The sequence below is a fragment of the Prosopis cineraria genome, unplaced genomic scaffold, assembly GCF_029017545.1.
Source record: "Prosopis cineraria cultivar Desert tree isolate PC_DT_omini unplaced genomic scaffold, ASM2901754v1 PC5, whole genome shotgun sequence".
Lineage (NCBI taxonomy): Eukaryota > Viridiplantae > Streptophyta > Magnoliopsida > Fabales > Fabaceae > Prosopis > Prosopis cineraria.
The window spans coordinates 5,934,022-6,005,471 of record NW_026555336.1 but is presented as its reverse complement, the minus strand read 5'-3'; the positions used below and the strand labels follow the sequence as shown (position 1 = coordinate 6,005,471).

At 30.7% G+C, this 71,450-nt stretch overlaps 7 protein-coding genes across 11 annotated transcripts in view; 4 read left to right on the top strand and 3 right to left on the bottom strand.

The window, feature by feature from the left end:
- Positions 1 to 504, bottom strand: part of LOC129311851 (monooxygenase 2-like) — a 1,991-nt gene extending 1,487 nt beyond the window's left edge. The window contains exons 1-2 of one of the 2 annotated variants that reach the window (XM_054954323.1): positions 268 to 504; positions 40 to 186 (exon numbers count right to left, since the gene is read on the bottom strand). In XM_054954323.1, coding sequence (XP_054810298.1) covers positions 40 to 186; positions 268 to 461 — 341 coding nt within the window. In that variant the 5' untranslated portion in view covers positions 462 to 504. Of the gene's footprint in view, positions 1 to 39; positions 187 to 267 lie in introns of those variants that run through there. The other variant, XM_054954324.1, reaches the window with a different exon arrangement.
- Positions 505 to 17,147: 16,643 nt separating this feature from the next.
- LOC129312188 (uncharacterized) lies at positions 17,148 to 18,559 on the top strand. Its single transcript, XM_054954817.1, has 2 exons — positions 17,148 to 17,656; positions 17,728 to 18,559. The coding sequence occupies exons 1-2, from the start codon at positions 17,186 to 17,188 to the stop codon at positions 18,442 to 18,444; spliced, it is 1,188 nt and encodes a 395-aa protein (XP_054810792.1). The 5' UTR covers positions 17,148 to 17,185; the 3' UTR covers positions 18,445 to 18,559.
- Positions 18,560 to 24,956: 6,397 nt separating this feature from the next.
- Positions 24,957 to 25,831, bottom strand: LOC129311985 (classical arabinogalactan protein 9-like). The gene has a single exon (XM_054954520.1). The coding sequence runs from the start codon at positions 25,707 to 25,709 to the stop codon at positions 25,284 to 25,286; it is 426 nt and encodes a 141-aa protein (XP_054810495.1). The 5' UTR covers positions 25,710 to 25,831; the 3' UTR covers positions 24,957 to 25,283.
- Positions 25,832 to 27,793: 1,962 nt separating this feature from the next.
- LOC129311984 (putative glycerol-3-phosphate transporter 4) lies at positions 27,794 to 31,512 on the bottom strand. Its single transcript, XM_054954518.1, has 3 exons — positions 30,291 to 31,512; positions 28,859 to 29,404; positions 27,794 to 28,358 (listed from the first exon to the last, which is right to left on the bottom strand). Exons 1-3 carry the CDS (start codon positions 31,321 to 31,323, stop codon positions 28,321 to 28,323), a joined length of 1,617 nt encoding a protein of 538 aa, XP_054810493.1. The 5' UTR covers positions 31,324 to 31,512; the 3' UTR covers positions 27,794 to 28,320.
- A 5,468-nt stretch (positions 31,513 to 36,980) lies between these two features.
- Positions 36,981 to 41,677, top strand: LOC129311534 (vesicle-associated protein 2-1-like). 2 transcript variants are annotated; one of them, XM_054953869.1, is made up of 7 exons: positions 36,982 to 37,402; positions 38,121 to 38,191; positions 38,369 to 38,450; positions 38,873 to 38,988; positions 39,080 to 39,202; positions 40,574 to 40,642; positions 41,151 to 41,677. In XM_054953869.1, exons 1-7 carry the CDS (start codon positions 37,342 to 37,344, stop codon positions 41,322 to 41,324), a joined length of 696 nt encoding a protein of 231 aa, XP_054809844.1. In that variant the 5' UTR covers positions 36,982 to 37,341; the 3' UTR covers positions 41,325 to 41,677. The 2 variants fall into 2 exon arrangements, with proteins under 2 accessions (XP_054809845.1, XP_054809844.1); XM_054953870.1 differs by lacking the exon at positions 38,121 to 38,191 and having other exon boundaries at positions 36,981 to 37,402.
- A 2,344-nt stretch (positions 41,678 to 44,021) lies between these two features.
- Positions 44,022 to 50,253, top strand: LOC129310665 (uncharacterized). Of its 3 annotated transcripts, XM_054952574.1 has the most exons (16): positions 44,152 to 44,253; positions 44,379 to 44,521; positions 44,617 to 44,678; positions 44,825 to 45,469; positions 45,628 to 45,694; positions 45,808 to 45,870; positions 46,505 to 46,568; positions 46,664 to 46,757; positions 46,838 to 46,921; positions 47,000 to 47,089; positions 47,189 to 47,216; positions 47,842 to 48,291; positions 48,374 to 48,435; positions 49,271 to 49,380; positions 49,475 to 49,562; positions 49,648 to 50,253. In XM_054952574.1, exons 3-16 carry the CDS (start codon positions 44,634 to 44,636, stop codon positions 49,882 to 49,884), a joined length of 2,127 nt encoding a protein of 708 aa, XP_054808549.1. In that variant the 5' UTR covers positions 44,152 to 44,253; positions 44,379 to 44,521; positions 44,617 to 44,633; the 3' UTR covers positions 49,885 to 50,253. The 3 variants fall into 3 exon arrangements, with proteins under 3 accessions (XP_054808548.1, XP_054808547.1, XP_054808549.1); XM_054952573.1 differs by having other exon boundaries at positions 44,022 to 44,521; positions 44,620 to 44,678; XM_054952572.1 differs by having other exon boundaries at positions 44,022 to 44,521.
- Positions 50,254 to 64,565: 14,312 nt separating this feature from the next.
- On the top strand, positions 64,566 to 66,972 carry LOC129310471 (bax inhibitor 1-like). The gene is made up of 6 exons (XM_054952320.1): positions 64,566 to 64,767; positions 65,258 to 65,401; positions 65,496 to 65,587; positions 66,080 to 66,266; positions 66,426 to 66,581; positions 66,681 to 66,972. Exons 1-6 carry the CDS (start codon positions 64,657 to 64,659, stop codon positions 66,729 to 66,731), a joined length of 741 nt encoding a protein of 246 aa, XP_054808295.1. The 5' UTR covers positions 64,566 to 64,656; the 3' UTR covers positions 66,732 to 66,972.
- The last annotated feature ends 4,478 nt before the right edge of the window (positions 66,973 to 71,450 follow it).

Sequence of the window (71,450 nt, the reverse complement as noted above, 5' to 3'; positions counted from 1 at the left end):
AAAACAAATACATCAATGCATGAAGATAAATTAATGTACCCTTGGATTTCTAAGAATTGAGGTCTGAGATCGTTGGCTACTCCAATGGCATCAAGTACTCTCCATCCGTTCTTGAAAAGAGTGAGGGAAGTTCCACTGGTTCTCAATGACTCTGCTTGCTCAAGCACCACTGAAGGAACTCCGAGCCTGAGCATTCAATAATACATCAACATGAGAAAGGGAGGTTCAATTCAATGCATCTAGTTCTGTCCAAAAATGAAATTGTACCTGTGAAGGGAGAGGGCGGTGGCGAGGCCAGCGATGCCGCCGCCGACGATGACGATGTCTTGCTTGCGCACATTGGATTCAGATTTGATGACAGAGACCCTAACAAAGGGTCTGCTTCTAGGGGTTCGGATTGCAGATTGGTTCCAGAAATGGAAAGGTGTTGAGCCCAGAAAGGGAGACCTAGTTGAAGCCATGGGGGCTCAATCCAAATTCATCAATACCAATCGTGGTGAGTATGTGATGAAAAAGGAGGAGTGTGTATTTGGGTACGTGTTGAGCCTTCCTCCGTATAAAGAAGTGGTTAAGAAGTGACGAGATTATTATTATTATTTTATTTTTGGGGCCAAAGCAAAAAAAAAAAAACATGAGCCTTTACATCAGGCCTACACAAAGAATTAATCCGACATAACTTTAATTTAATCTGAAATTTCATTCTTTTCATAAAAATAATTAAATTAAGTAACTCATAATCTAATTTGATCCTAGCATAACTTAAAGGTAAACAAGATCGGATTGGTCTAATAAGATTAGAAGACTGGTCTTGGTTTTATTTAACATCTCACTTAGTTTTTTTCTTTTTTAATTTATGAGAGATAGTAATTTATTTTAACTTATTAAACTCAATTAAAATAATAAAATTACTTATAGTCATATAAGATTCATCAAAATAACAATAATTATAAATTCACAATAATTTTCAATAACAACAAAAAGTATTTCAATTATAATACAGATAATTCAAATTAAACAACTTTCAATAATATTGAACAATTTTCAACATATTTAGAGTTCATTATATTAAGTTAATAACAAATTTCATCAATAAAAGGAGAAAATTAAGGTTGGTCGATGCTGAAATTTTGTTTAATATTCATGAATTTATAAGTATAAAACACAAAAAATACTAATTATTATTATAAATTAACTTATTATAACAATAATTAATAAATTAATTATAATTATATTAAATAAATTTACAGGACCGGACCAAGTGGTTTAGATACTTGGTCTCTTATACAGTCCAATCAAAAGAAAGAGTTTGGTCTTTTTTGGTTCTGAAAGACTAATTTTTATCTAGACAGATAGGATCGAGTTTGTCTTGGGTTGGACTAGACTAAACCAAAATGGAAGACTTTTATACAACACTACTTTATATTATTCAAAGAATCAAGTATTCTATGAAATTGTTATTCATATATACATACGTATATATATATAAGTATTCCATGAAATTGAAATAAAATTAAGTTTCTTTTGTTGAAAATCAATATATCAACTTAAATCTTTTAAAATTTAGAGAACACTTATATTAAAAAGTTTTAGGTCAAAAAGATTCATACATGACGTTCATTACTTAATTAGTAAGCTACATTTTTAGTGTTTAAATACGCACATTCTCTGAATAATTATGCCCGATTTCTTTTCTTTTCGTTTTTTTTCTTCTTCTTTTTCTTTTCTTTTTTGGTTTTTTGATAAGAAAGTAAACAGAGCAAAGCAAAGAGAACATGCCCGTTTTTATCCCTTCTTATTTCCAGACATCTCTTAATAATTTATGCAAATATAGGGCCTATTTCATAATATAGGAACAGTTTTCTATTTTTTAGAATAAAATAATAAAAAAATATTTTTAATAACATGTTTTTAAAAAATTATTTTAAAAATAAAAAATAAAATATTATTGTAGATAACAGAAAAATGAAAATAACTTTCAGGTGTTTTGAGATTATTATTCTAAAAAATAAAGAAAAATGAGAAAAACATAATTTTTAATTATTTTTTTATTTTTAAAACGTGTTTTATAAAATACTAGTTCATATAATAATAAAATAAAAACAATTTCAAACTGTTCTTTGGCTAGTTAAACCATGATTTTGAGAGAGCTTACTGTTGATGAGATGTAAGGCTTTTGTAGATCTATCAAAAATCATATTATTAAAAAGAAAAAATAAATCTTTTAGTCATCCAATTTTTAATTCACTTGTTACTCAATTCTTCAATTATGATTCATTTATGACTCAGTCTCTCAACTTTTGAATTACTTACAAATTAGTCCCTTAACTTTTGTTAATTTTTTTTTCATGTTATCTTACACCAATGAATAAGATGAGGGTATTTTAAAATAATATATGAGTATTTTTTATCCCTCGTATTTGATAAAAAAATTTTAAAAAAAATAAAAAATAAGGACCAAGTTATAGGTGAATCAAAAGTTAACGAACTGAGTTACAGCGAGTTATAGTTAAGGGATTGAGTCACAGCGAGTCATAGTTAACGAATTGAGTTACAAGTGAGTTAAAAGTTGAAGGATTAAAAAATTAATTTTTTCTATTAAAAACTAGGTCAACTTAGCTACTTAAACCAATAAATCATAAAAACCAATGCCTTAATCAATTCGATGAAATGCTTTGCTTATTATTGATCTGATTATAACTCGACTACAATTTTAATCATTAACTTTTAAACTAATATCTTGACAAATTCAATAAAATGATTTATTTATGATTGTCTGACTACAGTTCAACTATTACAATTTTTTATTATTAACCCTTAAATTAGTATCTTAATTAGTTTATGATTAGTATTGCCTTGCCAAAAACAACCATTTTAACATACCCATGATTCCAGCTTAGACTTAATCCTTCACGTATCCCCACGATCTCGGCAGCAGCGTGAATGATGATGTCTCCTCAAATTCAATGGTAGATATGTTTGCTAATACATATGTTGATTCATTTTGGTCCAACGTGGAAACCTTGATTTAATAGGGACACAGTGGTTGGGAAGGATGGAGTGATATACATACATACATACATATATATATATATATCGATAACAATGGCGTGATAATGCATAAGTACAATTTCAGGTACCAGCATAAATGGGTCACTCAGTAATGGGGCTCAATTTGGTTGGATCAACTAATGGATGTGAAAAAAGAAAGGCATTCGGTTTTGATCATGCTCATCACTTGATGAACAATCTGGAGCATTTAAATTAAAAATTTATCAATTTTATTTTTATATTTTAGTATATATTTGTCAAATTATAAATTATAAAATATTAATAAATTCATTTTATTATCAATCTGCGCAACATAAATTTAATTTAGATGATATAATTTAATATTAATTTTTTTAAAAAATTTATAAATTAACTATTCAGATATACTCTAGATCCAGTTTGTCCAAAGTATATTTAAATAGTCAATTTATAAAAATTAAAAAAATTAATATTAAATTGGACTATTCAAATTAAATCTATATTGTCCATTTGATGATAAAGTAAATTTAATAAAAATTTATAATTGTTATAATAAATATAAAATAAAATTAAAAATAAATTTTATAAAATCTAGACGGTCCATATGCTTATCACTTGATGAGAATTGAAACCGAACGTGGTTAATGATAAAATGGATTTATTAAAATTTATAATTTTTTATAATAAATATAATAAAATTAAAAATAAATTTTATAAAATTTGGACTGTCCAGATTTTTAATCTAGACCGTTCAGATGCTCACCAAGTAATGAGCATGGTGGTGCTCATTATTTGATGAGCGTTGAAACTGAATGTAAAGAAGAGCGCACCTGTCATCCGCCTAAATTTATATGGAAGAATTTTAGTTAAGGATTATGAAAGAGATTTAATTACTGATAAGGCTCAAAAAAATTTGAAACTTTAGTTTAATGTTGGGTAGAAAAGTTAAAATAACTTTAATAATGAAAAGACTAAAATATCCTTCACTTGTCATACAAAATTATTAGTTGTCAATTTTCTTACTTTATTTGTTAATTTACTAATATCACTTATAAATTATATCCATTTGTTAGACAATCAGTAACATTAGTTTTTAATTTTTTAACTTTACTTGTTAATTTACAAACATCAGTAAATTACAAGACCTATCAATAATTTACAACTAATGTTAGTAAATTAACAAGTAAAATTAGCAATTTAACATTTGATATTGCTGTTTATGATTGAATAATTGATGTCAAGTTTTATATAATTATTGACACATCAACTCATGTAATTTGTAACTCATATTGTTAAATTAATAAGTAAATTAAAAAAATTAATAACTAATGATTTTGCATAACAAGCGAAGAGTATTTTGATCTTTTTACCATTAAAATTATTTTGACATTTCTTCTTTGGGTTAAATTGAAGTTTAAGAATTTTTTAAAACTCATTAATAATTAAATATTTTCCGTGGTTTTTAACGAAAATTTTTCCAATTTACATTTCATGGCTAAGGGTCAATTCTCGACATTGCTAGGTAAGGTAGTATTAGAGTGGAGAACGTAGCTATAGTTATATAAGTTGATCCAAATAGCTTGTTATAAATGTTAGATTGGGTTAAAAAAATATTGATTCATATAAAAATAAATCTTTTCTAACCCAAATCAAATACCTTGTGAATCAAATAGGTTAATCTTAATGGATTAGAATTGTTGTTCAACCTATATAAATTTAAAATAAAAATAAAAATAAAGGGAGTTTTGGCACCAAAATCCAACAGATTTTGTAATGAATCATACAAGAATTGATCAATCTCATACATTTATTATGTGAATTGTTTAAAATTTTATGAAATATCATATTATAACTTTTCATTTAAGTGTATTTTTTTAAAAAAATTATAAAAATAAATAAATAAATGGGTTGATGAATTGATTCATTTAACCCACCAACACATAAGGGTTGGTCGGGTTAGGATATTTTTAATTAATAAGAAAATAAATTGAGTCTAACTCAATCTATATTTTTTTCAACCCATATAATAGTTTGGATTAGCTCATATTTCTAGCTCTACATAATACTCTCAACTAGCTTAAATTTTTTTTGTTAATTTTAATAACTATGTTTAAAATTAAAATGTTCTTATAATTAATAAAATAAATTTATCTCACAGAAATAGTGCCTTTTTGGATAACATCTGGAGTCAATTTCAGAGGTCAAAACCATAGTTTTGTGAAAATATTCCAAACAATCGTGTTTCATTTAAAATTAATTTTGAATTCAAAATCATATTTTTTTAAAAAATATTTAAAAACCTATTATGTTAAAATTAATTATGAACACAAAACTATAATTTTCTTAAAAATATCCAAACACCTTTTATTATGTCAAAATCAATTAAGAACTGAAATAGTGATTTGTAAAATAATTTATGTGATTTTTGGATAAATTTTTGGAAATGTATAATTGATAAATTAAATTAAAAAGAAAATAATAGTAGCTTATGAGATAACCGTGATTTTAAGTTCATAATTAATTGTGGCATGTATGGGATATTTAGATATTTTTAAAAAAACTATAGTTTTGAGTTCATAATTAATTTTGATATGTATAATGGGTGTTTGGATATATCTTTTTAAAAACATGATTTTGAATTCATAATTAATTTTAACATAACTGATTTACCTTATACCACTCAATTCTTATTTATAAGTCACTACTCACTCCCACTATATTAACTAGAATAAAAAAATTTTAAAATTTATTAACTTTATATAAAAATTTAATAAGTTTGTAACTTTACCTTTATTAAATATATATATTTTAATACATCAATATTTAATGGAGGGTAAAAAGAAAAATTTGTAATAAAAATTTAACGATATAACTTATAAATAGAAAAAAAATTGCTCTCCCTACCTTATAAATAAATTTTGAAGGAATAATTAGGACAATTGAGAGTTTTAAAATGGAAGAGAGTATAAAAAAAACCAACTGGTAGGGAAATAAATACAACTTGTTGGTAAAAAAAAGAGGAAATAAATACTCTCTCTTGTCTTTATTATAGGACGCTTTTTAAAAGAATTTTTTAGTCTTTAATATAAGACACTTAATATAGCATTAATTATATTTTTTTAATATTATCTTTATTTGCTCTCATTAATTATAAGAGAGAATGTAATACAGATTTAAAAAATATTCATTTCAATATGTGCAAAATTAAAATTTTATTATAAAGTAAAGGTATAAATTTAATTATAAAATATTTTCTAATAACTACTGATAGCTTTTATTATAAAATAAATCATTAATTATTGAAAACAGAACATGTAGTGCCTAGTACCATTTACTCTGAAAAACATTGATCGTTAAATATTTTTTTTACCAAAATTTGACACATGGCAAGTTTTCATTTGTTTGACTGGTCTCTCCCTTCTCGCTGCGTTGACCCTTCTTCTTCTTCTTCCGTAATAGGAGGCACTGGGTTTCGGAACTACCTTCTCCAACTCATCTTTCTCTGAGTTCCGACCTCCAGCTGCTCTCTTTCATGATGGCTCGCCACTTGCAAGAGCCACTCAAGGAAGATCAAGAATCGTTCCTATTAAACTAGTACCTTTCTGATAGGCGAAATTAATTGATGAAAAGGCCTTCAATACTGCTCTGCAACTCATGAAACCAAAACCGGTTCATCATCATAACTCAAACTTACCTCTCATTTATGTAAAAATGCTTGCTTTTCCTCATTTTGCAACACCCCGGATCTCTTAAACTCGTCCAAGAGCCCTTTGATGACTCCAAATATTTTCATGTATTTTTAAAAAATTTTGGGTTTAATTTGAAGTCTTCTAAGTAATTTTAAGGAAAAATTAGATCATTTGAGAAAAATGAAAGAAAAGTATTTTTGAATATGAAAAATATGAAAAATGAGAATTGGTAGTATTTTGTTGAAATAAATGAATTACTTGAGTTAAAATTGCATTAATGATGTTATATTGTATGTAGAGTAATCCAGATTAAGAGTCAAAGTGCTATATCAAAGTAAAGATTAAAGATAAAGAAAAGGTAAGATTCATGTTACAGCATATCTAAATTACGCTATAGCATAATTCACTGATAGTGATAGTGACAATGGGGTTTACGCTATAGCATAACCTAATTATGTTATAGCATAAGCATCAATTAATGAAACACAGAGTTTCATAAAATATGATATTTTTAGGGTTTTGAACATTTTGGCTTATCATTTTTCATCTTTGCTCGCCTTTAATAGATCCAAATTGATCAGGGAAGAGGGAAAAACACCATGGATGAGGTGGAAAAGCTTGGAATTCATGGGAGATTTGTGATTTTCATCCAAAATCACTTCAATTAAGCTTTTCTTCTTATTCTCTTCTTTATCTTGATGTATTCATTGTTTAGTTTTGTAATTTCTAGACTTATGAGTGGTTGAATCTATTAGACCTATAGGAACCATGAATCTATTAAGGGATTAGACTTGTTTTTACCTATTAATATTAATTTTGGTTGCTCAATCTTATATTTTAATGTCTATTTGATACTTGGCCAACATTAAATATGATTTTGGGCGTTGGAATTTTTTCATGACAAAGTGAAATCTCATCTGGACCATTGGATTGAGTAATATGGAATTAGATTTTATCTAATTTATAATTAGGATAAACATATACCTAATTGTCCCATATAATCATTGTAAAGTATTTTTGGGTTGAATTGCCTCTTAAATAATTGTGTTAGAAATAATATAATTAATTTAAGAGGGGATTGCTAGTGGATTAAAAGACTCTAATAACTATTAAAACTCTCGATTAACAAAATTAGCTTTGAAATTAGTTAATTGAGTTAAAATGGAGTATGAGAAGTTAATAGAGGATTAGTGACTCTAAATTGCTGTTCACTCAAGTGGTTGTTGGATTTAAACTTGTTGCCATGTTTTTATTAAATTCAATTTAATTTTAGTTAATTAATAAATTTCAATTAGTTTTTCTTAATGTAAACAAAAATAAAAACTTTATTACCTAATCACTATTTCGCCTGATTCCTTGTGGGATTAACATTGACGTGTGATATCCTCAAAATTTTAATTTGATTAACTAAGTTTAATTAGAATAATTAAGCTTATTAGTGAGGCGTGTGACAAAAAAAATCTAGCAACATGTTTAGTTGCAATTTTAACTCTAAATACGGTTTTGAAATGAAGTCGAGTCACCCAAATGCAAAAAAGGGAGAAAATATAGAGAATGAAATTTCGTGCCATATGATGTGACATATGGCTCATATTAATTGAACTCTGATTTTATATTTATAAAGATTTGTTGGGATATTTTAAATTTTAAAAAATTTAGGATCTTATTTGTAAAATTAAAAAAATATGATAGTTACTTTAAAGTTTGAAAATTGGAAAGGATTAGTAAAAACAATCTTACTTGTCTAACTTGAAAATTTTACATGAAGCACTGATATATTGCATTTCGACTTGCACACTTACAGTGATGCATTTTTTGTGCGCTATCACCCCTATAAGTCCTCGACCACCATCTTCCTCTACATTCGTTCTCGAACAGCCTCACTCCTGCTCAAAGCTGTTCTCCAAATTTAGAAGCGTTCCTTGTCTTCTAAATCTAAAATCTGCATTAATACCAATGGCTTTGGTTTATTCAGGTCATTATTCAATAAACTGACGCTGCGAAACGAAAAGGGGGAAATACAGGATGGCAGTGGTGACAGAAGCAAGCAATATAAAGAGATAAATGCTAGCCTCGTCACTGGTTTCCAAAACCATGGATATTTAGGAGGAAAATTAGCAGCCCAGAATCAAAAGCCAGAACCCTCAGTTGCAAAACAGTCTGGAAGCCAGAATAATTTTGGAGAAAGAAATACAGTAATGAGATGAGGAGGATCGGGCAAGGACGAGGGAAGAGCAATCTCTTTAATTTTTCTCCTTCAGTTGCTTAAACTTTTACCTCAAAGTTTATCGTTCTCCTTGGATGGCCGATCTCTAATTGAAGTTTGATGCATGGTATGAGGTGGGTGTGGAGTAATGGGAGAGAGAGATGCAGAAGTTCCAGCGTGGAGAGACAAAGGGAAATGATGAATGCATGCCTCACCATTAAAAATAAACGGACGTTAGTAATAAATAAATGGCAGGCTATGGATGTATTGATTTTGATGATTGATAATTTATTTTATATCATTTGATAACGTAAGTTATTTAGTAGTTTTTTAAAAAATAATTCCTAATTAAATTTATATATTTTCCTTTTATTATATTTTTAGGTAAGGTTAATAACTTGACGATTCCTTCTTAATTTTGATATGAGGTAGTTAAAGGTGTTTTATATTACCTTCATCTTAATTTATTAAATATTTTTTAAAAAAATTCAGTATTTTAAAATATAAAATATTTTAATAAAAATAAAATTTAAGTAATGATACATTTTTAATATTATCTTTTTCATTATTTTTTATCTCTTTAATATTCTTTTATGAATGAAATAATAATTCAAGAGCAATATTTATATTTAAAACAATAAAGTTATAAGGTTTAATTAATCAATTTTATTAATATATAAAATTTTATTTAAAAATATTTTATAAATTAAGATCTAGGGACTTGAAGTTGAGTTGAGGAGACCGAAGATCATTTATTTAGGGATCGATGACAACTGACAAGGTAGCCAATGATATAATAATGTTATTCTTTTCATTTAAAAATATAAGGTATTTTTTAAAGAGTTGAATGTTAAAAAATATAAAGTATTTTTAATCTTTTGAGATGTAATTAATATTTTTTTTTAAAAAGTGCTCCTAATGATAATGACTTTTATTTATTGTAGGTATTTAATAGGGATAAGTATGAAAAGATAGGGTTAGTTTGAAAGTGAATAATTATTTTATTGAGGGATGAGATTTGATTAAAAATACCTTATATTTTTAAATGGAAGAAGTATTTGAGAGAGCAAGGGTTTAAATGAGGATGGATTTGTTGGGGAAAACCTGCAGATAGGGTCATACAAAGGACATGACGACACTGGATTTTGACCTAATCTAAAGTCCAACCTTTTTCATGAAAAGAACTGGGTTAGGTGTAACATCTCAATTTAAATTTTAATAATTAATTTAGATTAATAAAAATTTTAAAAATATTTAGAGGTAAGCAAATTAGTAGGATATGATTATTAAATTTAACTTAGGATATAATTCTAAATTTAAAAAATTAAAAAAATATATTATTAAAATATTATTATTATAATAAAAAGAAGAAGAAAAGGTATGAGAAAGAGGAATGAAAGAAAGAAGAACCACTTTCGGCCGCCGAATGTATCAATAATGTGTATGAAAAGTACCCCTATTGATAATGATTTTATTTATTGTAAATGTTTAATAGGGATAAGTATGAAAAGATGAGGTTAGTTTGAAAGTAGATAATTATTTTATTGAAGGATGAGATTCGATTAAAAATACCTTACATTTTTAAACGGAGTGATTATTTGAGAGAGCAAAGGTTTAAATGATGATGGATTTGCTGGGGAAAACCTGCAGATAGGGTTATACAGAGAATAAGACGACACTGGATTTTGACCTAACCTAAATTCCAATCTCTTTCATGAAAAGAATTAGGTTAGGCAACTCGTAGTCCAATTTTGTTCAATGACAACCCAAAGTTTAATAGGACCGGACTTGGCCCATAGGACTGAGAAATTAGTCTTGTTAGTTTAGTATTCGCTTAATTTTTTTTTTTCGCTCTGTTTCCTCTATGAGACAATAATTCATTTTAGCCTAATAAATTCAATCAAGATAATAAAAACACTTATAATCATAAAATTCATAATAATTTTCAACAAGAAGAAAAAATATTGTTCAAATAATTTAAATTTATAACTTCAATAAAAACAACACTCAACAAATTTCAACAACACTACATTATAACAATAATTTACAAACAAATTCAACAGATTTTCACACAATCATTTTCTTATTATTAATTATACTTAAAGCATTTGTCAAAAATAAATAAATTATAATTATATTAAATAAATTAATAAGATTAGATTGGATTAAGTAGTTCAGATGTCCATTTTTTTGTTTAGTTTAATTCAAAAAAATAGTTTGATTTTTTTAATTTCTTTAATTATGAAGGATTAGTATTTGTAAGGATGGAATTGGATTGGATCATTTCAAGTCTATTAGGATTAGACAGTTCCGAATGATTTTTGTACAGCTCTTCCTGCAGGTGCAAAACACGTTTTAAGAAAGTAACCGCTCAATTTCATTCAATGGATATTAATGCCAAACCTTACTACATTACTCTGGTGTCAGTTCTTGGCTACGTGTTGCTTTACTAAATTTTGTTGGCTAAAACCGATCAAAATTTACTCGACTGCACCAAACCGCCTTCAATTCACCTGGCCTGGCTACACCCAACTTTATATAAGGCGTAGGTACCGTTTGTTTTCCGTAAAATATAAAAAGAAATGGATTAAAAAATAAAAATAAAATAATTAAAAGAGATAGGTAAATATATTTATAAGGGATGAGGTAATTTAGTTTGTAAATTTAAAAATCATAATTCATAATATTTTTAAAAATTATAATTACTTTTATATTTATAGTATATATTAATAATTTTTATCATACTTATCATAGAGAAAGCATGATTTAGCTCATTTTTATTTTAATTTTTGTTAATATATTCTATTATATTCTTTTTGAGTAATGAGATGAGACCTTAGTTTTGCTTTCAACTTTTCTCACACCAGTTTGTTTAGAGGTCAATGGCTTGTTTGAAATTATTTTTTTATTATTTTGAGAATTAGTATTTTATAGAACATGTTTTAAAAAAAAATAAAAATATTTTTTTTTTGCATTTTTTGTTGTTCTCCAAAATAATCCTATAACATGTAAAAAATATTTTTATTTTTTATTTTTTAGAATAATATTTTGTTTTTTTTAAACACTTTTTGAAAAACATATTATCAAACATATATTTTTTTATTTTGAATAACAAAAAAACTGTTACTCCCTCTGTTCAAAATGTAAGACATTTTTTGAACAGTTGGATGTTTAAAAATATAGGATATTTTTACTCTTCTAAGGTGTAATCATTACTTTTTTTAAAAGTATCCTTATTGATAAATGACTTTATATTTATTGTAGGATGTTTAATAGAAGTAAATATAAAAATATATGATTAGTTTAAAAGTAGATAACTATTTTATTAAGAGATGAGATTTGATTAAAAATATCTTATATTTTTAAAAAGAGAGAGTATCAAAATAAGTTGTCAAACAAACTTTAAGTTTAGCTTGCTCGTCATTTTAGTGAGATCTAGATCATCTAAAATATATTTTAAATTATTTAAATTTAAAATTTTTAACTTTTAGTTTTTTATATAAAAATATTTTTGATAGAGTAACCATTATAAGATTATCTTTATTTTAAAATGTACATTTTTTAAGATAATAATTTATTAAAAATATAAAAAAATGAAATTATATCAGATTTGAACAATCAGTAAGGGACACACCCATCAGAAAAAGTGAGGCGCTCGAAACTCCCATTGGTTTGCCTACCACATTTCAAGCCCCATTTGGAAGCCTCAATGTAAGTCAGTGTAGTTGAAACCTCTTTAAGATCAATTAACATGTCAAACTCATAAAAATTAATCTGTTGAATATGTAATTTTATAGAAAAAATAGCAATAAAGATCCCTGATCAGATTTATTTTGAATCAAAACCCTTAAATTTTTAAAATATTACAACAGTTCATATGTCTTGATTTGATATTAAATATATGAAAAAAATGACAAAATTGCCCCTCATTTATATTAATATTAGAATTGTCATACTTCATTTGTTCATTTTTTTAGAATGAAATCAAATGAAAGTTTAATAACGAACAAATGAAATAGGACAACGAATAATATTTTATAAATAAATGAACAGCATATAATATAGAAACAAATAAGTTATCTTAAAATAATTTAAATATTTGTAATGAAATCATGTGAAAGTATGGTCATAAATAACATTCTGTAAGTAAATAAATAAGTAAAGTGGGGCAATGAATAAAATAATTAAGGCACTTCTTATATCAATTTAAATGAGGGATAGTTTTATTATTTCTCTCAGAATTTTAATATCAAGTCAGGACCCCTGGATTGCAGTAATGTTTTAAAAATTTAGGGGCTTTGGTTCAAAATAAATCTGGGTTAAGGAGTCTTTGTTGATATTTTTCCAGCATTTTACTACACCTATTATTCTGATTTTTCAATATCAATCAATTTATTCTGAATGAGGTTGAATTGAAATTTTTTGTATCAATCTTAAAAATCATTCTAAGTTTTAATGATTATTATGATAGTGATGGTTTTGATTTATTTTTATGTATCAAGAGAAATGTTAACTGAAGAAATTAATACTCTAATGAAAATATTGAACTATACTAAAATATTATCGACAATCCTAGTACCAATTGCTACCATAGAAAGAAATTTTTAAAATTAAAATTGATCAAATCTTTTTTTTAAATCAACTATGTTATCTATTAGATTAAATGAATTAGCTATGTTGTCTATTGAAAATAAAATATTAAAATTACTTGATCACCAAATTTTAATATATGATTTTGCAACTCAAAACAAATAGAAAAGTGATATAAAAATAGATAAATTACAATAGATTATGTTTCAAATAACCTTGCCTTCAATCCCAAAACATCTTCATTCGGCACTGGATTTTAAAAATATGATTTTGTATTTTTAAATATTAACATATGTTATTTTAGATTAACATAAATTATAAAAAATAGAAACTAAAAGAAGAAAGATTATAAGAAAATTTACAAAAAAAATTGTATGTACATTCTAAAAGTATAAATAATATAATTAAAAGAAGGAAATAGTTACTCTATCCATTTAAAAATGTAAGACATTTTTTGAAGAGTTGAATGTTAAAAAATGTAAGACATTTTTAGTCTTTTTAGGTGTAATCATTATATTTTTTTTTTAAATGTTCCTATTGATAATGACTTTCTATTTGTTATAGAGTATTTAATAGGGGTAAATATAAAAAGATATGATTCGTTGGAAAGTAAGTAATTACTTTATTGAGGGGTGAGATTCGGTTAAAAATGCCTTATATTTTTAAATGAAGGAAGTATTTTTTTAAAATCATTTTAAAATGATCTAAACCTATCTAAATTATACAATATAGGATAATATTTATATTTATATTTTAAAAAGTAATAAATAATATAAATTCTAAACTTTCTAAATCAAATTTATATATTATAGATATATTTTGTTGATCAACTAAATAGTATAAATCCAACACTGTGATGATAACAATGTTACCATAGATATATTAACATGTTTAAGTTTAGCAAAATGAGTTAAACTCATAACTGAAATGTACATTTATATCACATACTCAAATTATAAACTCATAAGAATTTACTTTTATTAATAAATAACTATTAAAATATGATTATGATTTAATTCAAATATATTTAAAATATAAATTATTAAAATTAAATTCATATACATTGATAAATTATCATATATAAAATATATAAATTTTAAAATAGAGAAACTTATTTTTGATATTTTTTATTTTCATTTTTATTAGTATTAATTTTTTTATTTTAAGTTTTTTTATTTGAATCAGATCTTATAACTTTTATGAGTTACATTCTTCACAATATACATTTACCTTGCCCAACTAAAAAAAGAACTAACGAGCTTAACAAATTTAACTAAACTTATATTATTTAGCCTCAGTTTATGAATTAATTGATATAATTTTATAAATTAAAAACATAAAAATGATAAATTTGAAGGTAAACTCGCGAGTTTAACTAAATTTATATTTAGTTTAAATTTATAAATGAGTTGATAAAATTTTATAAATTAAAAATGTAAAAACATTAAACTTAAAGAATCAACTTAAGAGTTTGACAACTATCATAATATAACAAATTAATATTCGAATGCTCACTTACAGAGTTGCTTGCATTTAACACCTAACTGTTATATATAATTATATATACGCACACACAATAGAATGCTAGAAAAGAAACATTTAAATTGTGCAAAATCAAATACCTCGATTTGCCAGGACCCCACTCAGTTATTATAAATTAATTGTAATTGTTACTCTATTATTAGCAATAACGACATATTTAAGTTTTCCAATAAAAGTTGTTTCAGTTAATAAATATCTAATTTACAGTAGCTTGCAAAATTGTAACTTCAAAGTATGTTACCAACATAAAGAAACATTGTTCATGGATACTTTGTTAGCGCTCTTGGAAGTGGAATGTATATTGTCCTGCGCTGGCCTTGAGAGTTTCAGGACTCACCTATTTTTTTTTTAAGAAAAATAATATATTTAAGTTATTTTGGCAAAAATGTAAAAGAAAAGAATAAACAGTTTCTTGTAAGAAATGATCAAATGAACATATTGACTGCTGAGGCTGAAGTTTGAACGGATTAGTCAGTTTACCAAATTGAGCATACTTACACCCACGCTTTCTCCTCCCATTTTCCGCCGATGCAGAAGCCAGGTAGATCAGCCTACCGAAACCGTGCAGCCACGTCACTCTTACATGACATTAATGATCATTAAATTTAATTAGAATTATGTTTTGCTTTGCCCAAAACCAAATACTCCCTTTATTTTAAATTACAAGCGCTTTTAAAAATTTTTTTATTATAAAATATGAAATATTTTAAATAAATTAAGGTTTTATTAAATGTTAAAATTTTAATATTACACTTTCTATCTATCACTTCTCTTTTTAATATATTAAATGATGGATATTTTAAAAAGTTTATATTTTTATTTTGAAAAGATAAAGTTGTTAAGTGTATTTAATGAGGTTTATTGATATGTAAAATTTTATCTAAAAGTATTTTATAATTTGAGACAGAAGGAGTACAATTTATTTGTAGAGATCTAGAATAGGAAATTAGGGTTATTATATTTTTGCCCAAAAATTAGGTTTTTATATAGGATTAATATGCAATTTAAATTTTAAACTATAGGTTTAGAGGTAATTTAAACTTTAAACTCTTAAAAAGGTAGATTTTAAAATTTAAACAATTAAAGTTAGGATAATTTCACTTTACCATTAAGTTTCAACAAACATTCATTAATTTTTTTAAAATTAGGGCTTAATGTGTAATTTTTTATCAAATTTTATTCTCCCTCTCTCTCTTACCCTCATTCGAGAAAAATCGCACATTAGGTCCCACTTTAATGAACATTTTTTAAGTTAACAATGGGGTGAAATTGCCTTAATTTTAATTGTTTAAGATTCAAAATATTTATTTTAAAAATTTAGGATTCAAACCGTCCTTAAATCTATAATTCAGAGTTTAAATTACATATTAATTTTATTTATATAACATTTTAGAATGTGAGTCCCATGCTTTCTGTAAAAGTTCAATTAAGTTGTATGCCCAATCACTTACCAATAATATAATAAAACTTCGACAAATTCGTACATTAAAAATCGTGCGGCATGGAAAAAAAAAAGCACAATTATTTGTAAGATCTATATTATTCAGTGGTTTAACCTGGTAATTAAGGTCATAAGAATGTTTTTTATTAAAAAAAGAGATAATATAACTTTTAATCTTTAAAATTTCTTTTAATTTTGATTTAGTCATTGGAATTTGACTCAATACAATTTAATGGTTTATTTAGTTAAGGAATTACAGAGATTAAATTCTTCCAAGTCAAGAAACTACACAAATTAAATTGTTTATAATTAAGAAATTATAGGAGTAAGAGTTATTCTGGATTAAAATTTAGAAATTAAATCGAAAGAGTTCAGAAGTCTAAAAGTTATGTTTTTCAAAAGAAAAAAAAAAGTAAGTTGAACATCTAAACTTAACAAAACTCATACCTATAATTCTAAGTTCAAAAAATAATTTCAGAATCACTCATAATGATATTTGAATTTTGATCACATGTTTACCAATATTTGTTGGTAAAAATCTGTTGGTGGTAAGTTCAACCGTTTAACTGTACGCGCAGTGAAAGCCGCGGTAAAATTTTCCGTTATATTTCACCCTCCAGCAAAGAAACGAGACCCTGGAACATAGAAGCTCTCTCTCTCTCTCTCTCTCTCTCTCTCTCAAGAAAAAATATGGGAATGGGAGAGGCAAAGTCGCAGATTGAAGCTGTGTTAACTGTGTCACCATTAAAGGTGACTGAACCACGACAGGTTCGTCAAGTTCTGGCGACCCACAACGCAAAAGCTATTTCTGGCTGTTACCACATAGTTCTTTACTTCCCCAAGTCTACCAAGGACGACGACCATCATCATGAGGCGTTTCTGGCTGGTTGGGCCGTCGAGTCACTGGCCATGGCTCTGTCGGACTACCCCCTGGTCGCAGGCCGGCTCCGGCGAAGGGAAGACCCTGACGACGGCGGAGCAGTACTGGAGATTGTGTCCAATGACTCAGGCATTCGAATGGTGGAGGCTCGAATCCCCATGACCATGTCTCATCTTCTTGGACTGAATCGAGAGGATTTCGTTGAGGTTGAAGCTGATCTTGTGTTCTGGAAGGACGTGGATGAACACACACCTGATTTCTCTCCTCTCTTTTATGTTCAGGCAAGTATGTATATGTATAAATCTAAATTCATATCGTGACTAGTTCAAGTCATTTTATCATTTATTTTCAGGTGACAAACTTCGAATGTGGAGGATACTCCATTGGAATAAGTTGCAGCTTCCTCCTGACAGAGTTTCTGGTCGTTGAGAATTTCCTCAAGAAATGGTCGGACATACACAAGAACAATATTAATAACCTAAAAGCCCAGAACGAAGAAGAAGACACTAAAACTGTCACACCCATATTTTACCATCCTCGTCTTAAGAACTTTGAGTCTCCTCCCACCGAAATAATCACTCGCACCCCAACAAAGCACCAGGTCGTAAATGTCATATTCAAGGTCGCTTCGTCCCAGGACGCAGGTTTCGAGGAGGACGACGACGACATGTGGAAGGAACTGGGCATGATTTTCGTGGAGAAGGCAGAGCAAAAGCTTGACAGGAAGATAATGATTGAGAGCTTCTCGTTGATGGTGATGAAATCTGGTGAGGTTATCAGAGAGGTGGGAAGTTGCTGTAAGAGTAAAAGTGTGCAGAGATCTGCAGGCAGGGTGATGAAAAAGAAGGAATATGAGGTGGTAAGGACAACGTGGGATGAGTTTGGAGGGTACGAGGTAGAGTTTGAGGAAGGGAATGAGGCCGTGCTTGTTTCTCGTTGGATTCATTGTTCGGTTTGCGATGATGAGGCACATGTCGTGGCTGTTCCATTTCCAAAAGAAGGTGTCTCTGCTTTGATTATGGTTTCGCTTCCTGTTGGAAACAGTTACATCAGTAGTTATAAGGCTTAATTTGGATGTTTTAATTAATTGTACAAGGATTTAGATCATTTCATTCTGCTTATTTGTGTTCTTTAACCTTGTCTTCCATTTAATTTAACAGATAAAAAGCGTGGTTTCCCGTTCAGCAGGAGCTATTCTTGTATAATTTTGATCATGCTTTCTTAGATTTCTATGGATCCTAAAAAATAGAGCAGGCTCTTATTCACTTCTTATTCACTTCTATACTGTTTGTGTAACTATTGCTCATCATAAGTGTACGGGTCATAATAAATAATATAAAATAAGTAAAGTATTATTCTCTTGAGGATTTGTTCAAAAATAATGATCAAATAAAAGACTAAGTGAGTTCAACTAAGTTGAGCCAAACATAATTAGATGAAAATAATTTCAAAACTAAGTTAACACTAAAAAAATAAAGAAAAGCAATTGATTCACACACTTTAGATATAAATTGGGAGTTAGGATTATTTATCCCCCTTGCATTTCATAACACCAAAATTACCTCATTTTATAAATACTTTTAATGAAAATAAGTGCTAATTTAGAGTTTTAAAAATACTTGGATAAGCTCTCTCAAGTCATAAATAAGCGTTTAGTTAAATTAATTGCGCAATCTCTTATTACAATTAATAAAACTCAATTTTAAATACCAACCCTAATGTGGCTATGCAAGGCTAGCAATTATATTTCTATCTTATTAGCAAAACCATCTATTCAATATGTAAATATCAAGTTCTTGCACTATTTTACCTAAATTTTACACTCAATCTAGCCCTTTCAAGCATCAATTAAGTGAACCAACATCTAAATGGTAGTCAATCACTTGAAAGCATTAAGGAACAAGTAAAATAAACATATATATATATATATATATCATTAATCACAAAAGGAGAGGAAAAACTTAATGATAATCCATATAAGGGTTTAAAATAATCCTAGAGTAAAGAGTTTAGCTACTCATAAACATAAAAAAACTACAAATACGAAAGATATTCATAGCCATTACAAGATTACAAGAAGGAAAGGGAAGAGGAATAGAAAAACCAAGAAAAAGGAACTCCAAATGTCTTCAAAACTCTATTCTCTTGCTTCAAGCACTTCCAATGCCCAAACCCTAGCACACCCAAACTCCAAATGTGTCTAAAAGTTTGAAGAATATGTTCTGGGTTGAGCTCTCAACATATATATGTCCTAGCCAATCAATTTTTGATAAATAAAATGTAGCATTTTTCTGACAACGGTGAAAGTCATGAATGAAAGTCTCAACTTTCTGACAACTTTAACATTTTTAAACTGTTTTCACAATTAATAAAATTTATCCTTTTTGCACTTGATTTCTTCATCCAAAACCCTTCCAAAAATATCAACAAAGCTTCAAAAATGCATCTAATCAAATCTTAAATTAAAATAACACAAAATTAGGTTGAAAATATTAAATTAAAGCTAAGAATGCAAACCCAAAGTAAAATGCACATTTTTTTAATTTAGGTAATAAAAATATATACAAATGAGGCAAAATGAATTAAAATATAAAGAAAATGTGATAAAATGATATGAAATTCTAGAGGTTAACAGTAACTTACTCCCTTTTGTCCTATTTATAAATCATTTTCAATATATTTTATCAAAATCAAGAAAAACTTTAAACCTTGTTAACTTTATCTTAAAATTTAACAAATTTTTACCTTTATCTATAATAAATGTTATTAAATTTTATTATTGATATTTTTATTCAAAGCATTTAATAAGGGTAAAAAATATAAAGAGGAGTATTGAGAATTAACAAGTGTTCTATAAATAGGATCAATTTTTTTCTTCTCTCTCTCTATCCTATAAACAGGATTAGAGGAATAACAAATTCTCAAGAATTTTTATAGAATTTTCCTATGCACATCCCCTCTGTTCGGTATTATAAGAAACTTTTTTTTTTAAATTATCATGTTAAAAAATTTAAGACATTTTAAATTTTTATATGTAATTAATACAATTTTTTTTAAAAAAATATCCTTAATTAGAAGTGTCATTAATAAGATATTTTAATTGAGACAACATATTAAATGAGGGTAAACATGAAAAATATATAATTTTAAATGTCATTAATTAATTTATTAAAGTGTAAATAAATTAAAAGTGTTTTATAATGCTGAACAAAAATAGTATGTGAAATAAGAAATAAATGATCAAGTTTCATCCTTAATTTTCTTGAATTCCCATAGAAAGCGAGGTTGAGGCATATTACCTAATTAAATTTAGGTATTAACAAGTCTAGTTTCAAATATGAAAAATACATGTCGCAGTATGGTTTCAAAATTTTGATCTTGAAACGTTGCTCCTGGGACATCATTTATAGGAACATCCAAATCACATTTATAGTCTCTTGCCTCTCTTCCATTCAACTTAACTAACCCAGCTATATGGGATGTGGGTGGGTTTGTCTCTTGCCTATGTTTCATCAACATCATTCATATAGTCTTAATTTTTGGAGGTGTGAAGTGATATGAAGACATTTATTGCATAGTTTTTGGAAGTTAGAGGTAGGTGAGAAGAGAGGGAGGTATTTCATTTGAAGCATTGATGACTAAAAGCAATCAATTAACAACCATCATTAATATTGAATTTTAATTTTTATCCAAATTCAAATTAAATAAATATTACTCCCTCAATCTCATTTATAAGATATTTTTTTGGCAAAGTTATACATATCAATGAAATTCATTAAATATAGTTTATAATCTTAAATTTTTATATAAATTTTTAAAAATATCATTCATTAATAAGAGCAGAGAGATTGAGGAAAATAAATTTATTTAATGAATGAAGTAATGAAGGGTAATATTAAAATAGTTATCATTAATGAAACTTTATATTTTTTAAAAATATCTTATATTTTGAGATAACAAAGTTGCATCTCCAAAAAAGTCTTTATACTCCATCTGTTTAGAATTATAAGGCACTTTTAACTAGCACCTCCTAGTAAGCTAGTTAATCATATTTAAAATAATAATCATTCTTTTACATGTATCTTTATTAGGTTGTCCAAATTAAAACTCTTGTTAATTATACCCCTAATTAAGGGTATTGTTAAAAAAGAATCTTACTAAATTTATCTTGAAAGTCTAAAAATATGTTATGTTTTAAAATGATATATACTTCAAAATTTTTTTTTATAATACTCCCTTCATCTTAAATTATAAGAAACTTTTAGGAGAGATTCAATATTTTAAAATATAAGATACTTTAAGAAGATTAATGTTTCATTAAATAGGCTTATTTCAATATTACCCTTTCTCTCTTTATATTTAATTTCTGTCCCTTCTTTTTTTAATATATTAAATGAAAAGTATTTTAAAATTTTATATTTTTATTTTTTAAAAAATAAAATTGTTAACTATATTTAATGAGATTTATTAGTATGTGAGATTTTATTTAAAAGTGTGTCTTATAATTTGAGATGAAGGGAGCACTAAATAGAGGGACCAATTCACTTTTAATAAATTTACACTTCCAATAAATTAGTTAATGACTTTTAAAATCACATTTTATATTTACTTTTATTCAATAAGATGACTCAAATAGAAAAATTTTATTAATTACACCTTTCTATGAAAGGTTTTTTTTTTAGAAGAATGATAATTAAGTCTCAAAAGGATCAATTAATTCAAATTAATAATAACCAATTTCAAAGTGCCAATAAAGTCCCTTGTCATTCAGCAGTAAAATATTGTTTAATAGCTTTAAGGGATTTGCAAGTTTGGCTTTTAAATTTGCAATTTCATTATGATGTATCTATAACTTGTTTTTCAAATTTGTAATTTGTAATTCAAATATTGTAGTAGCTCCAGCGATGGAGGTCTATTCGTTGCCGTCTTGAAAAAGGCTCAAGTCATCGGCATTGGTGCTTTGGCAACAATGATTAGTGATTTTTTTTTCTTTTTAAATAAATGAAGGGCATTTTGGTTATTTCCTTTTAAAAAATAATTTTAATCTAGTCTTTGGATCCTGCAGTGTAGTTTTAGATTTTATTGAATGTGATTTGAAAATGCATCACATCCCTAGTCCTTTACTAAAATTCTCCCTTTTATTTTATGATTAAAGGAATGATCTCTCTCTAGTTTAGATTAACTAAGCAGCTCAAATGAAGTTAGAGAGACAATTGAATTTTTAGAGAGTGTGGAAAAGATTCAATTGCTATAAAATTGTTTAGGGGGCTATTAACAAGTCCAAATTCAGATTACCCTTAGCTACCTATTCAAGATGTTAATAAGCTATATCATATAAATAATATTATTTATAAAGGGAAATTGCTCTGCTTCACTTAGTTGAGAGATCACTTAAAATTGTGAATCGTGGAATTTGATTTTCAATTTAATTTCAGTATTTTACGAAATGTTGTTAGTGGTAGTGGTGGTAGTGGGGTTCGAACATTCTCTTAATTTATTATTTACTTTGATAAAAAGAAAAAAAGAATCAATTCTAAGCCCCATCTCATTCATCATTGTTGGAACTCAAATTGGATGGTATCTCAAATCCTCTCACCTATTAAATGTTCATATGATGTTATAAAGATAATCGAATTAATCGAACAGTTACAAAAAATGTAAGCACAAAATAAATTAAAAAAAAAAACACAAAATCACAACTCTATCTTTTGATGCGTCTTTGCCTTAGACCTCAATCTAAGTTTATATGACCGGAAAAAAACGGTTAAAATGTATCATCATATAATTTCCTTTTAGTTTATTGTTACGTTTATTTAATGAAACATGAATTTTCAAGTGTTGATCAAATCCTACAACTACAATGCAGACACTCTCTAGATGAGAGGAACAACCTTAAAATCTATAATATAGTTGTTATATCTTTGAGATTTAAAATAATTAAGAAGATGAGAGTGGAAAAAAGCTCTGTTGAAATGCAACTTCCCTTTGGAGATGGTGGATGCCAGGGAGGTAGTTGTGGTGGCTGCCAAACTGGTGGAGGAATGCTGGGTTGCTAAGTGTAGGAAAGCGAGTTTCTGCAGAAGAAAAGAAGATAATTGGGTGGGGGGGGGAGAGATGGAAGGCTCCTGAGGTTGGCATTGCTGGTATTGGGCTGATTTGTAGGGACCATAATGGTCTCTTTTTCTTGGTGGTTTGGGTCGAATATGGAGGCATCATCTGCTTTCATGATTGAGTGCTTAGCTGTTAAGGAAGCACTGGTGCTTTGTGACAGGTTTGATAGGGAAGTCTGTGTAGAGACTGACTGTGAAGTTCTTTTTATATTGTTGAATGCTGATTCCTGTGCAGGATGTGATTGGAATTATGAAGCTTTGGTGAATGTCATCCTTTGCTAGCCAGATCAAAGCCTTTGGTTTCGTTTTCTCTTGTTGCTAGACAAGGAAATAGAGCTGCTGACTTGGTGGCAGCCTTTTGTGCAAAGAAGTTGTGGCCTAATGGGTGGCTAGAGACAGCACCAACTTCTTTATCTACTGTGTTGCTTGATGATCTGTGTGGTAAAGGGAAGATTTTGGAGGAAGCTTGCGTGGAATGGGTTGAAGATCAGAGAAGGTCAGGATTGGTTAGGTTTATTTTACTTTTGATATAGGTTGTAATAGGTTTACTGCTTTCCTTTTTTATTTTTTTTATGCTTTTCTTTTAGCTTGTACGCTGGGCTTTCTTTTGCTTTCTTTCTTTTGCTTTTTGAATATCTTTTTGTTTGTAATATCAATAAAATGGTCTCTTTTTCTGTCAAAAAAAAAGAAAAAGAAATGCAACTTCCCTTTGATTGCTTTACATAAATTAACAACATATATGCTTCACTTGGGCAGATACATCACAGAGTCAGAGAGGCACAGAACTGACATGATCAAAGCCAAGTTAAAACTAACTAAAACTAAAGCCTAACACATCTTCAATGGATGAATTCCCTTGTTGCCTTTCAAAACCAAAAAAAAAAAAAAACAGGCTTTTTCATTATCATTCAGTTTTAAAATATATAAAGTATGCTTTTAATAAAAGCTCTATATAAGTTGTAGGCTTGTGGGTTAGGGCATGGTAGAGTAAAATAAAACAACTAGCATTCTTGGTCTCAGTGGTGAACAACACTTTCTTTCACAGCATGTGAACTATGCCCCACCAATGTCGTCTTCTTTCTATTCTTCCACTACCAGTCAGTCCCATTCTATTTTGAAGTTTAACCCTATCTTCTTCACATAGAGCTACAGCTACCACACCTAACCTCTCTCTCTGTTCATCGTAAGCTTACCTGCCCCATTCATAGCAGAATAGCCTTTATATTTCCTTTAATAAACAAAACCTCTTTCAGAAAAGTTTGCTGAATTTTCAAAGAAAGCATCCATCGTCGTCAGTTCTAAAAATAAATAATTGCTACACCAAGCTAACTACAAGACAACAAGTAAATGAATTAAAATTGTGACTTATGTTAGTCCTGACAACAGTTAATTGTGTCGTAGGAATTTGGTTTGGAAATAATTAATCACAAGTACGTACAGACATTGCTCAAGGTTGGGCGAGCCATATGAATACTGGAACATCTAGAATCAATTACTAGGAAAGTTAGATACATGGCACACAGAGGTCTGACAAAAACCAGAGAAAAGGTCAGAACATTAGAGAATCCAGTTTAAAAATGGCCATATCCCTCTCTTATTCAGCTACAATGTGACAAAAGGATATGACCTCTAAATGAAAGCTCCTGATGAAAAGCAAAATCACTAAAAATGGTGCACCCAAGTATCATCATGCATGAACATGAAGCAACAAAACCAAAGGGAAACTCAAAGGCTACACGAATACATGTCCTCATCAATCTACATCATGGAATCAAAAACTAAAACAATTTTCAATGATTTATTCAAGCAAGCACACTAGAGCTACCCCAAGCACAAAAGCTAGCATCGAGAAGCTGGTTCCAAGAACAAAGGCGTCACTGCCAGGGGTAGAGGGGGCCTGTCCAATTGAGGGCGATGGAGCTGACCCGGGTGCCGGTGCCGGCGCCGGCATTGATGAATGTGATGGCGACTCAGGAGAAGGAGCTGGGGGTGAAGGTGGGGGAGCGGTGGTGCTGCTGGACGGGCCTGGGCTGGGGGAACTTGGTGATGATGGAGGAGATGAAACAGGGGAGGTGGCAGGCCCAGGAGCCGCCTTTGGAGGTGGCGGCGACATGGTGCTGGAAGGCGGCATTGTGGTGGGTGCAGAGGCAGGGGCTTGGCCTGTAGTGAATGCTACCAGAGCCAAGGACATGGCTAGCACGAGCATGGCACGTGCAAGCGCCATGACAGAACACAGAAAAAGAAACTTGAATGACACAGAAAGCACGGAGAGAGAGAGGGGGGGGGGCAGAGGCAGAGGCAGAGGCAGAGTGAGTGGTTCTGGAGAAGAGCAGGGGAAGAAGTGGTTGAGAGAGAGAGAAATAGGAGGAAAATATTAGAGAAAGTTTAAGAGAATCTAACCCTCATCTTTAATGGCACGACACTGAAATGCAAGAATATTCGATCCTTGAGAATGAGTTTGACACGTATTGAGAAAGAGCGTGCGTGAATTTTAAGTGGAGGAAGCATCTTGTGATTGTGGTCATGCATCCACAGAATCCGAATAAGCATTCGGGTGTTAACTATGAAATTAAAGTTGAAGACTTTGGATTACAACTACCAAACATGCCTCTTCGCAAATGAAGCCATTCATATTATAAAGCTACAGTATCCTTTTATCTCTTTTATAATTACTCCAAGACAAACTTGAGTAAGTTAATCTCACAGTTAAACCTACTCCCAAAATAGAAAAACCATTAAACAAATGCTTTGCTTGTTATCATTATTATGAGAGAGATTAAGAAAAGAGCAGAAGAAAAAGAGAGTGAATTGAATATAGAATCTCAGTCTTGACATGCAAATAATGGAGGGTAAAGCGGAAAGAATCCAAGGCAGCAAAAGGATAATACTATAGAGAAAGAGAAAGAAATGAGTGGCTGACGACACATAACACAAACATGTATATTTTATTCTACACATTATACACGGTAAGTGATTAACTGAATATGGAGAAAGAGGAAGAAGTGGTGACCATGATGATGAAGATAAGTGGCACCATGTGGTGGGTTAAGTAAGGGCAATAAAAAGTAAGGACACAGTGACCCCATACCTACAATAACATTATACAATTCAACATCTTTCTCATCTCTATCGTACAAGCCTATTCATCCTCTGACACCGAGCATTTCTCTGTCTTTGTCCCGCTTCCTACGGGTTACTCTGAATCTTCATCTGCCACACTCCAACTAATTCTTTAAGTTTTGAGTATTCTTCTGTTTTAAACACTCATGTTTACTTGTAATCCAGTGTTCACAGAGACTAAATGGGTTGTTTTTTTATCCATGGCATATTTAATGTTGTTGAAATTTTGGAAAAGGACATGTCTCATGTAACATGTCCGTCCATGACTGTGCTTCTCTTTTAAAGTATTTTAAAAGCACCCAATACCTTAAATTATTGATCAGAATAATTTTACCTTTTAAATAATTAAAACGGAGTATTTTTATCTTTAACATCAAATTCTCAACGTTGGAGTACAAACTTTTTAACAGACAATGTTGGGAATCTAATAGCAAAGATAAAAATGTTCCATTTTAATTATTTGAAGAATAAAATTACTCCAACAAATAATTTAGAGTACTTAATGCTTCTTAAAATACTTCAGTGATAAAAACGTACTTTTACCCTGTAGATATACCACACAGCTGTTGACAGGTTGGTGCAGAACAACTTATTGTCCCTTTCATTGCACATTCAAATGCAAGTGCCCGGCTTATCGCCATACACTGCAGGGTATACATTCTCCAACTCATAGCTTTAATATGCTTTCCTGCCTTTCTGGGTCAGACCAGCTAAAACTATTCCGTATATTAATTTTCTTTATTTATTTATTTATTTTGTTTTTTGCATGAAAAAAAGACCAAATTGAAATAAACTAAATCAAGAAATGAATGACAGTCATCATTCTATAGTATTATGAAATGTAAAAATCATCATCAAATTAAAAGTAGCATTCTTTAGTTGACGCCTCAGTTTCTGTTATGTTGTCCCTCTATCATCGAGGGAGATGGATTTTATCTATGTTATATCACAGGTCACATGAAAATGTATTCTATGTTATGTTGTCCCTCTATCACTCACAGGTCACATTAGGAGTTTAGGACCACCAGCAGAAAATGCATTCCCCAAAACTTCTTTTATTTATTTGTCAATAAACAAGAAAATATAGATTTAACATTTGAATCCCTCTTCCACCTTCATCCAGCAGCTAAACATTACTTCCCTGGCTAGAATTTATCATCTTAAAACTGAGATGCAGATGAGAAAGATGATGGTAACAGATACTGAGCCGATTTTAATTCTCGACAAATTAAATGCAAGTATCATAACTGAAATGTACTGAAATATAGCTCATGAATATGCTATTCAAATTCTAAGCATTCATATTACAAGTATCAACATTGTTTTTCAAAAGCTGATGATAACAAGTTATAGCTTGGGGGTTAAGCGGGGTTTGGGCTAGGACAAGATAGGAACTTTGCCTTTGTCTAAATCAGTCGGTCTAGAACCAGAAAATAATAAAACTTACTGGATACACAGACATAAGAGGTCATAACAAGCAAAAGCAATCATCCTCCATGTATCCCCAGAGAAGAAGTTTTTTCATGGTGAACAGAAATCACGTTTGGAATTTGGAACCCGGTAGAATCTAGACAAACTGATGAAGTCGAATAATGAATTAAATGACTGCAAGCTGCAGTTAAGAGCCACTGACAAAATCTTTCCCCGTTCTTTTTCTCATTACAATCTTGGTGTTGAGCAGTATCTTTGAAGGTTCATTGTCTCAAACATGAGCATCACCTTTCCTCACTCAGCAATGGTTGAGATGTTGAGGCTTCCAAAAAAAAAAAAAAATCACCAGTTAGTCCAGGATGCTATAAGCATTACTCGGATAGTCAAACGAACAAATTCACAATTCAAGCATTGGACTTGACATGGCTTCAACAGATACATAAAAAATGAGTGTGCTTTTTTTTTTTTTTTTTTTTGGGTTCTTCACACGTACTCGTACATGGAAAAAACTTCACTTCAAATCTAAAGAAGAATGCTCTGATCTTCCTAGCATGCTAAATTCAATTGCTTCAATTCAGAATTTCAATAATTTATACCTAGACTCACCAGGGTCTGAACTCTGGAGTTTCTATTAGACGGTGACTACTCTATATGGAATAGATACTGCCATGAGCAAAACAATAGATTGATAAAACCAGTGCAAGAGAAGGAAGAATAAAACCCCATGATTACATGTCTTCTTAGAAGAAGCTCCTTAAACGAATTTGTTTAAGCAATTAACCCTTTTTTCTAACAATAAATATTTAATATTTGGAGATTTACCTCCAGAATATTGCTGCCCAATGGACACAGGCTCTGATCTGCGACTTTTTGCTGCAATTTCAGCTATGACCAAACGTGATAAAAGAAGCCCAGCAGTAGAAGCCCCAAGTGCTAACATAGCAAAAACGGCATTCCAGCCCATTGTTGAAAGGAACCCAGTAAGAAGAGGACCAAGAGCAGCTCCAACTGATCCGGTGCCATCTATTATGGCAGTAACTGTAGCTAGAGCACGAGAATCTCCTCTAAGAGAACTGTGTGTTCCTAAGTCCGCGGAAACAGCAGTGGTGATGAGTGCATAAGGACCATTCACAAGCAGTCCAGTGGCCACCATAAGTGCAATGTTGACATTCATAGAAATACTTCCATAGATTCTGTATAAAAGCATAGCAGGAATTGCAGCATACATGAAACTGGCTGCAGTGGTAGCACGGGCATTGAGTTTGTCAGATATGTAGCCAGCAAGAACACCTCCAAATATACCCCCTACATCAAACAAAGTAGAGAGATTGCCAGCAGATTCAACAGAGACATACTCTCCACCAATTTCTGCAAGATCATCAAAAGGAATAAAATAACAAATTCGACCTTCGTACAAGGTAAACACTGTATTACAAGCACAAGAGAAGAGTACAAGACAAAAGACCCCCACGATTGATGATGATTTATGAGTCATGACAGACGCAGTTTCTTTTTTCTTTTCTTTTTTTCTTTTAAGCTAAAAGATGCAGTTTACATTGCCTAAGAGTTGGCAACTTAAATGATAGTAGAAGAGGCAACCTCATAAATTTTTAACCAGCTTCCATATAAAGGAACCATGTTTTGGGGATTACAAAAGGCCGCCCTAAGATTATATTCAGATCTTTGAAGAGGGAAACTAAAGGAAATTCATTCTGCTGCCACTTTGTCAAAAAGGGAGAAAAAAATATATGCGATCAATATCCACAAGAGATAATCCTGCTACAATAATGATTACAATCCATGTGCCCAGCATTGGGTCATAAATGTCCACTTCTCAGTCAATTCCAGTCATAGACAACTATGAAGGAACACATGAATAGAGAAGACTCCGTTGGATTGTCAGTCAAGTTGGAAGCGTACATCACTATGTGAGAAGCAACTTGGCGAAAAAAGATATCCTAGTAACCAAAAGGTTGGGTGATCGCAAATGCTCTAAGCTTAAGCAGAACGCGACCATCTCCAATCACCTGTACCTAGACTACGAATATGGATAGTTAATGTGGAAGAGCAGAATCAAAAACTCCCTAGTATGTGGGAATCAAGTACCAACAATTTCATTACTTATTCGAAAATCGCTCGGTCCAGGACTGACCAACTCTCTAACCGTCATTTGCTTATGTAATTTTGCAATCTCATTTAACTTTAGTATATTCCCAATATAAGGTAAACCAAGAAGCATGTTCATAATAATTACCCGTCTGACTCAGGTAAAATGGTAACCAATACAGAAACGTGTAGGCAACAAGCTTGGCGAAGAAAAGGCACAAGGCAAATGGTATAACTCCTGGTATAAAGCATGCTTCAAGGAGCCCAACACTCTTCTTACGTACTGAAGCGCCACTCAAGGTACGTAGTGACTCTGGTGATAAAGCCACGTTGGTCACTTCCTCTTTCATTATTTGAGCTTCTTCATCAGGATGGATTGCCGCTAATAGGTCCGAATCTGAGCCATGTGTCGAAGCAAAACCTACGTCCTCAGGATAAGCAGCCAAGAACAAGTAAACAAATAATCCTCCAAATATGATCAAAGCTCCTGGAACGATGAAAGACCACCCCCATCCATATTTCAAGACGCTAACTGCAAGAAGAGAGCCGCTTATGTTGCCAACTGAAGTGTGAGCATTCCAAACACCCATTATCAATCCCCTCTTCCTCTTGCCGAACCAATTACCAATCACAGCAACAACAGAAGGCCAACCCGTTGCTTGAAACAATCCAGCAATCATTTGCATAATTAGATAAAAAGAGAAGGCATGAATTTTCCAGAAATAGCCCATCCCAAAAAGGCCAACGAACACTCCACTACCAATCATCCCCATAGTCAAGAACAAACGAAGGTCAAGAGTGTCCCCCAAATGCCCAGAAACATACATTCCCACTGAGTAACATGCGAGAAACGCAACATCAATTTCGCCCAATTTCGACGTCCCATCAGGTTCATTAAAGGGGGCCCACCCATCACTCTTCTTACCAACAATTCCCCGATCCTTAACGAACACCTCGCCCATTGGCCAGGGTTTGTGCTCGGTGATATGGCCATTGGTTTCAGGGTAGAGCACACTCTTAACTATACCGGTAGGTTTTCTGGAAGCATGGAAACAAACGTAAGCTACAAATGTAACAAACAAAACAATGTATCTATACGTTTTGAGTTTCCATCTCGCGCCACTGATGATTAAAAACCCAGGAGGGGGTCTCCTTGATCCAAGAGAACCAGGCGGGGGCATCGTAAGGAATAAGCCAAATTACAATTTATGATCAGAATTATGCATTCGGTGAATGTTGAAGCGTTGATCGAAGTCAGAAGGAATTTGCAGGAAAGAGAAGACAGACACCGGGGAGAAGGAAGGGAAGGGAAGGGAGTGAGAAGAGGAAAAGCGAGAAGAGCGGAGCAGAGAGGCAAGACCGTTTCTGAAAAATTGAAATGCTTTCCTTCATTTAGGCTTCTCAGGAGGTCGTATTTGTTTCTGTGAGTACGGTGGAAGGTTTTGGCGGTTACATGTGGCATTTGGTTCGCGCTTTTGACTGTTCGACGTTACCACGTGTCATGATCGTTAACTACTTTTTTTAAAAAAAAAATCACACGCCGAGCATTGGCAAGTGGCAACTGCCTTGCTTCACGTTACTTGGAACAAAAAATTAGATGGAACATTAATCCTTAAATAATTTTATATATTTTGAATGCACCAGTTAAAAAAATAATAAATACTTCCTTTATTTAAAAATATAAGATACATTTTAAGGAGTTCGATATTAAAAAATAGAAGATATTTTTAATCTTTTAAAGTGTAACCATTATTTTTTTTAAAGTGTCATTATTGATAATGACTTTATATTTATTGTAAGATATTTAATGAGGGTAAATATAAAAAGATAGAATTATTTGAAAAGTAGGTAACTATTTTATTAAGGATGAAATTTAATTAAAAAGTCTTATATTTTTTAACAGAGGGAGTAAGTAAAAATATGGTTAAAAATTATAAAAATCACTTAATATTATATATTTTGGATCAAATAGATATTTTACAAGATATCTGATCTGGAAGAAATAATTTTTATTTTAAGCGGAAATCATACAAATAAAAGTGATGAGTGATAACCCTTATAATGAAATTTGCCAAAAAAAAAAATTATGAGCATGGGAAAATTAACTTCAAATATAAGCTACCCCTTAAATCAATAAAAGTAAGAAGATCTTGAGTTTGAAATTTTTTTTTCAAAACAAATACTTTCAAGCAGAATTTTTTGCTTCAGATTTATTCGAAGAAAGAATTAAATTATATAATGATGAGACTAAAAATTTTTTTTAGGTATTTTTACTATGTTTGATAATACTTAATTCATATTCAATAATATTAAATATCAAATAGTATTTATTAATAAAAATTATATTTAAAATTTAGGACCAAATTCAAGTAATTACCATGGCCAATATGTTTTTCATTATTTTAATTTTGTAATTCTTTAATTTTTCCTTCCTGTTTTATTGCGGTTAACACTAGTGTGTTTTTTCTTTTCAATGTTAAAAAAATCAAAATAGTCATTGAATCAATTGAAATATTAGTTTATAATTCAATAGTCAGATTGTAATTTGAGTCATGGTTTGGCTAATTATGAATAAATTAATACATTTTAAATAATATATGTTTAAAACAAAAAAATAATTATATATGATAATAAAAATGAATTTTTAAATTTAATGAAATAGTATAAGATAAAAAAGTAATCATCCATCATTATCTCATCATTTTAATTCAAAATAGATATATTTATTTCAAAAATTAAATTTAAAATTTTAAAATACAATTAATATGTAATTTAGACTTTAAATTATAAGTTCAAGAACAATTTAAACTCTAAACTCTTATTTGATACATCCTAAATTCTCAATTAAAATTAGTGCAATTTTGCCTCCCACTGTTACACTAAAGCAAACATTTGTTATTTTTCTAAAAATGAGGTTTAATATGTAATTTTTATCAAATTTTACTTTCTTTCTTTCTCCCTTCCTTTGAAAAAAATTACACATTAGGCCTCATTTAAAAAAAGAATAACAAACATTTGTTTTAATTTAATAGTGAGAGTGAAATTACACTAATATTAATTGTTTAAAGTTTAAAAAGTATCAAATAATAATTTATGATTCAAATCACCCCTAAACCTATGATTTAGGGTCCAAATTACATATTAACCCTTTAAAATATATACATGTTTCTTGCACATTTGTTCATTCTTTTCATTTATCAATACTTATTAGGTATAAATATGTCAATTGTAGTTCATAAATATGAATTGAAATTCTAAAAAATAACATGATCGATTCAACTAGTTCATGGTTCACCTACCAATTATGATCAATTTGAGACTAGTTCAACTCGTTCTCTGGCTGTGCGATTTTCAACAATAACTGAATTGGACTAAGGATTGATTTCTAATTCACCCTATTGAACTAGCCAATTCAGTCTAATTCTCATGACATTGGTTTTCCCTTTATCCCATGTGTGTAAAAAATTTTCAAACCTCAAAAAGAAATATAAAAAGATTTAAATACTGCTGAGAAAATTTTCAGTTTTTTTTTTAACTTCATAGAATAGTGTATTCTTATTTCTTCTTCTTCTTTATATTTTGATTCAATATCGTAAATTTTTAACATCTTGTATCTAATTTCACTTGTAATATTATACGGATAATCTCAAATAGAATTTCTTGGTATACATTGCATGGAGATTTCCCTATAATAACCAAAGTATGAAAAACTATTTCTATCATGGAGTTGATTAAGACAATAGTTTAATAGTCAACGATATAACTATGGTTGAATTTATATTAACTCATTTATAATTAAAATATATAAAAATATACATATACAACCCAAAAGGAATAATATTTAAATTAAAATGACATCAATCTACAAGTAAATAGAACATTTATATGTAAACGACATATAATCTAATGAAACAGAGGTTTTTTTTTTGGGTCAAACAAAACATAGTTATAAAGCGCAAATCTAATAAACGACTATTTTGCTTGTTTTTTTCTTGTTTAAAACATGCAATTGCTTGAAAGTTACTTGTACTTTGTTTGAAAGTTTGCTTTCTTTTTCCATTGGTCAAAAAAGTTTGATTTCTTTTTTTTTTTTTCCTTTGGATTAAGATACAAATCTAGCCAAAACATTTTCAAACAGGTGCAATTGGTATCTTTATGTTTTAAAAGGCACATTGTTGCCTCCCACGTTTTTAAAAATGTGATATTGTTGCCTTACACTAACAGAAAATAGCTAATGGTGTTAATTTGGTCAAATGGGCCGACAGTTTAATGCCACATGTGCGGAAATTTTTTTTGACTACTACCATGCAAGCTAGTTCTTCACCTCTTCATCATCTTAGTCCTCGCAGCCGTATGGTTTCATCTTCCTCCCCTACCTCTTCATCGTTATCTTTATCTTCCTCTATCATCAACGGCGATGACAGCTTTACCTGAGCTCTTCTTCTTCCCTATTTTAATTGCCAAGATCAGATTCATCGAGAATGTGAGATTCTTTTTCTTTACGAGTCAAAGACTGCAAGATTACCTCTATAACCTTTCATCAGTGTCGTCTTTGAATCTCTACTCTTCAAACTTGAAGACTACGAGATTCCTTTGTTTCTTACTTTGTGACTCGAGATTCCATCCTTATTTCCCAAGATCTGATGGCTGAACTCATTGGAACTCCAGCATCTACACAGCTTGCCAATCACGTTCACTAGTAGTTTGGTTTGGTTTGAGTTTAAGAACACTAATCAGCATTTTCTTCTTACTAGGATTATTTCTGGTGCAAAATAACACGAAACACATTTGGTGTAATCATTGAGCACATGTTAGACTATAAATATTAGTTCCCGTGTATGCTATCGCATGCGGCAACTAAAACCCCATCTTCATTATTCTAACCAATAATAATATCCTTGTTACTCACTACTACAAAAAGGCATTTCTACTACCCTAATTTACGTCCCATTTTACAAGTTAGATTTAAAAAGAACACAACCCATATCATCCAAGTAAAAAGAGGATGTAAATTGAAAAAAATTAATTTTAACAACAAATTTTTAATAAGCCACGTTTCCTTAATTCTTGAGGGGACGTGGCTTTATCAGAATCCAAGTCCCCCACTCAAGAAAGATGTGGTTTCTTCAGAATCCACGTCCCCTTTAAGGAGAGGGATGTGGATTGTGAAGAAGCCACATCTCCCTCTTCAAGGGGGATGTGGCTTCTACAGAAGCCATGTCCCCTTCTCCAGAGGGAAGTGGTTTTTGCAGAAGCCACGTCCCCCTTGAAGAGGGAGACATGCATTCTCCTTCCCACTCAATTTTTTAGCCCCACGCTAGTCAAGTTTTTCAAAAGAACACTCAAAGTTTGTTGTGCCTACCATTATCTCCAATCAGAGTATCGTCTTTTTGCTTCTCGGTCTCATCCAAGCTTCTTCATCTGGTCTTTCTACTACTCAGCCAAGCTTCTCGGTCTCATCTTTCTGTTGCCCTCTCTGTGATCGTCTCTCTCAACTTCTTAGCCTCTCGGTGCTTCTCAGCTTCTCGGCCAGCAGAAACAGTTGCTCTGCTTCTCGGTGCTTCTCATTTCTCACCAAAATTTTGGTTAGTGCTTCTCATGAATTTTCCAGCTAACTCACCTTTTTGTTAGAAAAGGAAGTCTGTGGGACAATTAGATTTTTCAAATTTCCTTCGTTTGCTTTTAAATCATGAGTATCAATAGAATTTCATCCTATACAGACATTATTATTCAAGTTTAGCTTGGACATCTTTATGCCTGCATTCATGTCGAACATGTTATATAAATGTTCTTTACTTGTTGAAAAGCTCAGCATTGAGACTACATTCTCTGAAATAGTCATTTGGGTTTAGATTGTTGCATATAATCTATCTGATTGTGGTTTTATTGATGTGGTCAGTGGCTATTAAAGACAATCCTATTCCTATCTCATGTATATATAACAATTCTTACAAGCTAGGTGACTTGTAAACTCATAGCTTTGTTATTGAGTTGCTCTGTTGCATGCTTTCTTGAATTGTTGGGTAATATGGTTGGACTTCATATGATTTTAATCTTATTTTAATCATATCTAACAAGATTATTTAAAACCCAACTCTTGGTTGAAAGTAAAATCAAGACCTAAAGATGCATAATGAGAATTAATTGTTGCTTCTGAATAAACTTTCTATTTAGAGTTGTCCCAACGAAACACCAAGCAAAGGAAAAATAAAAAATATACACCAACAAGCTATGTATATAGTTAGATTGGACCCAACAATACCATCTAATCCAATTAATTGATATGACTTGGAAGGACCAAGGTTTAAAAAATAAATGAATAAAAATATCCTATCCCACAACTTTGTGGTAAATTTTGAAAACTTAATCATAAATCTTAAAATTTCATTTGTAAAAATTAAAAAATTAATTGTAGATGCTAAATTTTAAAAATTCTATAAATTGCAAAATTTATTTATAAATCCTGAAATCTCAATTGTAAAAATTAAAAATTAATTATAAATTAATTACAGACTGATAGAAGATTTAAAAATTTAAAAATTTAATTAAAAAAGTGAAATTTATAACTTCAAATTGTAAAAGCTTCGTTGAAAAATATTGAAAAATACTCACCTTGAATTGAGAGCTTACTGGGAATCAAAAGGGCCACAGCCACGTGGAACGGGCCTTCTGACACGTCATCTGGACCCACCTACGGACTCCGCTTCAGTTTCTTTCAGATGTCATGAGTAACGTCGGCGTCGCGGCACAAAACAACTAAAAATGACGTCATTAATATCTCAATCGGACACGTGTAACAATTCTTCCCTTTACGCCTCTCTCTCTCTCTCTCTCTCTCTCCCATCGGAGGTTGGTCCTAAATAACCAGAGGGGAAGAGAGAGAGAGCGTTGTTCAGAGTTCAGACCAAGCAAGCGATCTCTGAGGCTAAAAAGTTGGAAACTCGAATCACTATTTGGAACGAGCCATTCGTATTCCATGCCCCTCGTTCCACCACATATTTCAATCGTCATTCCTTTTCTCTATTCTCTCGCTTGTTGTACCTTCAACATTTTCAGCCCTCTCTCTTTCCCCATTTTGCCGGTGCCACAGTTTCTCATCCTGTGAATGGCATGCTTTCGTGTTTTTGGTGTTTGTTAACTGTAATTGATTAGCCTCTCAGAATAACAGTCATCTGCTAGTCTATACTATCGGATTCGTCATGAATGCTACTATAGGGAATCAGCTTATCTCTGTGACTCCCGATGAGCTCAGGTTCAATTGTATGTATCCTTTTTTCTTCAGCGGTTTCTTTTTCATTCTATTTACATTTCGACTGAGGAATACACAGTCAGGAAATTTCATGCGAAACTTGCGTTCGTTAAATCTCTGAATTAAAATCGTGGTTTAACTTCCGGAAAATTTGAGCCAAGGGTATAAATGGTATATACGCTGTTAATTTATCTGCGAAACTTGCATGGATATTGTTTCGAAAACTTCCATCTACTTTTCAAATTTTCAAGATTGCATTTTAGAAGTATGCAGAATACTGTCTAAAAAATGAAGATGTCTAATTGTATTATGCTCCGGATATTTCTGCTTGGCATTCGGTAGGAGGGATTTGGAGGGTAAGAAATGGAGTTTGCTCCCATCTTCTCTTTTGATTAAAACAAAAAGATTCGTCACAAAAAACAAAATGAATTTTTCCTCTCCTCTCCTATTCCTCTCCTCCAAAAGCGGGAGGATTTGGAAGGATCATTAAACTCTCTTTTGTTTCCTTTTTTTCCCCCGACCAACACTCTTTTGTTTCCTTCCCTCCATAAAATTCTTCCCCTCTCCTTCCCATTCAAATCCCTTCCCTCTCTCCATTGAATCAAACTATATGTATATGCACCATATGTTAATGTAAAATTTTTCAATCTGAATTTCTTTCATCACTCTTTTCTTCAGTGTAAAACTTCATGTCTCATATAATAATGCTCATAAAATCTATGTAAACAGTTGAGCTGGAGAAGCAAGCATTTTGTGATCTTAAAGTTTTAAACAACACAGAGCACAACGTTGCCTTTAAGGTACTGTTCCCCCCCTACCCCACCCCCCTTCTTTCTCTCAGGAGACGCCTTTAAGGCATTTATTAACCGAATCTATAGGAACAAGCTTTTTGTTGCGGAATATGCTTTTCTCCAGCTGACTTTAGCATTGTGATTACATTTGATTTTGATGTTATGCTATTTTGCTTCCTTTGCTAGGTCAAAACCACTTCACCTAAGAAGTACTTTGTACGACCAAATACTGGTGTTATACAGCCCTGGGACTTATGTATCATCAGAGGTGATGCTTTTGTGAAATCATTTTTAAGTTCTTCTTTTGCTTTAAGGGCTTTTATATTTTTTTCTGCAACATCTTCCATCATTATCCCTTATGACGTGAAACGTTAAGGTTCAGGAGATATCCCAGCAAAGGAATTTATTATAAAATTCTAAATCATCATCTGAAGAAAATGCAAAAATAAGTTAAAATGGTGAGCTTTGGAACTGGCAGCTCTCACTAATCCAATGTCATAAATATGGAAGTTTGTCTGCCACATTTCTGAGGTGAATCTGTAATTAGTATCTTATTCAAATGTGTCATACATATTTGAAGTTTGAATGTCTCAAATTACCGGCAGTACTTGGCTTCAAACAAATCTTGAGAATTTAATGCTTTTTGGGATCTTACCATTAATCATATTCTCCAATTTTTGGTTTGTACAGTCACCCTCCAAGCCCAACAAGAATATCCTCCGGATATGCAATGCAAAGACAAGTTTCTCTTACAGAGTACAATTGTGGGTGCAATTGCTGATGTTGATGAGCTTCCACCAGAAACTGTAAGAAAATCAGCACTGCCCTTATTTCACAATGTCAAATTTATTATTTTAATTCGCAATACTGAAGTGGTATTTATTATTTGGCTTGCAGTTTAATAAGGATAGTGGAAACTCAGTAGAGGAGTGCAAACTAAGAGTTGTATATGTCACTAATACATCGGCCTCAGAAGATGAGGCATCAAAGGGCGCTACACAAAAAAATGATGACAATGCTGTGAGTAGTGTTATCACATCATTTATTTTGCAGATCCTTTTGCATGCTTCTTCTCAGTTTTGATAAGTTAATGTCTTGAGCTATCTTTTTCATCATAGAAACGCAACCAATCTCACATATTTGCAATGACAAAACCCTGTTACAATAGAATAAAGGGATTTCTGTTGGTCACTGGGCTAAAGAGAAAATGAACATATCGCTCTCAACTTCGCTACATTTTATATCTTCACCTGTTAGGGTGATCATTCATGTGGATAGGGCATGGTGTACTTGGAGGAAACTATAACTTTTGGGTTACATTTGGTATATAAATTTCTTCAAATTTGTCTTGGAACTAAGCTTAGGAAACCAGGAATACCATGGTCGGTGAAAACTTTCTTATATGGTTTCATGGAATCTTAGTTTCCCTTGGTATTTCATTTTCTACAAAATTTTGGTAACTTAATCTCAAATATGGTTATGGGATATCGAATTTCTTGCATATTATTTTCTTTGAATATTTATTTTGAACATGCTTTTTATTGCTTGTTACTTGTTAGGGTATTTAATTCCTGATATCAAAGTTAAAAACACATTCCTGAGGTCATATCTGAAAGCATATGAAGTACTGCATATGTTTTATCTATTTATTTTTGTAAAAAAAAATATTAGAATGAGATTAAATAAAATGAAGTCGTAACTCAATTATCCATGAGGAATTAAACGTCATCAATAGGAAAAGAATCCAAAACTGCATAATTATCATGAGACATATGGCAGAAATATTGGCAATTGGCCTAAAAAACCCCAACAACTTCAGGTATTCATTTGACTTCCCCAAAAATGTGGCCCCACTTCAGCCTACTCTTGCTGCTCTGTAGCGTCCTCAATGAGATATGAGACTAGAAGATGCAAAATTTGAGCTTTGTCTGCATTTCTCGTCATTTTCACTACTACTAAGGCATCCAAGTCGACAATAATAGGCAGAATATGATGCTGCAGCTGCAATGCAAGAAGAAGCCAAGCTTCTGCAGTCATGTTGGTTGTGTTGCCTAAATTTTCCAGGAACTTGTTTCTCAATTTCCAGACCTTTGGATAACAGCTTCCCCAAGTTGTGGGCCTAGGTTGGCTTTATATGCGCTCTATCAAAGTATAGTTTATAGTAGCCATATGGGGTAGTAACCTTGTTCCCTTATCCTCTTCTTACACGTCCCTACTTGTTCTCACCAGAGTTTGTTCACGTTTTTTCTGGCGAATTCTCAAAATTATCGTGAATCATTTGCTGCACTATAGAATTTCTTACCCCATGTTGCAACTTCATTAGGCCGCATTATTGTAGTTAATATTAGCTAGATATGCTTGAATTGACTTTTCCTTTTTGTGATGGGTCAGGTTTTACAGCGCTTGAAGGAAGAAAGAGATGCTGCTGCTAAACAAACAGTCCAACTGAAACAAGAATTGGTAACTATGCAAGCTTCCTCGCATTACACCTCTATAGAAATTGGGCAGAATGTAAAAGCTTGGAGAGGCTTGTAGAGAGAGATGCTATTTGGGGGGGGGGATGAGAAGGGAGCAAGGTAATGAAAGCTGAACTAGTTATTGAACTTGTCAAGACACTAATTCAAGGGTTAATGGTTAGAACTGTAGTTGAACCATGATCAAATTAGTCATAAATAAAAATTTGCTTAAACCTGTTAAGATATCGGTTTAATGGTTAAACAGTTTTTTCTGGTTCAACCAGGCGGGATAACCTGTATTTCCATACTGTGATAGGGAATCAATTTAAGCAGGATTGTAACTGGTCATGAGATGTAAAGGAGGCAAAGTTGTTAGTAGAACCTAACACTCTCTGAACTTTCAGCGGTCAAACAAGTGTTTGTGCATTGGTTTGATCTGTAATTGTTGTCTGCCACATGGATGATTACTGTTATTACAAAATCACTAATCCGAGAGTCTTCTCCATGTGCAGGACATGCTGAAAAGGCAAAGAAAAAGAAACGATCCTGGCTTTTCCCTCACCTTCGCCATTGTTGTAGGTCTTATTGGGCTTTTACTAGGCTGGGTTTTGAAACTTGGCTCTGGAAGATCTTCACAATCTACTGAATTTACATCACCTGCTGGGTTTTCTCCATCTACTGAATGATTTCATACATGCTATTCAGAATCTTTATTTGCGGACGTTCCCCTGTTATTCACATTGTAAATTTCTGTTGAATGGATCTTTATTTCCGCTGATTTGTTCCCCATAATATATTTATTAATTAATTTGAAGCATCTTCTCCCGTTTAGACACGAGGCCCAGCTTGCATCAGTACAGTCAAGAAGATTTGAATTGGATCTGAATAAAATTTGGAATATTTAACCTTGCCCTGACCAAATTGGATCCGACGAAGGAATTGCTTTCTTTGACAATGTTGTTAGCATCAATTTGTCAATGGACAAATATTTCATTATTTTAGGGAAAAATATAACTATTGGTTTTATAGTTTTAGTCTTTTTAGTTTTTAGTCATGTATTTTTTTTTTCCATTGCTTTAAATCCTTTAGCTTTTTTCGCATATAATGTTAGTTCTTTTATTTTTAAATATATTCAGAGGAATAATGATGTAGTATTAATGATATTAAATTATTTAATAGGTAACAAATGCCATTTCACTGTACTTCAAACGAAAATTATGTTTTATTTTTTTTAGTTTTGCATATGTCGAACTCTTCTCTTCATATTTGCTTTGAGTTTTTTAAACATCATCTATCAATTATTTAAATTAAATTTTAACAATTTAAATTTATTTACTTAAATCTGAATGTATCAGTTAAAGTATTAAATATAAATTGCTAAGATTTGATATTGGAAAAAAACATATCAAAAGGCAAGTAATGTTCCTATTATGCTGAAGGGATGCGAGTAGTGGTGGAAACTTTGGCCCATATGAGCTCGGCTTTTATGGATTTAATCCCTTAAATTTGATTTTTTCAAAAATTGATTAATTTTTTAAGCTCAATTTTTATTTAGTGGGCTCAAGGATGAGCTCGTCACCTTTTTTTGTATTTTTTGGATTTTTTTAAAATTAAAATTTTCAATTATTTCATATTTTTTTAAATACAAAGTATAATATTAGAAAATTATAAATAAATAATATAAAATCTAATTTTAAATTTTAAACATATATTTTAAAATCTAAATTCAATTTAAAAATGAAAAAAAAATATTTTTTTAAAGTTAAAGTGAAAAAGGGCCTACAAATACTACTCGAGCTTGAACTCATTTTTACAAGGCTTATTAAGGTTGGGTTTCAAATTTTAATTTTCCTAAAAATGCTATTTTTTTAAAATCCAAACTTTTATAAAAATTGATTTAAATAGGTAGCATATAAGGCTTAATTTTTATTCTCGACTCTAAATATGAGTTTGCCAAAAGAGTTTGGAAGCCTTGGCCTTACAAAACAACTCTGTAAATGAGAATTTTGGTGTTGGCTTAGATGCAATGGGAATAGAAGTAGTGATATTGCTTAATTTATATGCTGACACTCTATACATGCATGTTGATATACTCCTCTAATCTTATTTATAAGTTAAAAAAAGAATATTTATTTTGTTCCTATTTGTAAAGTATCTTAATTATGATTATGTTCATTTTTATCATTATGCCCGTATTAAATGTTGAAAAGCTTATTAAATTCTATAATATTTTATTTTAAAGCAGGTATATTTAATGGAATAAAGCTAGAAACTTATTAAATTTTTAGACAAAATTAATAAAATTTAAGGCTTTTTTAATTCTAGCAAAATGTTGTAAGTGACTTATTAAGAAGACAAAAAGCAGTAAGATTTTAAATTTCAGTTAGGTTTAATTTATTTGCTAATATTTGAGGTAAAAAAAAAATCACTTATGTTAATGTTTCATATTCCATATGCGGCTTCCGAGAATCAATATTAGCTTATTGATTTTGAATTATTTTTATTAATCTCACAAACGCACGCGGCATTTAATATTTTACGCTAATGTAAACTCAGACATCTATTTTTATTATTCCGTGTTTTTTTTTATCTTGTCACTTCTCTATTTTTCTTTTCTAACATTTTCATCATTTCTTCGTCTTATTACTGACTTTATTTTAATTCTTAATTCCTTACTCAAACTTGTAAAATCCTATTTATAAGACTTTATCTATTGACTTTTGATATAAGACTTTTTTTATACAAAATTTAATAAAATATAAATGATATATTTTCAAGAATGCCTTTCTTTAACTCTTAGTTTAATTATAATTTAAGAAAATTGTAAACATTTTTTCCAATCAACTAATTTTTTTATTTTTAAAAAATTAGTCAATAAAACTTCATAGGATAGGATGGGCTTTATACCACGCTCCACTCTTACTCTTTCAACTTTTTCGTTGTTTATATTCTTACAATCTAACTTCAAAAAATATAAAGATTAATGCAGAAATGTTTAAAAGTACAAAAATTAATTCAAAAAATTTTAAAATACAAGTAAAAAATTGAAATTGAAATATATTTAAAAGACCAAACAAATACTTATTCCCTCTATTAAAAAAATATAAGATATTTTATATTTTTAAAAGTTTAATTATTATATTTGTTTTTAAAATGTCTCTATGGAATAAATTATTTTTTTAGAATATTTAATAAGGATAAATATAAAAAGATAGAGTTAATTTAAAAACAAGCAATTATTTTATTAAAAAAATAAAATTTAATTAAAAATATTTTATATTTCTAACGAAACCGGTTAAGGAAAAAGTGAAAGAACTCACAATGGGCGGGATTTGGCACATATACGAAATATTGAACCCAAACGTTTTTCATTCCTTCCCGCGCCTATCCTTCTTCCATCTCTGCGAAAGACCTTCGCTCATTCTTTCTCATTCATTGTCGGTTTCAAGCAATCCGATGGGATCTCTCATCGCCGCCCCACTTCTCGATGCTTCGACCTCCACTGAGTCCGAAATCGCCTGGCACTTGGCGTCTCTTCTTCTATCCCTCGGTCACCCAGCTCATCCCGCCGACCTTGCTTCTCGATGCAATTTAGTCACTGCTTCCCCTGAGCTAGTTGAGTTCCTATGCTCGATCCCCGAATCTCCCATTTTGTTGACCTCCGATTTCCATGTCACTCTCTCTGCTGTTGCTATAGTCGCTGTTGGACGCTTTATCTCCGTAACCGATTTTTTTGGTAGTTCTTTTATACCTAGGTTTGGAATCAGAGTTTCCTCAACGGACGGTTGGGGAAATAGCTGTAGAAAACGGAAACGAAGGTTTATTTTAGAGTCTGATTTTCTTCCCGTGGCAAAAAGAGGGATAACTTGTCATTCTCAACATGGTAACAAGTTACTCCGTTCTTGGTTTGTTCTGATTATGTCCGTTTTAGTGTGTGTTTTTGTTTAATTTTATTGGTACATTTGAATGGCGATGCAGTAGATGAGTTGGATCAAATGAAGATGCTCAGTCCGAAGAGAATCTGCGATGATTCTTCTCGGGTAATTTGTTTTCTCGGTTACTTACCAGCTAGAATTGCGTTTTTAATTTTTGAAGTAACTAAGGGTTAATTATATTGTATCAATTTGAACTCATCTCTGACACTGAAGTGGTCTTTCATGACAATGTAATCATGTTCTTCCTCCAGATTATTCTTCAGTCAAATGGCGCTATAAGCATTGACTTACTCGAAAGTTCAGATCCGTGCAAGGTAATTGAAATGAAGGAGACTTTCGAAAGCAGGACAAGTGTCAATGGCGCATTTAAAGATCTTGAATCTACCAACATGCCTCCGTTGGTGGATGACACAATTAATTGCAATGAAGTAGGTCCAAACGTTAGAATAGGTGATAGCAAAATATCCTTGGAATGTCAGCAGACGTCGTGGTTAATGAGTTCCGGTGGCGCAAAGCCTCTTGGAAACATGATACAGCCATCAAATACCACTTGTTCAGAAATGCCGCTCAAAGGTGAAGCTGGAAGGATTCCTAATGAAAATCGTGATGAAGTTAACTATTTCAATGAAAAGTCAATGGCTGCAGATGTGAAAAATATGGACTTATCTGCGGATCCCCTTTCTTTACGCAAGTTTTCTCAATCCTCTTTGAAGACGAATGCCATGCCCAGCGATGCAACTGTTCCTAATCTGCAAGACGGGTCCAAAACTTCACAAAATGAAGAGAAACGGGACTTTTGTAGAGGTCAGGCATCATTGGGCAAGGGACAGAAAAAGAATTGCAGTGCCATGCATGTCAAGGAAAAAAGGGGAACTTCACACTCAACGTCTCCTGAGGTATGCTTTAAATTTGAAACACTGCTATCTTGTTAACTTTTGCCTGAGATATATTTACACAACTATGTTGGGAATTCACCTTTAGCTTTCTCTACAAGTCAATACATAAGTTGAATCGAAGCTTTTCTGATGAATAACTACTGATTTCTGTTATGTAGGATAAAAAGGAGCGTAAAGAGCTTCCAACATTTGAATCGTACATTGTAGAAGAGGAAGAAGGCTCAGGTATTAAAACGTTGATTCGTTCCTGGTTAGGCTGCTTCATCCACATGATCCGACTCTATTTTGGGTGTATAAATTTATTGACTGTTCTTGTTCTATTAAATTTTTTCCTGCAGGTGCTTATGGCGTTGTCTACAAGGCAAGGAGGAAGAGTGATGGAGCCACGGTTGCCATTAAATGTATACTACATCAAAATCATACCTTTCTACTTCTTAAATCATTGGCTTTTTCTAATTTATAATTCTTTATGACTAAAATTTTGATTATAACATACTTTGAGGGACTACATAATCTTTGTTGACTGAGATGTGCCAAAAATCTGAGAAGCACACTGACACAACATTAATGAGGAAACAAACATAGCAACGTGATAAAAATTGAAGTGTTTCCTTATTGAGTATCACATTATGTAAAATACATTCGTCCAACGCATATTTGGCATGAACATTGTTCACTATCAAATTTGACAGTGCTTCATTGTTCATAGCACATTACTTATCACCATAAAATTAGATTAAGCATTCCTTTTTTTCGCCCCTATGGCCATTTATATTGTGAGAAATAATTATATAATGTGCTTCGTGGTGTAATTATTAGTACTCCCATTCGGCAACTTCAAGAAATTTATTTGATTGCCGTGGCATTGTCAACGATACAGTATGAAAAAGTTTTGCCACCCTTTTCTTAGATTCAATCCATGTTATTCACCATGATATATTAGAAAATCCTACTTTGTTTTCACTGTTCATGAATGACACAAGCAGTGATCTTTCAGAAGTAAAAAGTTCTAATTTTATCATCGAGGCTTTCCAGGTCCTCATGCTAAAGCTCACGGGCAATATGTTACTAACGAGCTGAAAGTGCTCGAACGATTTGGGTAAGGATTATTCAGAAATATTACTTGAGCATTTGCATTGCCGGTCAAGTTTTTAAAATTTGTGACATTTCTATGAAAATGACTTTATAATTCAGGGGGAAAAACTTTATAATTAAATATGAAGGCAGCTTCAAGAATGGAAATACTGATTGCTTTGTTCTAGAACATATCGAGCACGACAGGCCTGAGGTAAATATCTCACATTTAATTGGAATTTCTGTGTTATTTTCTGTTTTTACTCTTATATGCAGAATTTTGCATTGACATAGGTGTTAAGGAAAGAAATCGATATTGTTCAACTCCGATGGTATGGTTACTGCATGTTCAGGGCTCTAGCAACTCTCCACAAGCGGGTATAAATACTTATATTTTATGTAATATCGCGACATTTGGAAAATTAGAGGTTCTTATGACTTCTTATGTGTACACAGGGAGTAATCCACAGAGATGTTAAACCTGGCAACTTCCTTTTCTCCCGTAAGCTTAACAAAGGGTATCTGATTGATTTCAATCTTGCCAAGGTAAGTATTTTGTTTCTGAAGCATAACAGATTTCATTGTTGTTCAATATATAAATCTGTTTTATCTTGTTATTTAGCCTATTCTTGCTGCTTTTCTCAGGATCTGCATCAGAAGCCAGGGAATATCAGTAAGCTTCCACTGCTCTCAGCTTTATACGTATATTTACTAATAACTGAAGTCCTAAGTGAACTATGAATGAATTGCTAAGTCTTTGTTTACGAACAAATGAAGGGGAAAAGAATTTAGGGAGAACCGAAAAGGAGAATTAGAGGAATGGAAGCTAGGCAGCCGCTGTCGATACTCTTCCCTTCACTTGCTGTTTGAACGTCATATAAGCAAGGATAACAGAAATGATGAGATCACTGAAGTTCCACGTTCGCATATGATTTTGATCGAGTTAACATCTTAAGAAAGTTAATTGTGTAATTTAGAATATCATTAGCTCATGTGTTAATAATCTCTTTAACTTTTCTGTACTTTCGGAGATATCTGATTTCATGGGAGTTAAAGATAAATACTGAATTTTCATTTGTTCCCCCTTCCCCTAGCTGCTTCGAATAAAATATAAGAAATTGATAATTTGGTTGTTTGCAAGAAGACCCAATTTCTATGGGACTCTACTTCCAGTCATCACTATGAATATATTGGATAGCTTTCTGTTTGCTGGAGTTTATAGCCTAGTTTACAATGCAAATGATTGCAGGGTTGTGGTTCAAACATTAACTAAAAACTTTCTGTTGAAAATTCTACAGCTTCAACCAAAGGCAGAAAGTTCTCCAATGTCAATTTTTTGGAAGCTACCAATCAGCAGACAACTAACGCCTCCAAGTCGATCTTAGATCCTAGGGAGAACAGAAGAAAGAGTGTAGTGCAACCAAAGACAAAAAATGACAGAGGTAGTGGGCAGCTAATGAAAAGTCAAGGTGCGGACGGCTCAGGAGTGACTTCAGCAAAGGATGTGACTAGCACAAGAACATCACTTGAAAAGAGACTGAGTCTGGTAAAACCAAGGAGGAAAGAGTTGATTAGCATTTTGCAAGAAACACTGTTAGGTCCAAATCAAGAACCATCAAACACTCCTATGAGAAAGCGAGTTCCTGCTCCTCGTAGTAAGATGGTGGGCGAGCACATCTACGTCTCTCCCATGCCATTGAACTCGATCGGCAATGATGTCACTGGTGCCGGATTTCTGCGGAGTAAAGGTTCAGTGCTTTCATTCATAGGCTATATAGATGAGCGGCAGTCAATCAAGAATTTCTTTGTTTAATACTTTTATATTTGCAGGGAATGGAAAGCAGATAAGAGAAGGTTCTTGTGTCGGGACAAAAGGCTTTCGGGCTCCAGAGGTAGGATGATTACGAGCTTGTTAGTCAAATGAATGGCCCAAAAATGTATCTTTTTAATGACTTTACGTTAACACTGTAAAACTTTTGCCAAATTACCACTGGGCTTGAGAAACATATAATATTCTATGATAATAAGTCTTATTCCACTAAATGGGGTTGATTATATAACTCTACAATTAAATTTTTTTTTAGCCTAAATTATACATTACTTTCTTAAATTTTGAATCACGTATATATAACCTCTTTAATTTTTGAAACTTTACAATGAACCCCCTCAACAAGAATATTTATGTGGATAACTCTATTAATTTTATACATAAAATATCTATACATAACTTAAAATTTAGGAGGGTAGTCCGTATATCAAACAAAGTTTGGGGGCTTAAATGTGCACAAAGATAAAGTTTAAGGGAGTTTATAATTAATGGCTAAAAGTTATTTGCATAAACCTGAAAGCTCAAGAATGTTTATTATTAAGTCTTAAAGGTTAAGAGGGCTACTTATATATGGTTGAAAGTTTATGAAAGTTTTATATAATTTAGCCTTCTTTTTAATATAGTGTTGATTACTCTTTATAATAACTTTGAGATGGTAGAAATCCTGTATTTTCATCTTGTTCGGCAAAGATGGTTTATATAATTATTAGTCCAAATAGGAGCATTAGAATTGGTGGAAACTTTTATCACTGTACAGGTTTTCGTTCTTTGGACTTGCTAGTGTGAAAGTAAAAGTTTAGTGGACTTTGGAGAAGTTTCTTTTCTTGGATCGAAACATATAATATGAAGTTTACAGCTAAGCAAGAAGGTTGATGGTAACTGGTGAGTACGTTGTGCAGGTATTGTTCAGGTCTCCACATCAAGGTCCTAAGCTTGACATCTGGTCTGCCGGTGTATCCTTGCTCTATCTCGTAATTGGGAAGACTGCTTTCACTGGTGATCCTGAACAGTAAGAATTTCTGATATAATCCAACACTTCAGCAAGCTTGGCGTATTTAGCTTCACTATTTATTTTCACAATTTCTGTTATGCGCAATTTTCAGGAACATAAAGGATATAGCTAAATTGAGAGGCAGTGAGGATCTATGGGAGGTTGCTAAGCTACACAACCGGGAATCCTCATTCCCTGCGGTATCAATTATATAAGATTGGAGTCCACTCAGACTTTTCATTTAAATTCATGATTTCAACTGAAAAGTAACTGCTTGTGTTATAGGACTTGTACGATAAACAAAGTTTGCCATCTTTGCGACTTCGAGATTGGTGCTCAATGAACACAAAGAGACCAGAGTTCCTAGAAGTCATTCCCGGTTCACTTTTTGATCTTTTAGACAAGTGCTTGATGGTGAACCCTAGACTGAGAATCGGTGCAGAGGAAGCTCTTCAGCATGAGTTTTTTGCTCCATGCCATGAGAGCCTGAGGAAGGAGAGGCAATGCAAGAAGGAATTCTAGAGTTGATCCGGCGTATTTTCTGTCACAATTCATTACTCACTAACAGAGTTCATATTTCCGATTAGCAGTTTGTAATTTTGTGTACAAAAAAATGTCAACAACGTCCCTAGGCTTGTTTTGTTGGAGGGATTAAGGGGGGTAGAAGTCTCTCCCCTCTTGCCTAATTAAAACAAAATGAAGGGGAGGGGTGGACAAAATTTCATCTCCACCCTTGAAAGGTAAAGGGGATTTAGAGAAGTAATTAAAATCAGATCCATTGCTCTCTCCATTTCATGAAATTTCTTCCCGCTACTCTTCCATTTCATTGAACCAAAACACTACAGAAGAAGCTAGATGTGTAAATATTATCTTGTCTTTGCTCTGAGCTGAGTTGATTAGTCCGTTTTGCTGTAATTTCCCCTCCGAGGTATTCTTTTGTTCATTACCCTGTTACTGTTACAGTGAAACAGATGTAATGGCTGTTTCCATGGCTACAACCTGAAATTGTGTATGCACTAAGTACTTGCTAAGGTCTCTGGAGGAGTCGAGGTGTGTTTTTGTCCGAAAGCCCAAAACAGGATATTTCCTACGTCCTGAACATGCGACGATTTCACCAATGCCCTTGGCTAACTCCAATGTTTATCATACTATAACTATATTCCATAAAAACTAGAAAAAAAACGGACGTCAAACATTCATCTTCCGCATCAACTTTGCGGTTTTCATCAGATAATACCAAGGTCTTTTAACAAGTTCTTATAAAAAAAGAAAGAAACAGTTTTTTGTCCTTGCACTTTATTCCTGTTTTATTATAAATTTTTGTACTTTTTTTTAAGCATTTTGGATTCTTATATTTTTATTTTTTAATATTTTATGTTTATTTAAAGTCTCTATACGTTGTTCATTGAAGGATTTAGAACATCAAAAAATAAAAGTATAGGGATTTAAAATATCAAAAAAAAAAGTATAAAGATTTATAGCAAAATGTAGAGATCAAAAGATATATTTTCTCAAGAAAAATTATATACTAAATCTTATATATTTAAAGTATTTATTTTTAATTCAATCAAAATATGTAAATTTTTTATGTATTATTTATTTTATAAAAAATTCTTATTATTAATATTATTAATATATTAAACTTTATTTATGTTGATTTGATTATATAAAAGTACATTAAGCATATAAGATTAAATATTTAATACTTATCTTTTAGATACTTTTTCTAGACAACAATATAAAGCATGTGTAATCACTTTACAATTCTAAAAAAGGTTATTTAAAATTTTATATCTTTTCAATTTACTCTTTCATTAAATACTTAATATAAATGTCTTAATAATTTTAATTAAAAAATTTAATGAATTAATTTTTTAAAAAGAGTAATAAATGAAGTAGGAGTATATAAAAAGATAATTATAAAAATTGCCTATTGCCTTACATTTGGATAAAGCAAATTTTTTAGAAGATGCTTTATATTATAACTAGATAGTTTCCTTTGCGTTGCACGGATTAGATTTAAAAAATTTAAAACAAACACCTTGGATACTATTTATATCAACACATTTAAGATTGTTAAATTTTTTAAAGTTTCTCCATTTAATCATTTTCTTTTTTTTTTTGAATATTCTGTTCATATACATCTTGTCTTTATTTCTATAGCCTATAATAAACTACAAATATAGTTTGAAAAAATTAAATTTTTGATAATTCTATCATACATGATTATGGTGTGAAAACTTCTGAATAGATATCTTTTTATTTTTTTAAATGATGCAAAAAATGTGAATTATGTACTTTTTTTATATTTGAAATATATAAAACATAATTATAGTTCTTACTTTGATTTCATATTTATAGCGTATTGTTAGAAAAATTATAATACAAATATTTTTTTATTGCAATTGCATATAATTATATGTTTAATAACTTAAAAGTGAGAGAATTAATCTTTGTAAATTGTTAAGATTTGATACAAGAAAATTGTAAGTAGTAATATAGACAAACATTCATCAACAATATGAAAAAGTTCTACAAATTGATACATTTTTATTTCATTTTGTGATAGTGAAGTATAAGATAATTTTCTATCATCCAGTACAAGTGACAACAAAGATGCTCTCCAAAAGGTATAACAAGCTTCCTCAGATGCTTGCTCATGCCATTGGCACTCCATGAAAAAATTGAGATAGATGAAGTTACTGTTCTCATAAAACTTGAATTTTATTTTAAAATTTAATAATGAGATGCATGAATTTTTAAAGATAGAGATTGAAAAATATTAAGAAATGTGAAATAAATGAAAAAGCTAAAACGGATGGAGTTACTGCTCCTGTAAAACTTAAATTTTATATTTAAAATTTAATAATAAGATATATGAATTCTTAAAGATAAGGATGGGAGAATATTGAGAGATACAAGATAAATGAAAGAGCTAAAATGGAGGTACTTATTGCTCCCATAAAATTTAAATTTTATATTTAAAATTTAATAATGAGATACATAAATTTTTAAAGATAGAGACTGGAGAATATTGAAAAATGTGATATAAATAAAAAAGCTGAGACAAATGGAGTTACTACTTCTGTAAAACTTAAATTTGATATTTAAAATTTAATAATGAGATATATGAATTCTTAAAGATAGAGCTCAGAGAATATTGAGGGACACAAGATAAATGAAAAAGCTGATATGGATGAAGTTACTACTCTCGTAAAATTTAAATTTTATATTTAAAATCTAATAATGAGATATATGACAAATAAAATGAACCAATGAATGGAAAGAGTTAAAATTTAATCAAAAGTTAATTGATCAATAGTGTTAAAGAAATTCTGACTAATTTATAACTTTTTACAAGATATATATATATATATATATATTGATTCCAGGCAATATTCCATTAAATGTTATGGTTGTATAATTTTTTTTCTAATTTTTTATTAATTAATCCCTCAACTGAAATGTGACTTTTAATATGATAGGCTCATTATTTAATTATTAGAAAAATTCATATAGTTGGTATTCAGCGCGTGCACACATATATCATATATTGGAAAGTTGTATTTAGTTATATTTCGATTAAAAAATGATGCTGAAATTTTTTGAAGGGATTAGTTTCATGATTATTGTTGGATACCTTGGAAATTTGGTTTTTCACCCGGGGGGGATTATAATGGGCTTGTTTGGATACTAATTTGGAGGCTCAAGCCTAATTTTTATTGAATGTTTTTTAGATTGGATTTCGAACTCAAACTTAGCTCTTCTCGGTGCAAGTAAAAAATTGCTTTATTAGATTTTCTGAACTGATTTTACTTGACATCATCTTCCGCATTTGATATCTGAACACGTACAAAGACGTTAAAAATTCATAAGTTAATTGTTATGGCTAAAAAAAAAAAGTTAATTGTTAACCTTCACTACCCCCTCCCATTTATAAATTATACACCCCAAGCATTTTCAGTAGAATTAAGTTACACTTAAAACTCATCAATTTTATTTAAAAATTAAAAAAGTTTCATACTTTATCCATATTTAATACATCCTTAACAAATATCTTACTTTTCTAGTGCCTTACAGCATGGTTTTTTTCCTTGTTAAAACCGTAGATTATATTGTGGGCCCCATCCTAGTTTATCTTTTTTGGAGAGCATAAAAGATTATCTCCCGGAGAGATGGAGGAAAAAGAGTAATCTACTTCCAACTAAATAATACATTCTTGTAGAGGTTTTTGTGTGAAAAATTTTCAAAACATATTAAAAAAATCAGTAAAACTCATAATATTCAAATACTTATCTTACTTGAAACTAGAGCTTGTGGTGTCAAAGCTAATAAAATTATTAGAAAACTGAATTTTTCTAACTGGATTTGTGTTGAGGCTATTGGTTATGTTTATGTTTACTCTAATGTCCAATTGCTACACTGCAATGTTAACATTTTAGTTTCTAATAACTTTTACATGCTCTCTTGTGTTTATGGTTCAATTGTGATGTCCAATTTCTACACTGCAATGTCCAATTGTTTATGTTTACTCAAACTTGGGTTTTTGTGACTTGAATTCTTACAATTGTGGCCTCTTTTAGGATTCTATCATCTTTATTGCTCAAAATGCCACTGACTCTTAGTTTATTGTTGGTGACTTCAACTCATATATTTCCTATGAAGATAAATCAGGGGGTGATAGTTTCAATTAGAGGTCTATGAAATAGTTTAGACATTGTATAAATTCTTCCAACCTTCTAGAGTTGAACTTTAGTGACAAGTATACTTAGGAGAAAGGCAATGTTAAAGAATGTCTTGATTTGGCTTGTGCAACACAGATTGAAAACTTAAATTTCATCAAACCAATTCCTTCCGCCTTCTCAAGTACGATTTTGACCATCATTCGATTAGAATTCAACTTTATAAGAATGACCACTAAGAGTACCATCTTAAACCATTTCGTTGTCACGCTGCTTGGATGCTTGAGGATTCTTTTCACCCTCTGATTAAAGAATCGTGGACTACTAATGGCTGTAATGAGGGAGTGATTAAATTTGCAACTTATGCTTCCTTTGGAATAAGGAAAATATCGATAGTATATCTTCCAAAAAGAAAATAATTTTATAAAGATTGAAGGGAATTGAAAAAAAAACCATAGAAATAATTACTTTTTAAGGGAACTAGAAAAGTCTCTTTGGGAAGATTACAACAAAGTTTTCATGCAAAAAGATTTAATTTGCTTCTAGAAATCTAAATGTAAGTGGTTAAAATAAGGAGATCAAAACACTAAATTATTCCATGCAAAAAAAGGAACCATATTTTATCTCTTAAAGCAAATGATGATACTTGGATCTGGGATCAAAATATGCTAGAAAAGATGGTTGTTTCCTACTTTGAAGACTTCTTTAAGGAAGACAAAAACATCAAACCTAAGGTAACCACTGAAAGAAGTTTCTCTACCCTCTCCTCCATTCAACTGCAATCCTTACACAGAGAGATACCTATTAATGAAATCAAGAATGGTACTTTTGACATTGGGGCCTTCTAAGCTCTAGGTCTTGATGGGATCAACGCAGGTTTCATTTATTCTTACTGGAATGATCTAAAGCATAGCATCATTAAACTTACCAAAAGGGTTTTTAGGGACTCCAACTCTCTTAGGGAGATTAATGACACCATCATTACTTTGATCCCTAAGATTGACCACCCTACTTGCATGAAAGATTTTTGCCTTATATCTCTTTGTAATGCGAGCAACAAAATTATCACCAAAATTATCTCTAATTAGCTACATACTTGTATTGTAGCTTCATTCAAGGTAGGTAGAGTAATGATAATATCATAATTGCTCAAGAGATTATTCACTCTATGATAAATAAAACAAGCAAAAAAGGTTTTATGGCTTTAAAGGTGGATTTTGAGAAGGCTGTTGATAGACTGTTTTGAAAATTTATTAACTATACTCTCACCATAAGGATAAATAGTCATTTTAGAAAATTAATCTATGCCACCATCCCTACTATAAGGAAGAGAGTACTATAGAATAGAGAACCATCAAAGGAATTCAAACCTTTTAGGGGCATTAGACATGAGGATCCTCTTTCTCCTTATCTTATTATTCTTGTATTGAACATTTAAACCATTGCATTTTTAGTAGCATTAATAAAAATAAATGAAAGCCAATTAGATTAACTCTTAAAGGGCCTCCTATATCTCACTTTTTTTTTTTTTGCTAATGACCTATTGCTTTGGCAGAACTATATCTATCTCAAGTAATGTTCACTCAACAATGTCTTTCTGACTTTTGTTGCGCCTCAGTATAAAAGATTAATATTGATAAGTCTAAACTTTTATGTTCCAAGAATATCAATATCAATGAAGCTTCACAATTTAGTGATGAGTTAGGAATTTCTCTCACAAGAAATCTTGAAATAACCTTGGAATTCCACTAATGCATGAAAAAGCTTCTAAACTCACCTTTGCTCCTCTTCTTGATAAGACAAATTCAAGCTTGGCTAACTAGAAAAGCTGTTATCTAAATATTACAAGAAATATGTGCTTATACTATGCAAGCTATGCTCTTACCTGACAACGTTTTAGCATAATTGGAAAAAATATCTAAAAATTTTCTTTAGGATTCGTCAGATGAAAACAATAAACCTCATCTTCTCTCTTGGGAATATGGTACTACAAATAAAAAAGATGGAGGACCTGGCATGAAGCTCAAGAGTCAAAATATTTCCTTTATCTATTGGATAGGGAGGCGCAGTAAAAGATTAAAATTTTAAAATCTCTGTCCAGATATGGACCGAATGAATTCATTTAAGTCAAGATAGATAGAAGAGTTACTTTTTAATTTTTCAAACTTGACGCGTGTTCTCTTCAAGAGTTTCGATCTTAGGAGCTGATAATGTAGATTTGCTCCTTCTATTGGTATCCATATGAATGAATCTTTAACTCGAATAATGTGCTAGCGCTCTAGCGTTCGTTTCTTTTTGAACGTTAGTTTTCCTTTCTCTAAGGTGTTTCGTGGCTTTCAAAGTGTTTTTGCCATCAAAACTTTTCTAACTCGCTTTTTATAAATCACGTCCCTATCTATATATAGTATATGGATCAGGTTTTTCGTTTTTCACTTAAAGAGCCCATGAAAATTTAATTAAATTTATCTCATAAATTTAATTCTTGATATCATATCTAATTCAAATTTATTTTGTGAATTTAAATTATAAAATTGACATGATATTCTCTCATATCATGTTAGTTATTAAATTTAATCTATCATATAAAATTTAATTTAAAAATAATACAATATAATATAATATATATCACATATACATATTATATTATATATATACACGAATATATATATATTTAAAAAATATATATAATTATATTTTAAATTTTAAATTTTATATAAATATATATAAATGTTTATCAAATAAATATTCAAATATATATATATATATATATAATTCATTCACCCTATATTACTTTCATTTAATCTAGACATATTTTAGATTAATGAATTCAGATATTATAGCTCGAGTTGGGCTATTCTTATGTGCGACCCTGTAGGCCCATATGACGTTGGTAGCGGGATAATTATGCTATTAGCCCATAAGTCATAAGTGGCTTCTAATAAGGCATTGCAACTACCTAATTCACATGGGATCGATGATCTAATGTAACCTATCATGCAACTGTATCACATCCCTTTTGTCATGCGATATTTCGATTAAGTGTGAGACATGAAATCGTCATTCTCCTTTATTTGATCATTACTTTCTCGATCTCTAAGTGGACTGACTGTAGCAATGAAAAAACTCTTTTTATTATAGTATGGCTACATATTTTCTCAGTTTTACTGATCGAGGGGCCCAGTAATATCTCTTACTTAATGTGAGGGACAAATTTCATCTTGACCACTCATATTCCTATGCATGAATATTACTAAATTCAATCATAATCTTTATAATCACTGGGTCAAAGGTAACTTTTGACTAGGTTAAAGTTCAGTGATATAGTTATTATGATGATCTCAGGTCAAAAGGCTTAATGATATAGTTACACATAAGAAAAGCTTATGAGTTATACCATACAACTTTCTCATAGTGGGTCGATCCAGCACCTTGTACTCTTTCACGTACTTATGACTTTGATTTGTATTTCTATAACTAATCAAAGTCATATTAGTCTTGTTTCATCTATAATCCCTCATAGATGACCGACTAGGGACATTTAGGACAATCACTATAGTCTATCTAAGGATACAGTTATCATAATGAAGATGCAATTGATATGATAACAAAACAGAAATTCATAAACTAACAATGTACATAGTATAATAATTGACCCTAGGGCATAATTTCCAACATGATCATGAGACTTTGCTGGGATCTCATCACTAAATCAAATTGCCTTTAGGTTTAGATCTTATGTGGCAAATGTAAATGCAACAAACCCACAATTTATATGGTTGTTAAACCTAGCTCTTGCTCATATACCTAGAATAGCATATGCAAAATTTGAGATAAGTTTATTTCTCATGATGGTTGGAAAGTGTAACATCCTAAGTTTCTCAATTAGTAATTATCAGTGTTTTTAAGGGTAATTTAATCAATTTATGTAAATTATTGATTTAGTAAGATTTATGAAAAACTAATATAGTTTTTGAATCTTTGGATAGTCTTAGAAGAGGGCTAGGGTTATGTTTGAGTAGGCTATGGCACATAAGAGAGTTTAAAATTTTATGAGACTTCCTGTACCATGCATTGCTGCGCACGTGCAAAATCTACACTTATCAAATCGCGAATCAAACTCAAAAAATAGAAGAGAGAAAGAAGAAACTTGAGAGTAGTGATGAAAAGAGACTTGTTGCTGCTAGAACTTTCTTCCAACATAATTTTGCAAGCCTTTCAAGCTTCATATATATTGGGTAAGCCTTCCTTTTTTCTCCCTTTCCCTCATTATGCAAAAATATGGCTATTTAAGGTAATTGGGGCTTTGATTTCGGTTCCCTTAGGTTTAGATCAAACCCAATAGTTTATTTGAGGTCTTGGAGAGTTAAATCAAGCTTCTAACCCTAAGTTTATGAGTTTTGTGGTGATTGAAAATTTTTTGTAAGGGTTTGGACGAACCTTAAGTATAATTTAAAGATTTTAAGACAATATGGGATATTGGTTAGTAATTTTGATGTGTTGGGATATTTAATAGGATGGTTAGAGTGTTTAGGAATGGTTGATGCTATTAGAAAAGTAATTTAGATATTTTAGACACTTAGAACTTAGTGAATTCAGAGTTATCCGGAGTGATAATTGATGATTGTTACTTGATTGTATAGATTGAGCATTGCTCGAGCTATATCATACGTATAGAATGTGTGGAGCTAATATTGAGCCACGGTAACCCTTTTGTATGATAAAGGGTTGAGGTAACGGAGTAATTTACACTATTCAATTATATTGCTCAACTATATGTGAGTATATATGTTAAATCTATTACGTGAGATTTGATTACATTGCATATTGTGAAATGTGATTTTGTGCATAAAAAATCTAATTGCAAATGATAAGGATAATGAAAATTATATATGTATGGGTTGAGAAATTTAAAATGTATATGTGATATACATATTGAGTGTGGGCATGATCATATTAGAGGGTGGGAGTTCACCCGTAAAAAGGAGTAGTAGAAGTCCATATGGCATGTATCTTCTTAGTATCTAGTAAGGCATGGTGTTGGAGATTTTCTCCTTAATATCCATGCTAGATACGGTGTTGAAGAGTAAAACTCCTTAGCATCAATGATGCATTGTTGGAGCAATGATACCTCGATTCGTGTGCGATAGGGGGAAACTATAGTTCGGAAGTGGGATAGGACACCTTTGGCCGAGTGATCCTACCATTGAAGGCAAGCTTGGATCATTATAAATGTACACTTAGTTCAAGAGCCTATGGTTTTGGTCAGGGTGATATGGAGGCTCAAATGATAGAACGATCATGTTAGTGGTAAAAGATTTGTACTGATGAAAAGAGTATGTGGTGATATGCTAAAATTATATTTTGGAGTTTTATAGTTTTACTCTTTTATGGTTGTACATGTTAATTAATAGTATTGAATTATTCTGTTACTAAGATGTTTATCTCACCCTGTGATTATATTTTATAAATGAGGGCTTTGATGGGGGCAAGGAGAAGAAAGAGGCATTTGAAGAGTGAAGAGCATAATTGTATAGCTCTTTCCTTTTCTCTTTTTGGGTATTATAATGAATATTATCAATATATATATCAACTTAGGAATATAACATTGTTGTGATTATCCCTTGATAAGAATTTGTGATAAGGGTGTTTGTATCTTGGTCCAAGGTTGATGTTGTGGATTAAGTTTGTGTGCTTGGCCAAGTTACATTTATATGTGATATATTTAAAGAGATGAATGTACCAAAATGACTAAGTTGATACGTGTGTTAGATTTTATCCACCCCTTTATGTTATTGTGAATGGGTGTTTTAATAGTTATTTTGAGTGTGAATGCTTAATTATATGTTATGATTGAATTGCCATGTTGTGTGTGATCCATTTAAGGTGGTCAAAGTATTTCTGGGGATAATGGCAATTGGCATTGTGAGTTGGTCACCTTTCTATGTGTTTTGATATGAAAACAAATCATTTTGGGTTCAGGTATTCATCTTTTAAACAAATGATTGTTTGAGTGTAAAACTAATACCATTAGCTAGAGGGCTCAAAGAACTTCGTGTAGACACTTGAATCGTCTAAATTAGATATTGGATGGTGAAACAGCGTGCTCCAAAAGTTTGAAAGGCAATGCCATCCACTGTGGCGGGCATGGCGGCGAACGGACTAGAATTGTTGAAAAGTGGCTTTTTTAGCGTAATTTGACGTGGTTTGATTTTCATGCTTCTGTATTTATTCTAAATTAATTTTTAACCATGGTTTGAGCTCAAACAATATTTTAAAAAGGGTTTTCTTGGGATCCTAATATTTTAAACTAATTATCTTTTAAACCATTGGGTTGTGATAACTTCTTTATGGGATTTTATTTAATTCTATCCTAGTTATCACAATGGCGTGTATAAGTGTTTTCTTGGTAATGTCGAGATGGATATTATAAAAAGTAGGTAGAGGAGACTAGATATCATTCTCGTATGATAAATGGTCTCCAATCCTTGACCCCCTTGTTAGATATGCTTTCCATAATGCCAATTCTATTCGTCATGCAAGAGTCTTCTATTTCTACAATACCGCAAGTGGTTGAAATTTTGATCTTTTAAAATGCTACCTCCACTTTGATGTGACTAGATAGATTGCTCTTATACAACCTTCTAACCAATAGGGTGATAATGATCTTTTTTTTAGGCCTTCCTCTAATGTTAACTTCTCCATTAAATCTGCTCACAAAGCTTTAGATATCCGAAACAACCAAAACAACTACTCAGATATGTGGCATAGGATTTGAAAGTAGCCCACTTATAAGAAAATTAAGTATTTCCTTTGCAAAGTTGTTTGGGATCATCTCCAAACCAACTGCACATATGCTAATGAAAATACTTCTCAGCAACATATATGCCCCTTGGGTTGTAACTTCACTGACTCTTCTATTCATATTTTTTGTGATTGCAAGGAAGCTCAAGAGATTTGAAAAAGATTAGTGAATCACACAAAACTTAATACCTTTTTCTCTCTTGTTGTGCTTGATTAGATAATTTGAAATGCTAAAAATGAAGTAGGTAGTTTGATAACAAGAAGGACTCCTAGGCAAAAACTTTTTGTCCAAACATGCTCGAACATATGGAAAGCCAATTATAAAGATGATATTCTGGAAAGTGGCATTGTCTTCTTCTGCACTCAACAGATAATCAACGGCCTAAAATGTCAATATAAGATCAACCAATTGAGCAAAAGAGAACACATATATGAAGTTAAGTGAAGGCCTTTGGAACCTAGTTGGGTTAAAATTGACATTGATGGCTTAGGTAATATTAATGGTACTGCTACTTAAAAAGTATCATTAAAGATGACAAAAAATTGAATTAAAAGATTTTCTAAAAATCTTGAATATTATCCCAGTACAGTCAGGGATGTACCCACGTTATACAAAGTTGCAAATATTATACCTTTTTTTTTGTCAAAATTACATTTGCCCCCTTTTTAAAAATGGTAGTTGCTCTCATAAAAAATCAATTGTCTCGTATTTTTTTTAAAATTATCAAGCATACATATTTAAAAATATTCTTTACTTTTATATTTATTATAAAAATAAATTTATGATATAAATGAAATTAATATATATTTTTAAAATTCTCCTATAATTTATTTATATACTATTTTAATTAATATTTACAATTAGATTCTTTTTGAAAAATATTTATAATTATATTTGATATGAATATTGCTTCAATTACTAAATTTTTCTGAGTTTGTGGCCGAGTACAATAGTTGAGCTTTTAAAAATTTTAAAAAGTCCCAATCTTTATTAAAATGAGAAATTATTTAAAATTAATTTCTACTCAAATTTCATGAAGTGACGCCAAGTTTTGAGGGTCCGTTTTCTTTTCCCAGTTTATCTTTTCCCGAGACAAATAGAGCGATCTGGATGGAAGGTGCTCATGGTGCATGCAAGGCCGATCTGTCAAGCTTCCATTGGCTAGGCTACGTAGATATATGCTGATATGTTCTCAACAACGTTAGTCAACGGCAACCATACAAAGAAAAAATGCATTGCATTTTTTAGGAAAATGATTATATAATAATAATAATAATAGTTCGTTACTTAGTCGACAAGTTATAGCAAAATATTTGGAAAGCGTTTCCAAATTTAACTGACTCTACGCGGCCAAAAAACTTCAAAAAGAGATTTTTTTTTTTGATGGGGCAAAAAGAATAACATTAAAATAAAAAAATATTTAAATCATTAAAATCATATATTTATAGTTTTTTCCGATTATAAAAAATTTAACTAACATAATTTAAATCATTAAAATTATATATTCACCTTCTCTTTATTTTATTTAATTATAAAGACCTTTCTTTTACTTTTAAAGTCTATACGTCCTTCTGAAATTCAAAAGCCACATAATAAGAATCTTCCATCCACTCTTAAAAATTCTTGTTATATTTATTCACAACTGATTAATTGACTGTCAAATTAAATATATTGAATTACTTCTCTTTAATATAATTTTGAAAATATATCATTCAAAGATATCAACCAATGATTAAATAATTTTAAAATATCAATACAGAATTAAGGGGCTGATTTGAAAATAATTTTAAATGAAAAAATATTATAATATTGCTGTTTTTCTTTTTAAATTAATAAATAGTTATTTGTTAATTAGCAAGTACTCATTTACATTTAATAAAAAATTATTTGATAATTAACAAGTTTAAGAATATGAAAGAGCTTCCTTGTGAGGAGGGATAAGTGCAGATTATATTTTAATAAGTAATCATTCGTTAATTAATAAGTGCACATTTGTATTTAATAATAAGTCATTTAGTAATTGACAAATCCAAGAACATAAAAGAGTTTGTTTGTGGAAAAGGACAAATGTATATCATGTTTCAATAAATAGCTATTCATTAATTAATAAGTATCAATTTGTATTTAAAAAAAAAGTCATTCGTTAATTTACAAGTTTAATAATTTAAAAGAGTTTGGTTGTGAGAAGAAACATATGTATATCATGTTTCAACAAGTAACTATTCATACATTAACAAATACCTATTCACATTAATCAAGAAGTCATTTGTTAATTGATAAGCTAAAAAATTCAAAAGAACTTGCGTGTGAAAAGGAACAATTGTAAATTATATTTCAATAAGTAACTATTCATTCATTAATAAGTATCAATTACATTTAACAATAAATCATTCGCTAGTTAATAAGTTTTAAAAAAAATAAAAGAAAAACAAGGATATTGTAATTCTTTCACATCTAAAATTATTTTCCAGTCCATCTTGCATGATATTTTAAAATATTTTAATCTTTGTTAGATATTAATTTACCTTAGTAGTCCTTGAATGACATGTTTCCTATAATTTTTGTTTAAAAATCATTAAGGTTCAAAAATACCTTTAATGCACATATTTTTAATTTTGTAATCATATATTCAATTTTTAATTACATAAATTTATAACTTATAATATGTTTTTTACAATTTATTTATTGTTATTTTTTCAAATTTACAAAGACAGCTGGTAATTAAGTTCAAGTTTGAAGGGCCAACGTAAAAAAATCTGAAAATGAAATTAGGAACATGCTTAACAAAGTAACATATTCTTAATGTTTGAGTCCATTAAGGACAGTCTCAAAGTGGCTCAAAAAATCTCAAGTCAAGCCCAATTGAGATTCGGCTTGGCAATGTCCAAATAACATTTTACTTTTAAAAAAATTAAACATATTAAAGATTAAATTAATCTTTTGAATTTTAATTTATTTTATACTAAGAGACAATGTATTTGAGTTTATAATTATAGATATTTTCTTAAAAAATAAAAATATTAACATTTTTATATGTTTATTTTTTTAAATCTGTAAAATATATTTTGATCTTGATTTTTAAACTTTAAAACCATAACTTTTTTCAAAAAAAATTATTTTTCTATATTTTTTAATTATTCTAAAAATATATTTTATATTTGTTGATAATAATAAAAATAAATAATTTTAAAAAAATAAATTTTATTTTAAAAAATGAAAAAATTAATAATTCAGGTATTTAAACAAACCTGAAAAAGCCTAAAAGCCCAAGAGTATTAGAATCATGCTTGATTATCTGATCTTTATATATGTACGGATTTATTTTGACTACCTCGAATTAAGCCCCACTGGAATAAGTACAATCAACTCATGTCACGGACTCCACCCAATATCATTTCTTATATTACCCTCCATCGAATAATAAACGGATTATTTATTTTTTAATTATTATTTCTCGTTCGTAGAAGTTTCTGGAATTAAAAATTTCCGATCTGCTTTTGTGTGAGATCATCAATGAATGGGGCCACACGCTCTTAACTTTCGCGAAATTGCTAGCAGCAGCGAGAAAGTTATTCATATTCCAGTAGGGATATTATAGTAATTTCGTAATATCAGAAATCTCCCGGAAATTGATCCTCCCTCATACCTTCCTTCCACGAGGTGTCCGTGAACGCTATATAACTAAACAATCGCATTTATCTGCCATTCCACCTACTTGTTGCGATTTCCATTCTCAGGGACCAGGGTTCCTTTCTTGCTTTCTCGTCAACGAATTCTATTGCGACTTTCTGCGCTCTTTGTTCGATTCCGATGGACGCATTCACTTCTTTTTTCGATTCGTCTTCCAGAAACCGCTGGAATTACGATACTCTCAAGAACTTCCGTCAGATTTCTCCGGTCGTCCAGAGTCACATTAAGCAGGTTTTTTTTCTTTTTTTGGCCTTCTCTAATCTACTGTCAGGGTTCTCGCAGATATTTCTGCATCTTGATTTAGATTTACCCAGCGTAAGATTGTGAATATCTGAATTCACGAGTTAGGGTTTCTGTTGTAATCATGAAAGAATTTTTTTAATTTTGATTTCCGGTTTTGGATTACGAACTAAAATGAAGAATTCTTGGTATTATATTTATCATGCTAATAATATTTCATGTTATTCCATATTAATTCCTTTTTCTTGTGATAATATCGATGGTCGAAGAACTTGATGCTGAACTTTGTTTGTTTATTCAATTTTTTCCTGGATTAGTTCTGGATATGATATTTGTCTGGAGTTTAGAAATTCCTGGAGCAAAGCATGCAACGAATTTCTTTAACCTCTTAATGCTTTGCATTTGTTATCAATCATCCTATTCATTTTTAGACGATACTTTGTCAAATTTTCATTGTTTTTCATTCTGAAATTTATTTCAGGTTTATCTTGCTTTATGCTGTGCTGTGGTTGCTGCCGCCGTTGGAGCTTACCTTCATATCCTGGGGAACATCGGCGGTTTTCTGACAACAGTCGCATCTCTGGGGAGCATTGTTTGGTTGCTGTCCACACCTCCTTATGAAGAGGTATGAATCTGCCGCTTCTGCGGCTTTCTACTTACATTATATTATCATGTTCTACAATACACCTGTAACTCACTTTCTGTCTCATGATTTGCAGAAAAAGAGGGTTGCTTTGTTGATGGCTTCCTCATTGTTTCAGGGGGCCTCCATTGGACCTTTGATCGATTTGGCTATTGAAGTTGATCCAAGGTATTAATCCATGACTCCATTCAGCTCTAAAATGTTTTCCTTATCTGGTCTATGCCCTTCCATTCGTGTTTGTTCAGCTCATTATGCCTACTGATTTCCCTTGTATCTGTGTATGACGGAAAAAACCTTTCCGATGTTTCTGGCTCTGATTTCCGTTATGCAATCTAAATATTGCAAAGCCAATCTAAATATTGCAAAGCCTTGCTGATATTTTAATCCTACATTCTTACCATCCCTACATTGTGTGCGGTAAGATAAGATCACATTGGTATTTCAAGGAAGAAGGATTTTTATGAGTGATTTTGTAAGCCGCAAGATGACGGCTTGCTTAATGCATATCATCTTTTACTTTTTTTTTTTAATTTTGATATTTTCGCCTTCCTTCTTTCTTTATTTGTCTCTCCCAAGCTGTTTGACTTTACAGTGGCTTCCATGGCTTTCGTGGTCCTTTGAATTTTAGGTTATTTTTAACATTTTCTTTCGTTGTTTCAGCCTTATCTTCACCGCCTTTGTGGGAACTTCATTGGCCTTTGCTTCTTTCTCAGCGGCAGCTTTAGTGGCTAGGCGCAGAGAGTACCTCTATCTTGGTGGTTTGCTTTCTTCTGGATTGTCCATTCTTATGTGGTTGCACTTCGCTTCTTCCATCTTTGGCGGTGCGGCTGCGGTCTTTAAGTTTGAGGTAGAGTTTTCGGATTATTCCTGTTTTTGTTGTGATATCCTGTGGCAATCTGAACTCTGAAGCTGCGCTAGCTTTACTTCCTTCCTGCTACAAGTTAAATAGGCTATCTGACAAGCTTTGGTTATAAATTTGACATGACTTCATTTGTTAACATTTCAGCTTTACTTTGGCCTTTTGGTATTCGTGGGCTACATTATATTTGACACCCAAGAAATAATTGAGAGGGCTCACTTTGGGGATCTGGACTATGTGAAGCATGCCTTGACCCTCTTCACTGATTTTGCTGCAATCTTTGTCCGTATTCTCATAATTGTGGTAAGTTCAACTTGACCGTTCTTTTCAATTTTCTAAATAGTTGTTTTCTTCCTCTGTTTGGTTTTTAACTGGGTGTAATTTGTAATGATTCTCTTGCAGTTGAAGAATTCAGCAGAGAAGAATGAGAAGAAGAAAAAGAGGAGGGATTGAATGCTGACACGTGGATTTGGTGGAGGTTACCCTTTACTTTTTTTGTGATATGCAGTTTCGGCTGTCTAAAAACTCTACCAACTTCTGGAACCTGTACATTGTGAATTTAGTTGTTTCCCCGCCATGTATTCGTGGGACTTGCCATGATTTCATCCAAATATTTTCGGTTTCAGCTTTCATAATACCACCATATCTTGTTTTAATGTAGAATTAGAATATAAAGCCTTTATATTTCTACTTTTTTCTTCGTCTTCTTTTTGTGGAATATATTACCACTGAGGCGCTGATTTTTGATTTTGTATACCTTGTTTAAAGATGCAGTGTGTTTCGATCATGTTTGCGAAAATTTAATTTTCACAATCTGTAATTTGGATAGAAGTGTAAAGTAATTTTATGTTGAGATGTATTTTTTTAAAAAAATAAAGGTTAATTTAACAAGCTGAAGCTTAATTAAATAATGTAATTTGGAAATGTAAAGGTAGAAAACGACGAGGAGTTTTCTTTTGTTAGGTGGGGCTGGAAATTATATGTATTATAATTTTCATAAATTATAATATAATATTATAATAATTAACCTTGTCAACTTCTTGAACGTTGTTTCTTTATGAGGACTCATCCCTCTTCTTTTCTCTTCGTTTAATCTTTTTGCTCGTAACACTTCCTTCGCCGTAAGGATATCATGGGTGGGCGGGCCATGCTTCACTGGAAGATCAATAGGAGGGTGGAAGAATAGTATTACTCCTGCGAGCCTGCAACTTCGGTGTCTGACAATATGGGAGGGTTCAAAGTTTTATATTCCGAGTGTTCTCTTGTCGAATGTAGCGAGTGTTTCTTGAGATTTTCTGGTTAAAGCAAGCCAGTGTTAAGGAGATTTAACTAATGTTTGAGCCTTCTTAACACCAAACCAAGCAAGCACTTGTTACAATTCTGAACGCATGTCTTAGCTACGTTTGATGCGACCTAAATTCTTTGCCACAACAATGGATTGGATAGTTGAAAATATTGACCCCTAACCCTAAGCAATTGTGCAAATTTTGGATAAGTAAAGTAGGGGTGTTCAATTTGAACTCGTCTCAATTGACCCGATATCGTCCTGATCATATCGGGACAGGTCTTGTCCCGATTCAAAAATAATTAAGGCAAGACTTTACGGGATGAGATAGGAAAAGGATTCGGGACGAGACAGGACGGGACACAGAATTACTATTGGAACGTCCCATCCTGTCCCAAATATTATATATATATATATATATTATTTTTAATTTTAAATATATTAGTTATATTAATATAATTTATACTTATATTAATTATATCAATTATAATTTCAATATTTGTAATTATTATTTAAAACTAAAGTTGTTTTATATTGATAATTTTAATGATATAAAGTAAACATGGTGATATCTTTCTTTATAATATATTAATTATATTAATATAATTTATTCTCATATCTATTTATCTAATAACTTTTATTTATATTGTATTTTTTGCTTTATTTTTAAAAAAATAATTAATTTAACACATCTCAATTAAAGTAAAAGAACAATGATTTGATGTTATGCTTGACTTGCTTGTTGTTGCTATTCTTATAGTCTAAAGATCACTTGTATTAGCTATTATAATGTATAGTTGTGATTAATGTAATTTAATAATTAACTTTAAATTATTGTGATTTATGTACTTGTGTTATTTTAATTTTAAACTTAATAAATTATATGATTTAAAATTTTAATGAATGTTATTATTTAGATATTTCTTCAATATTATCTGATTTATCGAGACAACGGGACGTCCTGATCTTATTCCGGTCCCGTCCTGACTCCTAACGGGACGGGACGGGACACAGGATCAATATTCAGTCTCAATATTTTTTTCTGGATGGGACATAAAATAGAAGTGTCTCGATCCTGTTCCGTCTTATGAACACTCCTAAAGTAAAGCATTCCATCTTTTGCTTGAACAAAGTTCTGGAGGAATTTTTATACATTTTGTGAATGAACAAAGATAGCGAAATTGAATCCATATGCAACTAGATATTTCCACGATCATATCTGGAACAAAATTTCTTAAAACAACTACACACTAATTTGCATGTTTGGGAGTTTGTCCTGGATATCTAAAACTTGCATTGGAAAGCAGACACCCAATTTTTTTATAAATATCTTTATATTGTAAGCAATTCAAAAGTAACCATAACTTTTTGTTTTGATGGGAAAAAATAGAAATAAAACTAGAAAAGAGAACTCCTAAAATAGTAAAAATATGTTATATTTGAAAATTTTTCCTTTTAATTTTCTCTCCTTATTTTCTTTTCACTTTTCTCTCCATCCAAACCAAATCTAAAGATGGTGCGCTTGTTTTAATATTATACACGCACAGTGATATTAATTTTATAGCTCTTTTTATACAAAAATATGCGATTTTATATTATTTGATAAGAAATATTATATATATATATATATATATATAAATAAAGCAATGGTCAAGATGAATTGGAATATTGTAATTCAAAAATTCAAATCATATATATAGCTGTTGTGAAAGATTTACCCTCTTAGCTGATTAGATTCATCATTTTCTTTGGTAGACAAATTCAAAAATTTTATTCCGTTCGAAAGTACAAAATAATTTGATTTTCATATCAATTTGATTTTATTTGAATAATTTACAATACTTTTTTACTTGATTTAATTAATTCCAATCGTTATCACTTCATTATATTGATACCAAATTAAATTTAAGTTCATTGCATGGTAACAAGATTATATAATTTGCAACCATACAAAGTGTCGATTTAAAACACCTTTTACAGTTGATCGTATGTGGCATAGATCCAGTAACTAAGTTAGAAGTAATGGTTTCAGTCTTGAAGTGGATGGATCTGTTAAAGTAAAACCAGGATAATAATAGTAACTGGATCAAGAGTTTTAGTTGCAAACTGATAAATGTTCCCCTACAATTGCGGAAATTCTTGCTATCATACAAGGACTTCAAATATGCTGGACATATGGGCTCAAGAGTATTGATATTTACTGTGATTGTGTTGAAGCGATCTAACTAATTCAAGAAGGATGTGTGGATAAAACACCCGTTTAAGGATATTATTGATAATGTTAGATTGTTGTATCATAGAGAATGGATTTTAATTATCCATCATCTCTCTAGAAACCTTAATTTTGCTGTTGATAGGTTAGCTAGAATATCTCATAGCTTATATAACAACTTTTGTTTATTTGATCAATCCCCACCTTTTACATTGGAGGCCGTGGTAGATGATAGAGATCCTCTTATGGATTATGATATGTTGTAAACTCTGATTTTTGTTATGCACTTTTCAATTTAAAAAAAAAAAACACCTTTTACATTGAAATATTTATCATTGACGATTAATTTGAATTTGTCGACGGCCACAAATTCTCCTACTTTTGGCTTTTGCATTGAAGTTAATTATTGCATTATTACTCTAGGTGAACTACAGAATTAGATATTTAAAATCAGTATTTTAGAGCGTAAAATAATATTAATTGATATTTTTATTTGACTGTTAGGTCCTAAATAATGACGTGTGATTAATATTCATATTTTCTAATAAAATAGTCGAATACTTAATTCAAATTCATAAAATTTTGGGCGGCATTTTTTTTTTCTGTACTTAATTTAATTAAATATTAATTATTTCTTCTGAACCAAGTGGGAAGATAAGGGGCTTTAACCATAAGTACTCGTGATTGGGAGGTGTGGTCTTCTTTCGTGTTGGTACTGAACTTTGCCAGTTGTTAGATCCACATCTGTCCAACGAAGCACCAATCTATTCCAAACACAATTCACTATTTTAATACATTCTCAAATAAATTTTTTAAATAGATTAAAATTTTATTAAATACATTAATTTTAATATTATCTTTTTTTATAATTAATTTTTATCACTTTTCTTTTTACATATTAAATGATGAGTATTTTAAAAAGTTTATATTTTTTTTTAGAAAGATAAAGTTGCTAAATGTATTTAATAAAATTTATTAATATATGAGATTTTATTTAAAGTATCTTATTATTTAGGACAGAGTGAGTATGTGTTTGTTACTATGATAACATCTGAGTCATTTAAAGTAATTTAGTTGATTTGAATTTTGTTTTAAATTATCAACTAAAATTAATGTTGATGATAAAGGTTCTCATTACTTAAATAAATGATTGAGAGTTCAAATTCTAACTTTTTTATATGTAGTTAGTTGAGAAAAGTCTACTATATGCTTTCAGTATCTCACGGTACAAGAAATTTTTATATAAACCCAATATATCATTTCATTTATAAACTATCCAATAAAATATGTCACATCAGATAATTATAATATAAATTAATTATACTATTGATGATAATGGAGACAAAATGTAAGAAACTAAACAAATATTTTATTATAAAAATAAAATCATTAAAAGTAATTATACATAAGATTTTGGTTGATTAAAATAGTGTAATATTATTGGATAGAATTACTTATTTATTTTGTGACTTCATAGTGACAATTATCATCATTTTGGATTTTTCATTTAATAAGAGAAAATTTATTTTAAATATAAATGTTAAATTACATCTGAGTCCTCCTAATTCATTCTGAAGACAAACGGTGCGAATTGACGATGAACATTGGGCTCATAATTATGATAGGAATGGAATGTGATTTCCAATTCTAATGCTTTGTACTTACAACTTACTCT

Excerpts from the sequence above, each read along its gene's own strand:
- LOC129312188 (XM_054954817.1), top strand. The coding sequence starts at position 17,186 with ATGGGAATGGGAGAGGCAAAGTCGCAGATTGAAGCTGTGTTAACTGTG. Across the intron at positions 17,657-17,727 it reads CTCCTCTCTTTTATGTTCAG|GTGACAAACTTCGAATGTGG; the intron begins GCAAGTATGTAT and ends ATTTATTTTCAG.
- LOC129311985 (XM_054954520.1), bottom strand. The coding sequence starts at position 25,709 with ATGGCGCTTGCACGTGCCATGCTCGTGCTAGCCATGTCCTTGGCTCTG.
- LOC129311984 (XM_054954518.1), bottom strand. The coding sequence starts at position 31,323 with ATGCCCCCGCCTGGTTCTCTTGGATCAAGGAGACCCCCTCCTGGGTTT. Across the intron at positions 29,405-30,290 it reads ATTTTACCTGAGTCAGACGG|AAATTGGTGGAGAGTATGTC; the intron begins GTAATTATTATG and ends ATGATCTTGCAG. Across the intron at positions 28,359-28,858 it reads TGGGCAGCAATATTCTGGAG|CCTCAACATCTCAACCATTG; the intron begins GTAAATCTCCAA and ends TTTTTTTGGAAG.
- LOC129311534 (XM_054953869.1), top strand. The coding sequence starts at position 37,342 with ATGAATGCTACTATAGGGAATCAGCTTATCTCTGTGACTCCCGATGAG. Across the intron at positions 37,403-38,120 it reads CGATGAGCTCAGGTTCAATT|TTGAGCTGGAGAAGCAAGCA; the intron begins GTATGTATCCTT and ends CTATGTAAACAG. Across the intron at positions 40,643-41,150 it reads TCCAACTGAAACAAGAATTG|GACATGCTGAAAAGGCAAAG; the intron begins GTAACTATGCAA and ends CTCCATGTGCAG.
- LOC129310665 (XM_054952572.1), top strand. The coding sequence starts at position 44,095 with ATGGGATCTCTCATCGCCGCCCCACTTCTCGATGCTTCGACCTCCACT. Across the intron at positions 45,871-46,504 it reads AGCCACGGTTGCCATTAAAT|GTCCTCATGCTAAAGCTCAC; the intron begins GTATACTACATC and ends GAGGCTTTCCAG. Across the intron at positions 46,569-46,663 it reads AAAGTGCTCGAACGATTTGG|GGGGAAAAACTTTATAATTA; the intron begins GTAAGGATTATT and ends TTTATAATTCAG.
- LOC129310471 (XM_054952320.1), top strand. The coding sequence starts at position 64,657 with ATGGACGCATTCACTTCTTTTTTCGATTCGTCTTCCAGAAACCGCTGG. Across the intron at positions 65,588-66,079 it reads GCTATTGAAGTTGATCCAAG|CCTTATCTTCACCGCCTTTG; the intron begins GTATTAATCCAT and ends TCGTTGTTTCAG. Across the intron at positions 66,582-66,680 it reads TCCGTATTCTCATAATTGTG|TTGAAGAATTCAGCAGAGAA; the intron begins GTAAGTTCAACT and ends ATTCTCTTGCAG.